This window comes from Elgaria multicarinata, chromosome 6 (assembly GCF_023053635.1).
Source record: "Elgaria multicarinata webbii isolate HBS135686 ecotype San Diego chromosome 6, rElgMul1.1.pri, whole genome shotgun sequence".
NCBI lineage: Eukaryota > Metazoa > Chordata > Lepidosauria > Squamata > Anguidae > Elgaria > Elgaria multicarinata.
In genome coordinates, this window is record NC_086176.1 from 92,503,528 (window position 1) to 92,564,475 (window position 60,948).

Below are 60,948 nucleotides of genomic sequence, written 5' to 3' on the forward strand. Positions count from 1 at the left end.
CTCAATCCTGATCCCAATCGATTAGATACTTGATATGCAACCACGCTTCACGGGACATCTAGTTTGGCTCTCCCTTTTAAGAAATTGCCCTTTTACACCTTCACTTTCTAAAGGCCTGCAGTGTTTAAACTATGTAATATAGTATGAAGCCCTTCCGTTGATTTACATGACAGGGTTCTAGAGTTAAATTGACTGATGCCATATGATGGTTGATCGTACCAATCCAAAGCAATGCACCAGGAGCACTGCATGATGACATTAGTCAATGTTTAGTTTGGGAAAGGGGAGGGACTAATTCCAGCCCCTGCCCACTTCCCCAAACAGCGGAGCAGTTGATTTTTAAGCATTTAAAAGAGCTCCACACGTGCAGCCCCAGTGGTGGGAGAACAGAGAGGAACCTCATACACGATACCCATGTGTGCATATGATTCTCCATTCAGATAGGGCAACATCTGGAGCTTTTGCACATAGTACCCCATGGAGAGCTTAGAAAACACAACAGTCAGGAAGCTGGACAAGAGCATTATTGAGTTTCTCTGCATTAAGAAAAATCCTGCACCTTTACCAGGCTTTCTCCTTCCCAAGTCTTTCTGGGTTAGCCTTTAGATGGCAAACACATGATTTGGAACTGAAAACTTCCTTTCTTGGTAATGTTCCATATGTTCAATGAAACAGTGCCATCAAGTGGCTATATTATAGCACTATGCCGCCATTACACATTGCTGATATAGTGCCATTAACTTTTATTATAGCTTATCTCTGATCTTTTTGAAAGCAGGGTAAAGTGGGAAAACTTCAGGAGACATTCTGGAGATTGATGGCATCATGTAAAGGACCTGCAAAATTCCATGAGTGACCAATCACGAGCATGCAATAAATCACTCATGTAAAGAAGCTCATTATCTCTCCTAAACAGTAAAAGAAAACTCTTGGACTCCATCCAGGTGCAACTAAGTGCAGTGCCACCTAGTGACTATGTCATATAATGACACTATGCACAAATCTCCCCATTCTTCACTTTTGGTTAAAGAAACTATTAAATAAATGAGCACTGTCGAAACACCTGGTAGTTCAGGTATTCAGTCACACTTGTTTCTAAGTCCTAAAGGCTTAGAGGACACATCAGGAAGCTAGACAAGAAGTTTATAGCATCTCTCTTAAACAAGAACATAACGGGAACGGGGAACTTCTGACCCCAACCACATAAAACTAGGGGCTTGTCTATACGGCTTCTTTACCTCAACCTAAATGTGCATATTCACATTTTAGGTTACATGACGTAGCCGTCCGTTTGCCTCAGGGCTGGGTTTTAACTGCAATAATGCGCATATTTGCATTCACAATTTACCGCGACTTTTAGATTGGGTCCAAGTTTGCACCGCATTATGGCTGTGTGTCTTTGGGGGAGTTATGTTGGATTTTGACATGTGGGTGGAGCTTTGAGGGTAAGATAACGTGATTGGCCCATTTCCCAATTTTGCACCAAAGCGCTGCCTCCTTTGTTCGTGCCGATTTTAGTTTGAAATCTCTCTGTGGAGCTCCACAGAGAAACCTTCTTAAAACAAATTTATTCGTGTATATATATATATATATATATATATATATATATATATATATATATATATTCTGTACCACCCAATATGCGAAGCTCTCTGGGCGGTTCACAAGAAGAAAGAGAGGGAAATGGGCTGGCCACCTCTCCACCTGCGCCCTGAGCTGCTTTCCCCCCTTCTCACTGCTAGGGATAGCCTCCATTTCTCTCTCTCTCTCTCCTGCCGATGACTCTCGAGTAGTTCTATTGAACTGGCCGCCTCTCCACCCGTGCCCTGCGCTACTTTGGAGATCAAATGTATAGCTTCACTGGGCTATACTCCATAGCATCATATATGCGATAATGCACACGTGCGCATTAATAACGTGCGCATTACAAAAAAAAAACATTCAGGAGATAAATGACTGTTGCTGTTGCAGTCTGGCGCTCTTTACCTAGATTCAAATCAACAAAAATTCGGGTTTATATTCAATGTGGAGCAATCCCGTTGTTGTATAGACGAGGGCTCTGTCCAGTGCCACCTAGTGACTAAACCAAATAATAACACTATCCACACTATTTATAAAACACATTCTGTTTTTTAAAACAACAACAACCAGGGTATCATTATGACTAAAACAGCATCTACACTGAGTGCTTATTTATTACGAGGTTTCTTGAATAAGGTTTATTTTGTCCAATATGAAAAAAACCATGCTAATAATTCCATGAGCTAAATGAGGCTCTGGGCTTATGTTTTCCAAACAGCAACTTTACATGCCACACACCAAGATGCTTTTGAAACTGGGGGACTTTCAGAAGCAATTTGTGAAGTGGCATTGTAATGGTCCAGGGCTTTGAACCCTCATCCTCAGATGATCCCAATCTGACATCCTCAGGAGAAGAGGTTCCTGAGTAAAACAGATCAGGTAGAGGAGTCATACAGAAAGGCATCAAGAGACTTCCGCCTTCTCAGGACCCAGCTGTGCAGGAAAACCCCACAACCTGCCCCCTGCATCCAGAGGTGGTTGTGTTTCCATCCTCGGATTCTGAGGACTCCAGCCAGGTAGATATCAGCACACCACAGTGATCCCTGCATCATTGCAGAGTCAGGCTGCTAAAACAGGCCAACCCCATTAAGAGAAAAGGCCTTAGTCAGCATGGAGGCAGAGCGAACCAGCCTTAAGAAAGCCAAACCTTTTTCATGCATGCAGAGGGAAAGAGGAAGAGGATCTTAGAATTGAAAACCAAAAAAACCAGGCAATTCCTATTTTCTAAAACACCATTCCTACCAAATGTTCTGCTAATAATTTCTACATGTATTGATTAAAACTCTCCTATGCTGTCCTGGGAAATTAGACATTTGTATTGGCTGGCTAAGCAGGCCTCAGACAATGCATGTTGAAAATGTAATAGATGCCCTGGAAGCATATTGTGCTCTGCTAACCTCTTGGTGCTTCTGTTTGTCTTTGTCTTTTTTCTTTGCTAGTTAGGAATGTAAATTGGTTTCAGATTGGTCATTGCTGTCGATGCACTTTGCTAATGTATGCAGGAATCATCCAAATGAACCGTAGAAGGCCTGTTCCTTTCGGGCTTATTATGTTTCGGTTGATGTGTCAGAAGCAAATCTCATGCACAACACTGTATAGTAATGCAGTATGCAAAGAATGAAAAAACCTCAGTGTAACCAGGCAAGACAGAGGTGGTGGTGAGGGTGGTGAAGTCGGTGGACTGGATAGCTAGGGAAATGTTGGTCCAGGAAACATCAGTTCTGTCCCTTAAGACTAGTTCATCATCTAGGGCAAGGATGGACAGAACGTTGATCTCCAGTTGTTTTGGACTTCAGCTCCCAGCATTCCTCACCACTGACCATGCTAGCAGGGGCTTCTAGAAGATGAAGTCTAGTCCAGAAACTACAACTAGGACTCAATGGCAGTCTGCCACAAGAGTGTAACAAAAAAACAAAACAAAAGGGCAGCAGTTGAACAGAGAACAAGACTAAACAATGCTAAAAAGCACACAACTGCATACAAAGTCAGTTGTTTTATACAACACAAGTAAATAGATTTTTGTAAGACAGATAAGTCAACTGAGTTGTTTTTCACAAGTCTGATTGTTTTATACCACACCAGTAGGTAGATTCTTTATAAGACAGATAAGTTAACTGAGTTGTTTTTCGCAAGTCTGATAACAGGCATCCGGTTTTTATCCTGTTTCATCATATATTAGACTTCATCAGGAAAAAAAACAGTTCCATTATCTGTAAAACCAATAACAGGCCATGTTGAAGGTGATGTTATTGATATACAAGGCCAGTGGAGGCTGGTGGCTCTGATGTCTGTGGGGTGGTGAATCCAGTCAGAACCATTCAGAAATCTAAAGGAGTGAAGCAACATGGATAGCTCCTTTAGGTTTATGACTGGTTCTGGCTGAATCCTGGAGCAGATTCACCACCCCACTGACATCGGAGCCACCAGCTTCTACTGTACAAGGCCATACCTGGGACCAAGAAACCTGAGGGAGTGCCTTCTCCCACATCCATCTGCCCGTTCATTGAAATGTATGGACCAGGACCTCCTCGTTCCTGTTGCCTACACGTGTACATCTGATGACAACCAGGGAGAGGGCCTTTTCAGTTGTGGCGCCACACCTTTGGAATTCTCTCCCCACAGACAGTGACAGGCACCAACACTGATGGTGTTTCAGCACCTGTTCAAGACATGTTTGTTTAACCAAGCAATTGCTGATTTGAATGCCTAACTTTGTTAGATCTGGATTTTAATCTCTATTTAAATTGTTGTATTTAGTGACTATTGTATACCACCCTGAAATTTGTTAATGGAGGGCACAGTATATAAATATTTTAAATTAAAAAAGTAGAAGGAAAGAATTTATTATATGCTTGTGGTAAAGGCTTGACTCTAAACAGAGGTGCACAACTGAGTATCAGTGCAACTGCATTTTATGGTGTCCAAACGTTCTTTGCCAAGTCAACACATGCATAAGGCTGGATAGGGAATTTTCTCCTCTCCCACTCCTCCATTAAACAACCTGCTAAAAGACATATATAAAGCTGTTCCAGAGAAAACAAGACCTAAAGGAGTTGCAGCAGGTGTTGAGTATTACAGGACCATCTGGGCCTGTCAAATTCCAGTCAAAACAATCTCCGGAGCACTTCACTGAAGGTGAAGGGGGGGAGGAGCAGACTCTGATAGCCAGGATGAAGTGGAAAGAAAAAGCTCAAATTCAAAGGTAAAGAATGTTTGTTTATAGTTACATGTACACTATGGATATGCTCCTTGTTCTTTCTGACACTCCAGTGGCCCTCCACTTAAGACTTCAGTGTATCAGCCATTCTAATTAACAAGTGGTATTATCTTGATAATCTCATTAGATGCTATAAACCTGATTAAAATGTCCAGCATACCTATGACTAATAGCATGTGACCAAAGTACTGTTTCATTAGCAAGAACTGTGTTCTTCCCTCCCCATTCTACCCCACCCCTAGTAATTCCCAGTGGGTAAAACCTTGTCTTTTTATGTTTATGGGATCTTTGAAGTTGCACATCCACTGTTAGCTCCTGGACAGCTGACTGAGCTGGTGCACAGGTCACACGGGCACAGTCCCCCCAGCCATGATGAGATTGTATTGTATTCCTATTTAAAGAATACTAATCATTTCCAAATAATTACTGTACATATAGTGTATACACACACACACACACACACACACACACACACACAATATATATATATACATTTTATGCAAATTTGTGTTCTCTTTTTGTCTGGCGCCTACACTGTACTCCTTTCATCGCCAGCTGAAAACCTTTTTATTCTCTCAGTATTTTAACACTTAATTTTAACTTAAATTTAAATTTTACTCTTCTAACTCTGTATTTTAATCTTATATCAATTTTTGCTGCATGGTTTTATCCTGGTTGTGCTTTTTATATTGTATTCTGTATTTGTGTTTTTAACCTGTTGGTTGTTTTATTATGGTTTTAATTTTTGTGAACCGCCCAGATAGCTTCAGCTATTGGGCGGTATAAAAATGTAATAAATAAATAAATAAATATAAATAAATTCTTTTTTGATGCTGTGTCTCCTCTTTTTTGATAGTGTGTAAGTGGCCACCCCAAGTATGCAACACATCATCTTAACTGGAGGGCATGTGCTATTAACCTGATTCCTCATTTTACATCATTAGTTGGCAACTGTACTGGCTGATGACTGGTCATTGCATTGGGCCAAGGCGTCAGCCAACACATCCCTTAAACCATAAAGCAGCTCCTGCGAGCTCCTCACCTTGAATCAGCTCCTCACACTCTCCATGTTGCCAACAACTCGGTAATAAAAGTCCCATAATCAGCATGAGACATAATCCTGGTAAATGGAAGACGGAAAACTGCAGAAACCTGATTATCTGATAAGGGAGCCAGATGGAGCAGTTCTGGGCTGGAGGCCTTCAATTGCTTGCTGTTGTTCTACTTCTTCTCTGGCGTGGTTCATCTTGCTTGCTCCTGCACGTTGTTTATAGCTAAGCTTACAAGATAATCCTCAATTCAAACGGTCTCTCTCTTCTCTAGCGAAATTGACTTGTTTATGGTGAGAAAGCCAGTACTAAGCCTTCCATCATGGGCAGCATGCACTGCCTGTGGTAAGTCCTGCCTTTGTACAAAATGTTGGACTACATTTTCTCACCTTCCCCTCAGAACTACAACTGTACTATTCCACTGTTCAAAAAGTTTCATTCTTTCAACGGTACGTCGTCTATCATGACGATTGTATCATTACAAATGTTCTTCAATATATTTTAGAGATGGTGAACCTCAGGCCTTGGGAGGTTCCCCATCTGGCAGCAGAGTCTTGGGTTTCCCTCTGCAAAGCCCCAGGATGCTTGCAGAAGGGAGAGGATTCCCCACTGTTATCTCTGGTCAGTCATAGGAGATAACAGCAGGGATTCCCCTTACATGGGAAATCTTGTTACTTACTTCACTCTCCCAATGGGGATGGGGAGCAAAGTGTTAAGTGCTTTGTCTCTCCCACCCCCAATAGGATAAGGCATGGGATAGGCATAGCCACACTAAGGCACAGGGTACAAGGACTCCAGCCGGTACCTCAGCCTGGTTGGTGTGCATCAGCTTTCCCCAGCCAGGAAAAGCCTGTGCACAGCAAAGCTGCTGATAATGGGCCGCAGAGGATGTGGCAGCAGTGTGGCCCCACTCCCTAACATAATCCAGCCCACAGAGGGGTCAGGTTGGAGTAATCTAGCCCCTGACCCCAAATAAATTCAGTACCACTGCTATATTTAAGCAATAGTTGGTTTTTATTTTTTTAAAATTAAATTTAAAGAAGACATGTAATAAATCTATTCAAGTATACTAGGAGAGAAATCCCATGGGTTCCTAGACAGGTCCAGCCTTGGACCCAGGAGTCCGAGCTCCCCGCCCCCTCACCGGGAAAGGGGGCATACCAGTGAGTGTCCACCATATCCCCAGGCCTCCCCAGTCTTCTTCCCTCCTCAGCTAGATGGGGGAAATCACTTGTCTAGCTAAAATGCAGAGCTGGAAGCACAGTGACTCTCGGCTGCATATCAAGGGTGGATCCTACGGGATTGTGTCCTAATATAGGAAGAGGAGTTCTCTTTACCCTTGCCAATAGGACACTACACCGAGCATTTTGGAGGAAAGGGAATGTCACTACATCCAGTCTCCAGACATGAAAAGCCCCAAGCATTTGACTATTACAATGCTGAGGAAATTATGTTAGGATTTATTTATTTTTAACATGATTATTTTGCTGCAGAAAATCCAGACAAAATGTTCCCCTGGTCTTCTGGGTAGAGGAGATACAGGAAGCATGAACGGATGTAGAATAAGGAAGTATATTAAGCAAGAGAGCCTCATATTCCAGATGTCTGGTCCATGCCATGTGCGGGAAGACCATTGTTTTATCATTTTCATTCACCATAATCAAAGAATTGTGATATCCAATCTTTAATTCTGTAAACAGATATGCATATATATGTTCATTTTATAATTCTAAGAATTCATAGTCTACAAGTCATAGTTAAGACTATTTTATAGTGCTGAGTGTCCACTATAGTATATGTTTCAGCTGTTTTTAGATAGTTTTACTGTACTTAAAATTTAGTTTCAGTTTCATGTACTGTATTTCTTCGATTCTAAGATGCACTTTTTCTCATATAAGCATCCCTAAAAACGGGGTGCATCTTAGAATTGTGGGTGCATTTATTATTTCTTAGAATCAAAGCTTTTTTTCTGTTGGTGGTACTGAAATTAGTGTGCGTCTTACAATCAATGGCGTCTTAGAATCGAAGGAATACAGTAAATACTTAACTGTATTTACAATAGACTGCTCATAGTGCATTGCTTTTGTTCTTATTGTAAGCCTTCTTAAATATTTTAGAAATACTATTATTATAATTATACTTTTATATAAGAATATGGTAGTGTAAGACTTATTACTCAAATTCTACCAGATCAACGTTGCTCATTTTTGTTGTAAACTAAAGCTTGAGCAGTGTAGATGCGCAGAAAATTTTGTAAGTTCAAAGAAGTTCAAAGCTCCAGCTTTAATCACAATTAATTTCCTCCATGCCAAACAGCCAGGGCAGCCCCTCTGTCAACAGAATGACAGACAGCCCAGCTCAGCCAATCAGTGTGACACAAAGGCACAGCTGTGCAGTTAGGCGTTCACTGCAGGGAAGGGGAAGGGGCAGAGGCAGCTAATCAAAGTGCACGAGGGAGGTGTGCCGAATGCAAATTTTGGAGGGGAGATTCGCTATGCATAAGCCATATTTGCATTATTCATGAGCCCTTCTGTAGTAATGGGGCTGAGGGGGCAAAAAGTGGGAAATGGGGACTTGGGCTTTACACTAGTATACAATAATACATATTCAGGCAACAGCTTTCTTCCTAAAAAAGTATTAAGTAAATTTATTAGCATTCTCTTTAAACACTCTCTCTAATACTAAACTCAGCTGGCAAGTGCCAACAAGAGTGTAACAACAACCTAAGCAACAAACAACAACAACAACTCCAAAACAGCCCAATGAGAACGTAACATAACAAGTGACCACAGAAGGTTGAAAAACAAAATGTAAGATCCTAGAATAGTGTATGTTTGTCTGGATCCCTGAACTGGACAGAGTACTCCACACTGCGATATTTTGTTGTAGATCCCACTTGAATTGTGTACGATGTATACGCAACAAAAAAACAAAATGGTCTCAGGCCTTAGGTCTCAGACCCCATCCCCAGAATCTGCTTTCAATACACTATGGCCATTTCGAATATACTTATTTATTTATTATTGCATTTTATTATTGCATTTTTATACGACCCAATAGCCAAGGCACCCTGGGCAGTATAAAAGAACAGTATAAAAGAATGATATAAAATACAAGCACAACCATATGTGAAGTAATCATAAAGCAAAGTGCCTCTCGAAATATGCAGAATACTTTTCTGACATCACCTCAGCCTTCCTCACACAGGAAAGTGCAGACTTTTAGGAAAGATGGCATGACCTCAATTGGACTTGAACCCCAGAGCTTTTCCTTTTAGAGGTTAAGCCCTTGAAACTCCCAATTGTTCCTAAACATAAAGCTGACCAAAGGCTTTAAGATCAGGGGTGCACAACCTTTCTTGTGTTCTGGATGATCTATCAGGGGCCGCATTGCAAAAAAAAATAAAAAATGGTCATGGCCAGAGGCAATCATTTATCAAAGTCTTTCAAAATTATATTTGCCTAAAAGCTGCACATAATTTTAATTGTGTTTATTGCTTTTTTTAAAAAAAATATTGATTTTAGCTTAATAGTTTAATACTTTTTTAGCTCTGTGTATTTATTTTATTTAATTACATTTATATACCGCCCCACAGCCGAAGCTCTCTTATTTATATTTTTATAGTGTATGAATTTATTTTATCTCTACACCATCCTGAGATCCCAATCATATAGGGCAGGACATATGTTTTAATATAAATAAATAAATAAATAAATACTTTTGTTTAAACACCATGGCTCCCGTTTTAGGCAATATAACTGGATTTCCTATGATATTTTACTCACAATCGCAGCTGTCTTTCCATATACACAGCAACGGAGGGTCTAGTTTAGATATTTTGATGACAGCAGAAACACTAGATGAGAAGGTCACACAGAATACGGGACCTTGGCCAGAAATAGAGCTTCTCTGACACCATCTGGCCATTACTGCATCCTACAGCTGAAGATGCTAAACAGGCCTAAATATCTCTCTTAAAGCCCTTAATATATCGTGTCTTGCTTTTCTCTATTACAAAATATACCCCAAACTAAAACTGCACGGTCATTTCTATCTTATAAGACATGCTCAGAGGCTAGATCTACACTACTGCTTTATAGCGGTATTGAAGTACACTGATAACTATTGGGACACAATCCACATTCCATATACCACTTTCAAAGGGTTATTTCCTGGATTTTATTCCACATTTTGGAAAGTGGAAGGCAAAAGGAAGAGGGGCCGACCAAGGGCAAGATGGATGGATGATATTCTGGAGGTGACAGACTTGACCTTGAGGGAGCTAGGGATGGCAACGGCCAACAGAAAGCTCTGGCGTGGGCTGGTCCATGAAGTCACGAAGAGTCGGAAATGACTGAACGAATAAACAACAACAAAAAGATTTGACACAAGGTGTAGATCTGGCTTCAGTTAAGTATAAAGAAACTATTTCTTGTCTGTATTTTCTCCCTAGGAGATAAATAATATGAAAGACAGACTGTGAAAGGTTATTTTCATATGGGGTGGCATGGCGTGAAGTGAATAGAGTGACCATATTGAAAGGAGGGCAGGGCTTCTGTATGTTTAACAGTTGTATAGAAAAGGGAATTTCAGCAACTATCATTTGTATGCATGCAGCACCTGGTGAAATTCCCTCTTCATCACATCAGTTAATGCTGCAGGAGCCCTGCCCTCTTTTGTATCTAGTCACTCTAGCTATACTAAAATTGGGGTTAGTGAGGGTTAATTCTCCCTCCTCCGTAATTTGAGCCTTGGTCATAGGCAATTTTTACTTTTACGTAAGTCCCATGTTTTGTTCCAGAGGACTTATTTTCAAACAAGTGTGCATAGAACTGCAGCCTTAGAATTCCAATACAATCTTTAGTTGTATTATTTTGCAAACAATAAAGTAGCATAAAATATTTGGCCCAATAGCTTTCATAGCACAAGCTTTTGCCATTTCCCGGAGTTATCAATAATTCTTTTTCAAATTAAGCCTCAACATACAAGACACTTGAAACATTTAGTATTTTGTTTTTAAAAAATGAAGATTTTTTTTCACTGTTTGAAATTGCTACATAAGTTGCTCTGTGTGTGTGTGTTCCTTGCTGTAACCTATCTTTAGGGAATGGGTTTCTTTAATCCTACGTTTCTCATTTCTCCTATTGTACTGTACCATTATGCTGAATCAAATATTAAATGGGCTGGTGGAGCAACTGCAAACTCTCTTAATTTTTCAGAATGATTTAATGTAATAATAATAATAATAATAATAATAATAATAATAATAATAATAATAATTTCTTACCCACCTCTCTGTTTGGATCGAGGTGGGAAACAACAATAAGTGTAAATACATAAAATTGATTAAAAACATAGTACAAACATCCTAAAAACATCCTAAAATTCCACTGGGTAGGCCTGCCAGAAGAGATCAGTCTTAACAGCTTTCTTAAATGCTAAAAGACGTTTAAGTTGACAAGTCTCCTCCGGTAGGCCATTCCACAGGCTGGGAGCAGCAGAAGAGAAGTTCCTCTGGGTAATACCTGTCAGCCTAGTTTTGGCTGGCTGAAGGAAGTTCTTCCCAGAGGACCTGAGTGTGCAGGGCGGATTGTACAGGAGAAGGCAATTCCGCAGGTAGCCTGGACCCAATAGCAACATTACTCTGGTAATCCATATAGCCATTGTTACTACTACCCTGTGCAGATTGCAGAAAGACTGAAAACCTGTTCTAATCAAATTCTGCCATCTCTTGGAATTCTAGAGGATTACATACAGTTCAAAGAGACTGAAGGAAATACATTACTTGATCAAGTCAACAAGGGATAAACAGAAGTAAAAAAAAAAAAAAAAAACTGTAACAAGATTACCTACACTGGAGCCCCTAGTCAAAGTATTTATGCATCTGACTCTGAAAGCTAAGTTTTCCATTTTTTTATTTATGTAATGCCAAAATGCAAGATCAGATACCCTCAAGGTGGTTTGCAAGCTATCATGATATATGAGCCCTGAAAATCTTTGGGCAGTTACACTTGTGGAGCAAATCCGAATTCCAGCTGATTTGGTTATTTGATGGCTTGAAGGCCCTAACTTAGGTGGCATATTTGGGGTACAATTTAGGAGTAGCAAATTTTGGATCAATTTTTCCAGAATAAGCTTCTCCTGATCACAATCATCTCCAGTTCGTGTCCCTGCAATGATGTACCACCAAGTGGGTGGCAAGCGTGAGCATATGAAGACAGGTTTCTTAGAAAAGCTCTGAAAAGCCTCTGCAGACTTCACATGCCTGGTGCCATCTGGAGGTGCTTTTCCCACCACTGCCAGAGGAAAAGGAGGTCAATGAGGTGAGGGGGAGGTCAACGGGAGGCAGGGGGCTGGCTCCAGATAGCAATTTATCTTGTCACTTCCAACAAGAAAAATGTAGACACATTTCCAATCCTATGCATGCTTACTTGGTAATAAGTCCTATTTTGTTTAGTAGGACTTAATCCCAAACAAGTGTACACAGAATTATACACTTAGACTCCTGATATAGTCCTCAGTTAACATGATTTTGAAAATAAAGTGCTGTGCAATGTTCATCTCCAATTAGGGTAGCCAATTATGCTTCAAAAGTAAAGGATGCAGATTTGCAAAAGACATGCATACATTCATGCAAATTTACTATAATTTATATAGAGACACAATTCCCCAACTTAATGTGGAAAACTGGGACGAGATGACCTGTGAGCGTGCTCAGTTTGCTGTCCAGATGTTGACTGTGGATGGACACCTTCAAGACCCACTGCTCTCCCTTCTAATAGTTCCTTATCTTGACATCAGTCTTGGACCGGGCAACTCTTTTCAAATAGAAGATTGACAGCCCTTCAAATAGAGGAATATCCTCTGTAAAATAAGGCATGTGGCCACCCTAGCCCCAATCCAGGTCTAGTTGTGCACAGTTGATCTGATCCAGCAGGATTTTTTTTAAGATGATGTATATTCCCAGTTGCATTAAGAGGTGCATTGAAACAGGTCAGTGTTGACTAAGGATGCTGAAGAAATTCAGGATAGACTGAATTAATTTATTATTATTATTATTATTATTATTATTATTATTATTATTTACATTTATATACCACCCCATAGCCAAAGCTCTCTGGGCTGTTTACAAAAGTTAAAAACAGTGAACATTAAAAGCAAATATACAAAATTTAAAACCATAAAACACATAAAATACTAACAAAAACAGACAATATATGTTTAAAACAACTATTCTGGCCTGCGGAGTCCGCTGCAGACCAGCCCCCTCAGACCTTGCGGAGTCTGTGGCCTTTCGGAGCTATTCTTTTTTTTTTAACTTTCCCAAAATTTACACAAATTTATTTGTAGGAAAACAGGCAAGTTTCTGCTGAGACATATGCAATCCTAGAAAATATATATGGGAGAAAGTTGAATGGATTTGGGAACGATAGCTAAATGTTATATACTAATGTAAATTATGCAAATTGTTGCAGACCCTCTTACTGAATTGTGTATTTTTATGCAAAACAGAAAAAACAGTTCAAATCTGACTCTGAACAGATGCTGGAACAGACAACTGCACAACCCATGAAACACATGCAGGACGGAATTCACAAAATCCAGACTTCCCTGGTGGTGAGCATCATCATGTGGTATCACACACAGAGTCCTGTGCTGCTTCTGTATCTCACTATCACAGCTAGTCCTACAGAATAGAAATAAATATTTGTATTGGCTTTATTAGCTGATGTAATTCTAATTCTTTTCTTCTCCAATGCACTTTCACTAACTCTTTGGAAACATACTATCATAGTTTACCCAACTGTTATGGTCCTATGCTGACCAATGAGGTCCGATTTAGGACAGTGTTGCAATACTGTCTGGGCTTACAAAATCTGAGAAATTCAACAGTACAGATGCATCCTTTAAACATTTTTCAAAACAATACTGAAAAATTAGGAAGTGAAATAGGAAGAAGATCCTAAGAACATAAGAACACAAGATCCTATAAGCCTGAAGTTTGCCTACAACTGGTTTAAGAGAAGCAAAACAGGAAGTAGCCCAGAGCAGATAGCTAAAGCAGGGTGACTTAGAGGAGTGGAGCACATATGCCTTGTAAAGTCAGGAAATAGGAGCAAAAAGCATTAAGACAGGTCCTTCAGAACATCATGTGGTCAGTGCTAATTGAACTCTTATAGTTCCTGAGTCTCCCAGGTCCTGCCCCCTTCCAGAAAAATGATTGATTGATCTGATTGATTGCATTTATATCCTGCTTTTTTTCATCCAAGGAACTCCTTCTCAAATCCATTTCAATCCTTACAACAACAACCCTGTGATTCCTCAGGGTTAGGCTGAGATTCTGTGATTGGCCTAAAGTCACCCAATTAGTTTGCATGGCTGATTGGGGACTAAAACCCAGATCTCCCGACCCCTCAGTCTAACACTCTAGCCACTACATCACACTGGCTCTCCTTAAAGCAGTGTTCTTCACCACAAAGCTGGGGCTGGGGGGCTGGGAACTGCCAGTTATCTCAGGTAAGGTTCCCTGCCTCTCTCTGGGCATTGCTACATGAGGCTTTTATCCTGCACTTTTCCTGGGGCTTCTGGATTCATTGCGGGATTAAGATTGGCTCCTTTACATGTCTGTTTTTCTGGAGGTTTTCTTTCTCTGCCTTTCTATGTGTTTCATTATATGGCCACTAGATGGTACTATGGTAGAGCAGAGAGAGTTTAATGGTGCCATTCAGGATATTCCAGACTTTCCCTATTAAGGAAAAAACTGTGATAATGATTGCAAAGCCCAGGAGAGGCTCTGGAAGATGATGATGCCTAAAGGATCTGTAAGCTACCATAAGTGAGAAATCATGAGCACACAATAAAAGCCTCGTGTAGGAAGGTTCTCTCTCTCTCTCTCTCTCTCTCTCTCTCTCTCTCTCTCTCTCTCTCTCTCTCTCTCTCTCTCTCTCTCTCTCTCTCTCTCTCTCTCTCTCTCTCTCAGCAGAGGCTCTCTAGAATTGCTTTGTTGTTTGATTTAGTGGCAGGCAGGCTGTTGTGCTCTGAGCTACAGAAGGAGGCTTCTGGGCTCATCACCTTTAAGGTACCGGGGGAAAGAGTAGAACATGGGTGCAATCAATCATTTAGTTGTGATGGGAGAGGAGCCAAGAGGCAAGGGGCAATGTATGCGGCTAGCTGAAGTAGTGGTGCAATGCACAGCCACTAGAGGTGGAGGGGAAACTGTGTGTGTGACTGAGTGAGAGAGAGAGAGAGAGACTGTGCAATGTAACCTACATTGCTATGGCAGATTTTGCGCAATGAGTAGAGCAGAGCACACTTTCACTAACGAGAAAAAGGTCCATCCCAATCCAAGGATCAAGTCAACCTAGTGGAATTTGCCTGCCTGATGACTTAGTGACCTTTACCGAAGCTTCTGCTTCCGAATTCCTTGTGGGATTAATATTGGCTCCTTTGCATGTGTTTTTTCAAGGGGTTTTCATTCTCTGCCTTTCTATATGTTCCATTATACAAACACTAGGTGGCACTGTGGTGTAGCAGAATTACACGAGGGAAAATGCAAACAAAAAATGCCATGGCAAATGGGCGGAAGGGTGTCTTGGTTTTGCTTAAATTTTTCTATATGAAATTAGGATGCCATATTCCCTCCGCTATTCAGGTGTTTGTAGCTAAGATTGTACCTCAAATATTGTATGGGTCTCAATTTGTGTACTTATGATCATTATGGGCCTTTTGAGGTCCTTAAAAGCAAATTCCTGAGAGCCGTCTTTGCAGTTTCATGTTGGCCCTGCTATGAAGACATCTTAAACCATGGCTTTAACCACAGTGAATAACACTTGTTGCCTTATTCACCATAGTTAAAGCAGTGGTTTAAGGTGCCTTCTGAACAGGGCCATTGTGTTTCTAAAGCAGCCTTAGAGGTTGCCCTGATTTCTATGGAGGCCCATGCATGGATTTGTTTGATCAACTTTTGGCTCAAACTAGTCTTTTTCCCTATAGGATTGGCCCCATTGAACCTAGCAGATGCTTTTCATACTTACTTATGGGTTTACAACTGGTCGTTTAATAGTGCTTGGATATTTTAAAGCTGAAGTAAGTATTAAACAATGAATATGGAATACAGAACTATTTAAGTTCTGTCTCTAAATACCACTTCTCTTGGAATAAGGTACTTGCGCCTGCAAATTATCTGACCAATTTAACAATCTCCAGATTTAGAAAAGCATTTACATTAGTCCAATTTAATATTTTACTATCTATGTTCTTAGAGGGAAAATATTGTGCCATGAACATACATGCCCTTGTGATGGAGAGGAAGTGGAAGCGGTTGAGCCGGTTTTATTATGTTCTTCTTTTTATTAGGAAATTCCTTGTGTTTTATTACACCTGTTTTGCAAAAATGCTAGGCAGATCAAATGAATTGTATCTTTATCTTCATCTTTCTGATCAGGATTCTCAGACCATAGATCAGGTGGCCAGGTTTTGTGCAGTTGCTAATGCTTGCCACAAACCTTGAGTAAAATAGTACTATTCCTCCAGGCTTCTACTCTGGAGCCATGTTAGTCTTCTTGATTTTCTGTAAAATTATGTTTGCTGTGTATTAGTATCGTACATGTGCTGATCTATGATATGCTGATGTACTGTAATGTAATGTGCTGATCTAAGATCGTAATAAATTTATCTGTCTATCTACTCAATGTAGGAATGTCAGAGAAATCCACAATGGAGTCAGATGCATTTCAATAACTATAAATCTGATCTGTGGATTCCGCTCCAGACCAGCTTTTTCCAAGTTGCACAGATTGCAGACATGTGGACTGATGGAGTGGGGGTATTTGTGCAAATACATATTTGCACAAGTGCATACTTGCACTAATGCACATTAGCATATTTGCAAACAGGAACAGAATTGTTGTACACCCCTAAAAGAAAAAAATCTGATGCCATCAACGAGTGGACAATGGAATGAAAGACATCTGACAATCCACAAAACACAGACGGAGTGTATTTAACAAAATCCAAACATCCCTAACTCGACATCTTCAAGCATCTAGTAATCAGAGGTATTGTGCTTCTCAACATGAAAGTTTTACTTAGCACCCATGACTTATAGACACAGATAGATTCATCTTCTATGAATTTGTCTGATCCTTTAAAAAAAACCCTGTTATATGTAAGTATAAAATGATGAGCTTCTTTACATTAAACAAAAAACCTACATTCTTACCAGGGCTTTCTGCTTTTGGTTTCCTTGTAAGATTATGTTGGGCTTCTTTACATGGCAGATATGTGGTTTGAATCGAGGAAACTCCTCCCTCGACAACTTTCTATTTGTTTCCATTTACAGCTACTAGATGGTGCTGTCATTATAAAGCATTATAACGCTACACAGGCAATAGATCAGAATTTCACATTATCTCTTTTCACATTGAGCTTCATCCCACGTAACTGTTTCCCTCAAATTATCCCCTGCAGCGCTAAGCTGTCGCCAGGCAGCTAGATCTTTTGCATACCAGGAAGTGGGTTTAAGGGGGGGTGGAATGTAAAAAAAAATCATAAAAAAATCAATGGATGACCCAATCTGATTCAAATTTGGTATGCTTAAAGTTCTCCTTAATATCTATTACTGTGCCAATTTTGATGTCTTTATCTTTAAAGCTTACACAGATGTAAGCATTTGTTTAATTTTTCTTTAGATCCTGCTCCTGCGCCCCAGTGGCCGCTCAGAAAACAACAAATGATACGCTCGAAAACTAGTTGCAAAATATTGCACTCCTTTTGGTTAAGAAGTGCAATTAAAGCAGGATGCATGGGAGTACTTCACAATAAAAGCAGATTATAAGCTGGAAAACTTCGGAGTGGTTTGCACGCAATTCACAGTGATTGCACAGTATAACGCTGGTGTGAAAAAGCTCTTTATCTCTGATCTTTTTGAAACCCGAATAAAAGGGGTGGAAGGTGCAGGAGACATCCCTGATATCATGTAAAAGACCCACTAACTTCTGTGAGTGACCAATTGTGAGTGTGCAATAAATTGCTCATGTAGAAAAGCCTGATGGCACAACTGTAGTCCAAGTTCTGTGAACACATATCAGGAGGGACCTTTAAAAAAAATCGCTTCCACTCAGCCAGTGATCATAACACCAAAGCAGACTACTGGGTCTACTATTTTCAGGAACCAGAACCTAGTAATAGGAAGTTGGTGCCCCCCTATTCTCCCACTTGCTCGCCTGTGCTGATCACTGCTATATTCATTTGACTAGCAATCACCCTTTCCTTAGACGTCCAATGTGTTGGGGCTGCTTGCAGTTACTCAGTGATACAAAGAGTGTACTCTGAACACTCTCAAAGGCATTTTCCAGGATCCAGAGTCTCCCATATCAAAAAGTACAGGCTGCAGACTTTCCCATAGCCCACATAGGTAGCTTGTCAGACTTCTCTCTCTCTGCTCTTGTAGGGCTAGGATCCCATTACAACCATAAGTCTGAAATTCTAAATACTCTACTAGTGAGTAAGCCCCATTGAACACAGAAGGCCCTGCTTCTGAAGCATGCATTGGATTGGCTGTAAATATACAAAAAGAACCCAAAATAGCAAGCTAGGTTAATAGCTGATTGGAGTAAACCTTATATATTTAATAGGATGAGGAGCGTACGCTTGCGATATTCAAAGAAAAGAGAGACAGAATCATAGTCTCTTTTCACCAGAGCACATGCTGTTTCATCTGAGAAATGAGCACATCAGTATCCAAATGGCATTGGAAGCTTTGCACATGCTCTGTTTGGCATTGTGGATTCTGTCATTCGTCCACGGAGATTTCAGTTTAAGTACGGCATTCGTGTAGCTGACGCTGCACTATCAGCAGTGCCCTTCTCAGGCGGGGACCAAACATGGTTTCTTTTCTACATGAAACGATGATACATTAGGCAATTTCCAAAGATCATCTACAACTGGATCTTTTACAAATCAAAGATATGTTTTTTTGTTATGCGACCGGCAGCTCATTTGCTTTTATGATGACCTGCAGACATAAAGCAAATGTAATCCAAGCACAAAGGTTGGCGACTGCAATACTGAACGTGTTGTTTACTAGCATAATATACAGGCTATTGCTCCAGTGATTGCAGAGACTAGGGGGCATTGCAATAGAAATTCAACAATGGATTTTAGCACTTCTTCAGTGTTTGACCAACAGAAAGGTAAGCTGCTTGCCATTGATGCTAAAATTCATTCATGCTCATGAGCCCGTTGCAATCGCATGAACATTATACCAAACATGTTGTATGTGGGAAATCGTGAGCCATTTTGTGTCAAATTGTCATATTTGGCTATCTGCTCATTTTGATTTTAAGAAGGGAATTCCTCTTCAGTCTGTTTTAAGGGCAGCTATTTAAGTTTGCTGCATAAAAGGTTAACAGAGAAATGTACGCGCTGTTGGGAAAATTGGCTGCATTTGACATTTTTCTCATTGTTGATGGGAGATTTCTACCTACAACAGGTTGTATACAGACGCCATTCAAAACCTGCTTCCTTTGTTTTGTAAGACGTACCTATATTTCCTGATATTTAAACAAAAGATTATGATGAAATTACAGGGTGCAAGTAACTGAAAATTCAATGGCTGGAGTTGTTATTTTTTCTGGAGAAATCCTTAAATTGACTACAGGTGTACTAAAATACTCAATTATGCATGCCAATTCCTAAAACAAAGCTGTATTTTCTCCAGGAAAGGTTACTATGGAAATAAAATCACCTGGTCTGTAATGAGATGGTTGGATTTTTGTTTCTGGGTTTGCTATTCATTTGCTGAATCATTTTCTATTCTACACGCTGAATTCCAAAATGTTTATAACTTTTCAGGAGACTTTTTATACCGACGGAAGCAGTACGTTTCAGTTGTGAAATGAGATCAGGTACTGTGGCGAATTTCTTTATGCCTACTCACAAGAAGCCCCCCAAAAGAGGTAGATGACCTCTAGTCTCATGTTCACACCAACGAGGATTTTATGCTTGCATATCAAAATATCTTGGCTCTAGGAGTGGCAAATTAATGGCAAAATATCTTGGCTCTAGGAATGGCAAATTAATACCAGCTCCTTATTCTCTTCATTGAAACAGTTTTACTGTTCTATCTATATCAATCTAGGTACACCCGTTTTCACTCCTAATGTTTTGTATGAATTGAAAAAGAAGGTAATCATTCCAGTGATCCCTTGAAATGCTGTTGCTGACATGTGCACTCAGAGCACTTCTACCCACAAGGGCATCTCCATTTCATTCAGTGAAGGGGGCGATTCCATGCAAGATTTGCTTTGCGTAGGATCTGCCCACGTCATCGCCATGAATGGAGACTGGTGGTGCATAAGAATTGCTGGATCAGACCAAAGATCGATCTAGTCTGGCACTCTGTCTCCAACAGGAGCCAGTCAAATACCCATGTTCTGTCAAGCTCACAAGCAACACATGGTGGAGGGTTTTGCTTGTCCCTGGTCTTGGGGAAAAGGTCAGTTCTTAACTAATAACGCTAAAAGCCATTAACAGACCAATCCTACATGAATGTGTCTAATATCTCCAGAGCCGGCCTTACCATTAGGCAGAATGAGGCAACCACCTCAGTCAGCAGATGCTGAGGGGAAGTAATGGCAGCTTCCTTGCTGTTTCATAAACTCTCCGGTTATCCCCCTATGTTGGAGGACAGAGCAGGCAACCTGTCCTACACACACACACACACACACACACACACACACACACACACACACACACACAACTAACCTGGTGCCTCAGGTGTGGTAGAAGATGCTCTCCCTTTGCCACTGCTGATGTAGGAATCAACTGCCAGTCCACTCAGCTTCGGTATGTGGACTGGAGAGAGGTGCATCACCTTGCCTTCTCCTCAGGCAATAAAACATCTTGGGCTGACCCAGAATCTCTGTTTCTAAACTTTAGAAATCGGATACCAATCAAAGCACTAGAGCTCTATGTTCAAACCAAAATTCTGGAACCTGGCAAATGCCTCTGAGATTGGGCAGAGTACATTATCCACATCACTGAGTAACCCCAAGCAGTTCCACATTGGAAGATTAGAGAAAGGGCTCCTAGGACAAAGTATATCATTTGCAAGTAGGCTTGCATCTCTCATTTTATAAATCAATCAATCTCTCATTTTATAAATCAATCAATCTCTCATTTTATAAATCAATCAATCTCTCATTTTAAAAATTATCCTCTCTGCAGATAGATAGATAGATACACACACACACACACACACACACACACACACACACACACACACACCAGACCTGTACAGGAGGCCTAAATGTTTTAGCTGTTTCTTCCACCATGAATCTCCACTCTCTGTTTTTGTGCTCTGACATTTGGTCATTCAAAGCAATAGGGGACAGCCCTACATGCTGCCCAACACCATTCACTGGCCTTGACCATTTTCCCCACTACACCCAGTATCCATTTCTGCCATCGCTTACCAGCACTTCCAAATTATGTGTACACACAGTAGCTTCAATGGGAAGGATCCAACAGTGTGCCATCGCTAGTGGCACTGATGTTGTGCTAGCAGAAACCAACGCTTGCACAACTTCAACAGTGTTTGCTAGCGCAACCAGTATTGACATGGTGCCAACAGAAACCAACAGGTGTGCAATGTCAGTAGCACTTGTGCAATATCAATAGCACTTGCTAGTACAACAGCATTTGTGCTTGCAAGAGCTATTGCTGTGGCTTAAGCCCTACTTTCCAACAGCACAAAGCTAATAGTGCTAGTGGTAGCACACCGTTGGATATTTCCCAAGGTCTGTAAAATAATAAGTGGTGATCTGCACGCTTCTTTTCTTACACGGCAGCACTCCAGCCCCTTTCAGATGTTATATAAATACATCATGGAGAGGGTAAGATCTCATGCATCTGACCTCTGTCTACATTCATATTAAAGGCCCCATGCATGTATGTTTGTTGGCCTTCCTCTGTACAATCCAGACTCCTAAGCACTGAATAAGCAGTTGTACATAAGCAGGCTCTCTTCAAACCTTACAGTGAATGCCTGGGGGTGGCAGGACCAGCTTGAAGTTTGAGGGCGCCCTAGCACAGCACCCTCTGGTGGGAGTCCTCCCATGTCAGAGGAGCCACCCCATGAGCCCTGGTGGGCTTATTTGGTGGAGGAAAAGAAGGAAGCAGCAGCAGTGGTGCTCTGATTAACATGGTGGCACCTAGAAGCCCCCATAGATGTCCTGTTTGTTTGTTTATTTTATAGCTACCACTACTTTGCACCCAAAAACTTGTGCTCAAGCTGGCTAACAATAAAATACAGATTAAAAAAACACCTCTTCATTAAAACATGACATAAAAATAAAGCTAAACATACAAATAAAATTAAAGCAATAAAACATCTGGGGGGCCCTCCGACTGCCACCTCCAAGGGAAGCTGAGAGGGTGATGACAAAAAACAGGACCTTTTCAGTGGTGCCTCCCATCTATGGAACTCTGTCATCTTTTCAGTTCCAGGTTAAGACCATCTTCTCCTGCTTTGATCCCTGACATTAGCTCTGTTCAGAGTCAGACCTTCCCCAGGTGGAGGTATATATGAGAATTACATTTTTGCTGACAAAACATGCGAGCGTGTCTGGGTCAAATACTTGCTCACATTCATCTCATTTTCGATTCCCAGTTTGATTTATGCAGATTTCCCAAATTTGCACAAATTTCCTCCCTAAAGCCCTGCTTTAGTCTATGGAAAGAAGTTACACAAATTAGGAAATTTGTGCAAATTTGAGGAAACTTGATCAAATCTCCCATTCAATCGCTCCTTGGTTTGTGCACATTTCCTTTTCGTGCAGAGTGAGCAACAATCGCAAACGGGAACAGGAAACCAACATGAGGCAAGCAACGAGATGGCATTTGGAGAATCCTGGTGATCTTGAAGCTCCATCACACCTTGGAAGAAACACTGACTACCGTCGCTTCTCCGTGGACAGTTACTTCCTGTTTTCAAACAAGAAGTAAGCAAAGTGTATGAGGGCCATTCAGTCCCTCATTGTGAACACACTGCTTCTCCCACCCACAGCAGGAGAGAGCAGCAACTTTGGTTTAAAAAATATTTTGGCGTTTTTCTGGTTTTTCTTGCGGCGCAAGGAAGACCAGAAGGTGCAAGAGAGGCAGACAATGTCATGTGAGCTACCTCCAAGGAATCCGTGAGTGCCCAGTAACGAGAGTGCAATAAAACGCTCATCGGATGGAGTTTTTGGACATCATTCATTCACCCGTGTGTAGGATGACTGCATGGAGAAGGGAGAGAATGGTACTATGCCCATTGCCCATGACCAATGCAAGACTTACATAATGGTGGGACATGGGAGAGGGCTTTCTCTGTTGTGGCACCCCAGTTGTAGAATACCTTCGCCTTGGAGGCCCCACTGGCGTCGATGTTGGCTTCATTTCAGCACCAAGTTAAATCATGGCTTTTTATCAAGACCTTTGAGGGCTAAATTCTTCATGGCTGCACATATGTTTAACTGTTTCTAATTGTTTCTATTGTGTTTTCAAAAAATTCTACTGGTTTTAATTTGCAACCAATACATTTTTAGATTTAATACATTTTTAGATGTGCACATATTATTTACTGTTTTACATTGTTCTGATTTTATCTATACGCCACCCTGAGATCTCAGTGATATAGGGCAGGATACAAATGTTTTAATAAATGAAGTGGCCATGTGTCTGCTTTTACAGAGGGCAGTCCTCTATTTGAAGGGCTCCCAGAGGACTGTCCTCTAATTTGAAGATGTCCACTGTTTGAAGTGCTGTCCAGGCCAAGTCCAGTTTAAAGATAAAGAACCATCAGAAGGCCTTGCAGTTGCCCACTGACAGCACCTAGACAGCAGGCAGAGCAAGGCACAGGTCCTTTGCAGATGTGCTGAAAAAGCAGTCCTGCAGGCACACCTGACTCGGGAGGCCATTTGTGACACCAAAAAAATAGGACATGAATCACCATGCATATGCTGATTCATATGTATAGGTGCAAATTTAGAAATATTTACTATTATTTAAATAGAAATACAGTACATCTCACCATACTGTGGAGTTCTGTGACCAGGTGCCCTGTGTGTGCTCGCTGTTGATGGGCAACTGTTTTTATGGTTCTTTACCTTTAAACTTGAATTGGACCAGACAGACTTTCAAATATAGGCCACCTTCAAAGAGAGGAAGGTCCTCTGGCAGCCCTTCAAACAGAGGACTGCCCTCTGTAAAAGAGGACACATGGCCAGCCTAGCATGCAATTCCTTGAGTGCTGATCAAAGGCCGCAGTACAGATGAGTAATGAAGGACAATCAGTTGCTAAGCTACATTTTGATGGAAATCATACCAGGCACTTGACAGTGCTGGGGGCTGTAATCATGCAAATTGGTATAAGAGGAGGGAGGGGGATTGGCACAAGGTCTCAGAAGCACTGAGGCCTGCATATGCTGAGCAATCTAGTTATGGGTTTCCCCTATGCAGTTGCTAGGGCATTTGGGGAATTTCACATAGTTGGAAATCACAGGCAGACTTGTGGTTAGCTTTGATTAGCATCTCCTCCCGCTGAGCTTCCTCTTCTGCGCGGACCAATGTGCGGTTCAGGAAGCAAATATAGAGACACAGATTTCAAAAGCAACAGGGAAGAAGATAGACCTATGGACAGACAGACAGAGTTTTTCATTAGTTATTTATTTCATTTCTTTATCACTCCTTTGTCTAGGGTGACCATATGGAAAGGAGGACGGGGCTTCTGTATCTTTAACAGTTGTATAGAAAAGGGAATTTCAGCAGGTGTCATTTGTATGCATGCAACACTTGGTGAAATTCAAAGTCCATCACAACAGTTAAAGCTGCCCTCTTGACCAGATACAAAAGAGTGCAGGGCTCCTGCAGCTTTAACTGTTGTGATGAAGAGGGGATTTCACCAGGTGCTCAATGAATACAAATGAAATTTCCTTTTCTGTTCATCTCCAAAAATGGTTCAGACTTTACTATAGCATCTGCATTGCTGTTTACAAGTTTTGGATGGCCCTTAGGCCAGATACTGTGTTTGGCTTCTCTCTGAGTGATCCCTCCTCCTCCTCCTTCTCACTGCTGTTGCCAGTGCCCAATCGTTTGCTTCTCCCTCTGAATCCAATTGGCACCATCTCCCAGAAGAGGGGAGACAAATCATACCGAGGTAACTGCTCCTTCCCTTTACTTCTCTCTCCCTGCTTGCTCACATGGAGAGAGTGGTTGAACTGGCAAGTAACATCGAGGAGGAGCAGAAGGCCCAGAAGGCTCCAGGGACTGGCAATGGGACCCCTACTGGTGTTTGGCTCTTGGCAGGTACCCAATAATAAGAATACAAGAAGACCCATGCTGCAGGTAGCATAGAGGCTTACTGCCTCTGATACTGGAGGTAGCATAGAGGCATCAGGGCTAATAGCCATTGACAGCCCTTCTCCTCCAGGAATTTACCCAACCCCTTTCAAAGCCATCCAAATCGGTAGCCATCACTGCACCTTGTGGTAGTGAATTCCATAATTTAACTATGCACTGTGTGAAGACCTACTTCCCTTTTATCTGTCGTGAATCTCCCACCAATCAGCTTCGTGGTGGACAGGTCCACTCCCACACATTTCCAATACCCATGTACATGCCCCTCATGGTTGAATGGCTGTTCACTGAGGCCCAAACTCATGGCAAACAGCAATGACCTCGCAAAAGGGGTGCACACAACAAACATTCCTTGGGATGGACACGAGAAAGCTGGAAAACCACGACAAAAGCAGTCAGGGATGTTCTGGGGAAACTGAGAGGTGGAACGGAGATCACTGTGGGAGCAGGTGAATGTCTTGTGGCCTGATAGTGATGACTGTGATACAGTCCTGAAATAAATGGCTGGTGTAGACTCCCCTCCAGCAGACCCTCTCAATCTGCTGTCCAGGTGCTAACTGAAGATGGGCAACTTTCAAGACACCTGCTCCATCCTCCCATGGCTCCATCATTAAACTGGACTTGGACTGGAAAGCCCTTCAAATAAAGGATGCCTTCACATCCTTGAAATAGAGGGCTGTCCTCTGTAAAATAGGACACATGGTCACCTTAGATGCCAGAGGTTGATCCTGAGGCCTTTGGCATGAAATGCACATGCTTCACCACAGAGCTGCAGCCATTTGCCTTGTGTTCCCAAAGCCACATTCCCTGAGATAGCATCATCATCATTTTTTATTATTATATTTATTTGTATCTTGCCTTTTTCCCCAATACCTAAGGGTGGATAGGAGACACTTGTTGTAGAAAATTGCAGGTTGGAAGGCGGACATATTTCATCCCTACCTTGCCCACTAAATTCTCCCCTGCAAATGCTCCCCAGCTAAGGACCAGTTTCTGCCTCCCTGGGCATGCATCTTACCCATATTACAAGTTTGTTCTCAGCCCAAAAATATGATACTTAAGGCCTGACCCAGGTGATATGGGAGGAAATAGGATTCCTCTGGGAGAAGGCACCACAGGGTCTGCGAAACCAGATGATCCCCTTCTTCCATCATAGCATGTATGAAGATGTTTTGGAAGCCAAGAGTAAAATGGCTGCCTGCACTTTATGTTGAAATTTGATACTTGATTGTGAAATAACCTTGTAGATTTTTTCCCTCCAGAGGTCCATAATTATCTGGCCATCTTGAATTTATGGGAGAAACATTGTTAGTTTTTTAACCTTCTTATTCCCCTCCCCATTCACAGAGAGAGAGAGAGAGAGAATCCTTTACTTTAGCCTGTTCCAACTTGGTGTTGTCCAAATATGTTGGACTACAATTCCCATCATCCCTAGACAGCATGGAGATGGATACTTTACATTTAGCAACTTTTCTTTTCATAGGTGATTCGGCGGAAGAAATTGATCTGAGCCTGGTGTATCACGCCGCAGCAAATGGAGATATTAACACCTTGACTGCCGTCATCCGTGAAGATCCTTCAATACTGGAATGCTGTGATAGTGAGGGTAAAGTAGCCCTTAATCTTTGTCTTAGTTGCTACAAGTTGTAGCTGGCTCCTCCTTCATTGCCGTTTTTAGCATCACTTTCAATATCATGCTATGTATCAGAACTAGAGCTGGATGTGACTTCCTTCTTTGTAACTGGAAGGGAAGAGGTAGTAATTTGTTCCTTAAGATAGACTTTTCCTCTTCTCTGTTCATGAACTCATTGTACGTAACTGTACAACTCATACATAGATAATGCTTCTTCCAAAAAAAATGCTGCCGTGCCAGTAGCAAGAAGAACACCGGGATGATCCCAGAAGCAGGTAAGTCTGGGATGGCCCCCCCATCCCTCTACACCCTTAGGTGTAGAAAGGGCCTAGGAGGCTAAAGTAACCAAGTTCTGAGCACCCAACAACAGCAGCTACCAGCCTTACCAGCCTGGTTCAATGGATGCCAAGATTGTGGGTACCACTAGAGGACACCCGCATAAGTAGTCATGTTATTAATTATACACAGAATAAGAATTTCAGGATAAGGGTGCCCAAACTTGTCATAAAAACAAGAGCATAAATCCAATGTCACATTGGCGGACATCCACTAGCACGACAGGATTTTTCCCCCTATTTCCCCCTGCTGCTCTCTGCCCTGCCTGAAAACCTGCTCCAGGGGGTTTCCCAAGCCACCTGAGCAGGTTTGGAGGGCGTTGGAGGGGGCTGCAAGATGGAGAGGGAGCACCTCCATGCATGATTCTTTCTGTCTTACTCCCTCCCTAAAGCTTTCAACTGGCAGGCCCTTTCTGACAAGCTTGAGCAACAATGCAATCCATCGCTTCATTTTCTGAAATAACTGAGGGAATCTTGACCCATGAGGGCTGATCCACGTGGTTTTTCTGTACATTTAAATTTGCTGCTTGTATGTAAGGCTAGCCTTCCATTTCTGTGCCCTTCAGAATAGCTTGGTGTTTGTGAGAGAAGTGTGACACACGCACAGGAAGACAGAAACCCCAACGAAGTGAGAAGTATAGAACTCTGAAATGACTAATTCATGGCCACAAAATAGTTACGCCGTGAGTTTTGCAAGCATTTTTAAAGGCCTCGCCTAAAAAGAGAAAGTAATTAGGCCAGTCTTTTCCCACAGGCTTGCTTTTTTATTATTTGTCCATTGAATTCTGTTTTTCATGTTGTGGAGCACAAAATTGGCAGTCTACATACGCTCTATAAAATACCGTGAGAGGCATTATGAGTTGCAGGAAGACACAACTTATGGTCCTATATCAGCCTTCTCCAACGTGGTATCTTCCAGGTGAGCCTGGAGTTTTCCCTACTCTACCTGAGACACCAGGGATCAAACCTGGGACCTTCTGCATGCAAACGATGTGCTCTGCCACTGACCTACAGACCCTTCCCTCAGACCCTATCAACTGTCATCTTCCTCAGCTGGTAGATAGACATACATGGGTCTAGATGGACTCTTGGTCTAATCCAGCATGACACTTATTATGTTCTTCTGTTCTTAAGGTTTTATTGTGAGCTCACCATTCCTCACTCACTGTAGTTTGCTGGTGCTTTAGACAAAGTTGTTATCCTCCAGGGCCTCTCCTATGCTTTGATCAAGGAAAGTCTGGTATTTTGGTAAATGGTGGAATGAAACACTAGTGTAGTTATGCAATTCTACTATACCACACCACCACCTAGAGGTTATGTAGCAGAACATATAAAAAGGCAGAGAAGATGGGAGGAAAACCAAAACCATGGGTACAGGATCCGATCTTAATCCACCAAAGAATCCAAAAGCAGAAGCTATGATAAACTGGGGAGTTAAAAACCTTGTCTAAAAAAACTCTTTAAGGTGCTGCGAGACTCTTTTTTTCTTGTTATTCTTTTGCTGCAACAGACTGACATTGCTGCCCTTCTAGTTTTTGAGGTGTCTCTGGAATGGCTCTGCTTCAAGTGGGCAACTGTATGTGGGGCATACCTGAAAAGCTTTTGCAGAAACATAGGATAAATATATTTTAAATAATCTTGAAAAGAGGTTGTGTTATTTTACTACAGTTTCTAGTTTAGGCTTCAGATTGTTGTCTTCCTTTCCACTTCTCTCTTCCAAGGCTAACCACATGGCACAGAATACATCCCCAACATCATTTGGCTATTACAGATGTATAATATAGCTAATCCATATGAAATTTGAGAGTTGATTCTCTAGATGGAGAACAAGATGTCTATGAATACCAGCTCTGTTTTTCAAAGAGATTTTGATTTTTTAAAGAAAATTAGGTTCATTTAATTTTAACTTTTAAAAAAAGAGCATTCGATATATAGCAGCAGTGCATTCTTTGCACTAACCAAACGTTGAATGAACTAGTTTTTGCTTTCCTTCTTTCCAAGGCTGTACTCCTCTGATGCATGCCATCTCAGGACGCCAACTTGATACAGTGAAATTGCTGCTGAAAATGGGAGCCAATATCAACACTCAAGATGCCCGTGGGCGAACCAGTTTATCTCTGGCAACCTATCTGGTACAGTCAGTCAGACCATTTTATTGTTTTTGACTAAGAGCCATTACAACCAACATAATTTAATACAGCCTTCCTCAACCTGGGGCGCTCCAGATGTGTTGGACTGCATCTCCTAGAATGCCTTCTGGGAGTTGTAGTCCAACACATCTGGAGTGCCCCAGGTTGAGGAAGGCTGACTTAATACATCATGCAATGATAGAACATAAACATACATCAAGTTAATGAATCACCGGAAGACCAATCTGGTACAGAGCTTTCCTTCTTTTACACGTCAGTGGTGGAGTTTCCAGGGGCCTGCAGCCCACCAGTGGGCCCAAATGACCACCCATAGAGCAGCAGGGGCTGGGGGCAGCAGCAAATAGGACAAGCAGCATCAACACCTGGCCGGCATAAGCATGCTGGGGCCCATCTGAACTGACCTTGCTTGCCACAGCATCATTTCTCCATATATATTTTTGAAAAAAGTTATATAGTTATGGAGTGGCCGGTTGGGCATTTACATGATTCCCAATGCTCATTTTATTATTTTTTACTTTAAATGTATATTAGCCTTTTTAGGAGTTGCAATATTAAAAAAAAAACATTTATTGTGCTTTTTTAAAAAAAAAAAAAAAAGACAATGAATGAATGAACATTTAAATGGCTTGAATCCAATGGTGCCCCTTCACCAGTGGAATGGAACCATTGACAGAAGGGATTTCCTTTCCTCCAGATCTGCTCCAGAAGTGGAGGACTTAGAAATCCTGTTATGTGAGTGGACTTCTGCTTGGGTGATGAGGTATGTATATGACATACATCATCATGTCATGAATACATATACATAGGAAGGGTTTGAAGCTCAGCAGTAGAATATATGCTTTGAAATGACACCAAATTTCTAGGGATCCTGGGGAATCTGCAGAGAACTGGCGTTTCAGAGTCATGCAGATTCCATGGACTTGCAGACCATTTTTTGAAACTTTCCGCAATTGTATGCAACTTCGGTTGCACAAAAAACTATGAAAATGGGTTAAAATACGGTAACGTGAATGCCATTTTTAAAAAAAGCATATTTCACGACTTTCTGATCTCTCTTCTGCTTCTGCAATATGGTCTTTGTTTTTTTGCTCTGCTCATTGATTTTATTAGTGACCTAAGAGAAGTATGCACAATGATATTGACCAGTGAAAGTTCCATAAACTCTGAACGATGTTTTGTGTGTGTAATTTTCTGGAGGGGCGAAAATCCACATCTGTCAATGACCGGCCAACAGAGCGGATGACGCCTGACAATCTGCAAAACACAAACAGAGTGGATTATACAAGATCCTTCAAGATCCTTACATCTTTAGGCAGAGCACATGCTTGCATATAGAAGGTCCTATGTTCAAATCCCTAGTATCTCCCATTAAAAGGATTAAGTAACCATGTAAAAGACACCTGTGTAAGAACCTGGAGAGCTGCTTCCAATCTAGAGGTAGACAACCTGGTGTTCTCCAGATATTTTGGACCAAAATTCCCATAATCCCTCTCCATTGGCCATGATGGCTGGGACTGATGGGAGCTGTAGTTGAAAACATCTGGAGGGCACCAGGTTGCCTACCCCTTAATAACAGGCTTGAGTTTCATCACAGAAGAAAGATATACTGTAAATATACTTTAAAAAATAAACCAGGCTGGACAGTTTCCTGTTGGGTGCTTTAAAAATTATGTATAATTTTAGTTTACTTTTTAAAAGCAGACTTACCCAACAGGATAAAAATACACTGCACCTCTTGTATTAAGGTTACAGGGTAACATTAATCTTATACCTGTTTACAAAGGAGTAAGCCCCAATGAAATCAAAGAGATTTACCTCTGAATACACATGCATAAGCTTGGACTGTAAATCAACAAGCCTTATTTTAAGGTTGCATTCACATCCCAATTCTTAACACTTTATTTCCTGCACTTCGCATACTTTGTGTGTTGTAACTCTTTATATGCACATCCTCCTCTTGCAAATCTGGGCTTTTTTGTATGTGACCGTGATTTATTTTTTAATATACACTCCTCCAATGCTGCTAATTTTGCTGGAGTGTGCAAAAATCTCAAAAGTGGTCTTAAGACATCTCTATAGGATTACAAAATGACTGGGTGTGTATCAACTTGGGAGGGGTCAGTGGGAGGAGAGAATAGCAGAACTGAAAGGAGGTGTTTCATGGTGAAGTTTGTTGAATAAGTGGGTAGATGCACAATTCATATTAAAAAGTATGGAGAAACTGAATGTTACAGCAGCTTGACCCATGTGCTAAAATGCAGGTCCTGGTGAACTCCTATAAGGGCTGGCCCAAGAGATTTCACAGCAAATGGTGCACACATCTCAAGTCAAGTTGTATAGTACCCAAGGCAACCAAGTTATTGTGGTATCTGAGGCAAAAAAAATAACACAAGAAGAAAATGCTTCTCCCTGGCAGCAAAAATGCAATACTAATAAATTAAATAACTAACAATATGCTGTTTTTGGGTACTAATTCAAACCAAACACTGCAAGTGCAAGGAGCCAAACAAAAATGCACTGGACTAGTAACTGGCTTTTTATACAAAACCTGGTCCATTGCATCTTTATTGGTTCCTTCTGAAGTTTTGGCCTCCAACTCCCAGCATCCTAGACCATTGACTATGCTGGCTATAGCTGATCAGAGATGTAGGCCAAAACATTTGAAGGGCCACAAGTTGCCCAGCCCTGTTTTATAAGGCATTAGGCCTGTTCATACAACATGCTAAGCCACTGTGGATCACTCAAAAACACAACCCACAGTGGTTTAGTGTGTCATGTGGGGGGGAGAAACCCCTCTTCACAGTGGGCAGTTGACCCATGCCCACTGGCCATCTTCTGCAAAATGGTTATCAGGTATCCATGGTGGTTCCTGTGTTGTCTGGCAGGCATTATTTTCACTATTTTTGAGGTGGGAAGAATGGCAGCAACCACAGAGTCCTCTGGCAAGAGCGACTGCCACTTCCAGTGACACTCTTGCCACCACGGACATTTTCATAGGATCAAAGAATCATAGAATAGTAGAGTTGGAAGGGGCCTATAAAGCCATCGAGTCCAACCCCCTGCTCAATGCAGGAATTCACCTTAAAGCATCCCTGACAGATGGTTGTCCAGCTGCCTCTTGAATGCCTCTAGTGTGGGAGAGCCCACAGCCTCCCTAGATAATTGGTTCCATTGTCATACTGCTCTAACAGTCAGGAAGTTTTTCCTGATGTCCAGCCAGAATCGGGCTTCCTGTAACTTGAGCCCATTTTTCCATGTCCTGCATTCTGGGATGATGGAGAAGAGATCCTGGCCCTCGTCTGTGTGACAACCTTTCAAGTACTTGAAGAATGCTGTCATGTCTCTCCTCAGTCTTCTATGGTCTCTGGCCATTTCCCACCCCCCTCATTTTCTGACCAGAGTGGATGCTGACCACCCCTTCAGGGTATAGAGGCTGTTGGGATATGCGGTTAAGCTGCACGGAGGTAAGCAATCTAACCACAGAGGGGAGTAGGGGAACCACACAGTGAGGCTTGGTTCCTCTTCGAATGTCAGTCCCTCTTGTAGTGGTTAGCATCCCACTCCACCCCACATGGTTTCCTGCCCACCCCTCTGTGCATGTCTGAACAGGCCCATTGTCACATGCACAGTAGTAACCAATATTCCCAAATTTCAGCCGCTTACCATTTACTCCTTTTTTCTGTACACAAAAGATACCGGGGACAACAACAAAAATCCCCAGCAACCAACTGAATTTTGCATGTGAGGTGCTCTTGTGTCCCAGCCACTGTGCCGTTAGGGTTGGGGTAAAAAAAAGTCCAACAAAAATGGATGTAGTGGGACTGACTGAAGTGTCTTTTATATAACCCTCTTTAGTCAAGGATCTGTTTCCAAAAGCTTGGTGTTCCTCCTTTTAATCTACTTTCAGGGATGGCTTGAGGGCTGTGTCAGTCTGCTGAGAAATGGTGCCAAACAAAACATCCCAGATAAAAATGGGAGATTACCACTCCATGCTGCCACCGCTGATCCCAATGTCAGGTATGCTCCTTGAAATCTCTCACAGAAGATGAATTGTTTAACAGCTGTGTAATTTGCAGATTTTTCATTACTGTCCATAGCAGTTATAATGTTATCCCTCGTAGGCAGTGTGAATAGGTTAGAACTTCATTAGAATTTCAACCTCTGTGCGTGATTAGCCATGCTTTTCTGCTAGCTTGTGCAGTCCATGCTGTCAAGTGTGCCTAAAATTGCACATTTAGGTTTTCACAGCTGTGGAATCACTTGTTTTACTAGGAGAATGGAGCCATGGCTTCTAGCGCCAGTTCACAGCCATCAGTGAAAAGTCACCCTGAGGGCCATGGTTTGACGAAAAGGCAGGGTACAAATCATATCAGAGCCACACACACCACAGAGAAGAGTGTGACGGTGCTACTGACTTTGTGGCCAAGAGATGCTCACGTAGAGCCACCATTTGTACCAACGGATACCCCGATGTTAGGACTTCATGTACAGTTTCTGTGATGCGTGCAAGTGCAGTAGTAGACCACGTCGCTCATGTGTACAGCCCTCACACAGAAACAGTGTTTCATACAAATAGTTATTTCTTTTACAAATGCCTCTCCTCTTTCTCTGCCAGATGAACAATGATCAGCCATTAACATAAGCAGTCAGAAAGAGGGTCAAAAACAATTGAAGACTCAGATGTTGTTCTTTAAAAAACAACAAATTCACAGGGTCCCAATCCTGCCTTCCAGGTTTCCCTAAATGGTCACGTCCTCTTTCCCACAACCGCCTATCATTTGGTTATCTCCTTCCATAAACAAACTTCCACCCTAATGCTTTCTCCTTCCCTCCATAGCAGAGGAACACTTCAGCCAATTCTACACCAATCAGGATATAGTACTATGAAAGTGGCATGAAAGCGGAATATGGAGGCAGGATCTACACTACTGCTTTATAGTGGTATTGAAGCGCACTGACAACTGCTGGGGCCCATGACACATGTCATATACTGCTTTCATACTGCTTTCATGGTGTTATATCCTGCTTGGTGTAGATGTGTCATGGGCCCCAACAGTTGTCAGTGCACTTCAATACCACTAGCAGTATTGTAGACCCTGCCTCCATCACTGACCTTAAAGTGGCTATTCTGGAACAAAGGAAGTTCAAAGGAAGACTGCAATATGAAACCACTGAACTGCAACACATTAAGGGGCTCAATTCTATCCCCTGTGGCTTATTTCTTATTATACTACGACCTTGTTCAGAAAACACATTAAGCCATGGAGGTTAAGCGTTTTGAGCTAAACATTATGGTTCAGCATGCCGTGTGAACCCTTCCTATCCATGGTGGCTACATAACCATATTTTAAACATGCTCACTAACCTTTGCTGCAAAAGGGGCAGCAGCCTAACCGTGGCTTAGTGTGTTGTCTGACTAGGCCCTACATGTGTTAATAAGCTTATCAATTCCAGGGAAGTCTGTGTTATCCCCAGTAACTTTTTTTGTGAATGGCCACTATCAATAACATTAACGGTGAAGTACGAATTTGCCATTTGAACATCTTTGTTCAGCATGGACTGCTGCTGCACAGAACATTTAAAAAGTAGCATTAAGAAATTACTTGATATAATACCAATATTCATTTTACCAAGACTCTCACCAGAATTGTTGTTGCTCTTATCGGCTATGATTCTGTACACAGTTTCATGCAAGCAGCTCCTGTTGATTTCAGTGAGGTGTTTGCATGCCTAACTGCATGCAAAAACCAAAGCCAGTATCATTATTATTTAATTGCAATAATTATTTATGGTTTTCCTTGAAGCAGGCAAGAAGTGAGCATTAGTTGTTTCACTCTTGCAAATCACAGTTTGATTTAGTTACATGCATGCAAAAAAAAGAAAAGAAAAAAGTTTCCGAGGAAATGTTTTGAGCGTACTTGATGCTCTGGATATTAGAAGTGGGTCTTCTACCTCTGCCGAAAAGATGGTACATTGTTCTGCCACAAGTGTTTTATGCACCCGTTATGCTTCATATACCATGTGCATCCACTTCTCTCTAACCATCTTGTTGTCAGTTGCTTTGTTAATTTCCTGCCATCCTCATTCTTTATACATCATTTGAACAGTACACTCGGAAGGTTTCAAGGCAACCAAGAGGGCATTATCATTAAATAAAGCACCCATAGAAAAGGGGACTATGCTCATATTTGGAAAAGGAAGAGTAATTCATTTTAACAGCAACACAGAGGGATCCCTGCAAAATAAAATTTCAACAGTTCCCATGGAAACAGGCAGACCTTTGATCAGAACAGCAGCACGCCAGCTGCTCAGTCCCTTTTCATCTGTCCTATTAGCGCAAGTCAACAAAATTAGTTCTTCAGAATATGATCACTACAGAAGGCACTACTGAAGTGGCACAGATCTTCAGCTTTTGCGTTCGTTTTTCTCTTTATCATTGCTTAACCTGGCTGTTACAAAAATCACAAACCATGGTGCTAGACAGGAAATCAATGTGCAGCCACAAGAGACTTATAAGAAGAGCTGTGTACAACATTTTAAAGCTGCCCTTCATTCAATAGATAAACAAAGCTGCATGCATATTACAATCCTAAAAAGGCAATAATAAAAGAATTTTTAAAAGGCAATAAAGTACAGGTAAGCTAACAGACAAACAAGAAAGTTCTCAGCTGGCGCAGGAAGGATAACTGACTCACACTTCTACTGAGCATATGTTCCACAGTGAGGGTACCACAATAAAGATGGCTCTAATGCTGAATAGACAACCCAGTGTCCTCCAGATGTGGCCCCAGCCAGCATGGCCAATGTTCAGGGATTATGGTAGTTGGAGGGCATCAGGTTAATTTACCCTGATACAGAGCTGCCCAAGCACATTTCTTAAGATCTATTTTTGGAGTTCCCAGATATGTGTCAAATGCTTTGCTTAATCAGGAAGCCGGCCTGACTACATTAAAATGTATAGCCTGAATACACTCATTTTATTATTGGCTGTGCTGCTATACATCACCTACTCCTAATTCGCTGATTTCGCTGGTTTGGCGTGATTCATATATTTCCCCCAGGTCCAAAGTAATCCAGAAAAAATACTCAGTGTAGGCCTCTTTTCTCCGTATTTACTTTCTTTGGACTCAGGGCGAGCGAAATTAGCAATTAAGCAGTGATGCATGGACATCGACTTCCAGGAGCTACAACAAGCAGCATGCGGACCCTGCTCCACTCAGTCCATGGGAGTACCAGGCCCTCCTAGTGGTGGGACAGCACCTTACCTGTCCTGGCTAACTATTCCCAAATATAGGAGAGCCTTTACCCTGGCTCTCTAGGGTAATGGAGAGTAGATTTAATAAAACTCCACTTACAAAAAGATGTTGTCCCTGTAACAATATGGAAGTGGAGACTACCCTCCATGTATCATTTTACTGTAGATTCTATCAAGAAGCCAGAAATGATCTCTTATTCCCCATTATTCAGCGCTATCCAGGCCATCCTATAAAGGACTTGAATTCTATCCTGCTTCAAGGCTATAACAAAACAATTACCGAGCAGGTGGCAAAATTTCTTAATCTGGTTATCCAGATAAGACTAACAATGGGACCTTTTTTCTTTTAACCTAACTTTATGTGGTTTTAATTAAATGTGTATTTGTGGTTTTACTGTAAACTGTCTGTTTATATGTCTGATGGTCTGTTGACAATAACAATAAAGATTTGATTTACCCTGATACAGCAGGTACTGTGAGAAGAGCCTTCCCAGCAGATTTTAAAACATAGGCACGCTGATTCAGGGAGAGACACTCCTTTGAGTATTTCAGTCCCAAATTGTTTAGGGCTTTAAAAGTCAACCCAGCACTTGAATTGGGCCTGAAAGCAAAATGGCAAACAGCAAAGCTCCTTCAGAATCAGTGGAATATAGAGCTCCATCAAACCTAGTTTTTTTCCTGACATGCACCCAGGATTTTGACCTCTGATTCATTAGCGCAGCAATTAGCGCAGTCACGTTCACATGCGTGTGTTGTTGTGCTATTTCACCTCATTGCTAGTTCACTCTCCCACTCCACCCCGCCCCTTCTCCTTCCCCCTCCAGTTCATTGGTTCTTGTCATTGATGGACATTGTGATGGATATGGTCACATTCTCCCCTCACTCATTGGAGCTCCGTTCCATTTTTGGATAACCGCTTCATTATAGCCTATGGGAATTAACCAAAATACTTACAGCTCCCTCATTTTTAAAGATAAAGAGATGAAACTTATTATTATTATTTATTTATTTATTTATTTATATCACGCTTTTTCCCCAATGCTGGGCCTCAAGGCAGCATCACAAAATTTAAAACATATACATTAAAAACCTATAAATAGATATATTCAAAAGTTAAAAGTATATTAAACATATTCCAATATTAAAACATTTATACATTTAAAAAAGAGGTCCAGTTCATTCACCAAAGGCATACCAGAACAGAAAAGTCTTTGCCTGCTTCCTAAAGCACATCAGGGAGGGAGCCAGTCTAGCTTTACTGGGAAGAGAGTTCCAGAGTACTGGAGCAGCCACAGAGAAGGCCCTCTCCCACGTTCCCACCAGGCATGCCTGCGATGGTGGTGGGACTGAGAGAAGGGCTTCCCCTGAAGATCTTAAAACACAGACAGGCTTATAAGGGATCATGCAATCTTCCAGATAACCTTGACCTATATAGGGCTTTGTAGGTCATAACCAGCACTTTGAATTGTGCCTGGAAACAAACTGGAAGCCAGTGTTTTAACAGGGGAGTTGTATGCTCCCTGTAACCAGCCCCGGTCAACAATCTGGCTGCAGCTCTTTGAACCAGCTGAAGTTTCCGTACACTCTTTAAAGGCAGCCCCATGTAGAGCGTGTTACAGTAATCCAATCAGGATGTAACTAAGGCATGAGTCACCAATGCCAGGTCCAACATCTCTAGGAAACTATGGGTGGGTTCCCTCGTGGAAGGAGAGTAACACTCACAGAAGGACCTCTTTCATGTGCACAACTCTTCTTCCATTAACAAAATTCTTTCCATTCATAGAATACATTGGATCTCACCCTATGGTTTGAGGACACTCTGACACTGATCTTAAAGTGGCCATTCTGGAACAAAGGAACTTCAGAGGAAGATTGCAACTTTAAACCACTGCACTGCAATACATTAAGGGGATCAATTCTATCACCTATGGCTTATTTCTTATTACACTACATGTGTTGATACTTACCAATTCCAGGGTGTCTGCGTTATCACCAGGAACTGTGTTGTGAGTGGCCGTTGTCAATAACATAATGATTACTATCTGTACTTTCTCATTTCATTTCCCTCTGACCTCACAGCTTACAATCCTGCACCTGAAGAAGTGGACTGCAATCCACAAAAGCAAATGCCATTATAAATGTGTTAGTCTTTAAGGTGCTGCCCCTGTGGACATTGCAACCTAAATGAGTTTTAAGGAATACAAGAAATGCTTATAATAGAGATATGCTCCTTAAGTCACTGAATTGGGAAGCAGAGCTAAGATTCATGTGAATTTGATTATCCTGGTTGTTAACATCCTGATTCAAGGAAGAGATCACAAGAATTAAGATGTCTCTGTGGATTCTACAACAATAGGTGTTAAAAAGATAGGGCATGATCTAGGCAGTATCTATACTCCAGCTTTAAAACAATTTATAACGGTTTTGACAACTGTTGGAGCCCATGACACACACCATTTACAGTTTTCAAAGTGTTATATCCTGCTTGGTGTAGATCTGTAAGTTAGTTATATTTAAGATGAAACCCTATGCGTGTTTAGACAGAAAAATGTCCTCGAACTCCCAGCATTCCCTAGCCAGCTATGCTTGAGATTTATGATACTAAACACTTGATCAACTACCCCACAGAAATCAATGGGACGTAGAAGTGCTTAACATGACTGGACTGGGCCCGTGGTTTTGACGGAATTTTCTTTTGATTGTAACACCTTGAATACCACGTTGTTCTCCACAGGCTTTTATCTGTACTGCTGCAGCAGTCTGATCTGAGCGAAATTAACCACCAAGATAATGAGGTAAGCAAACAAATTCCCCTAAAATGTACCTACTGTTTAGACTAGAAAGATCCCCACAGACAAAGAAAACAAAAATGATCTCAGAGACAGAGGATGCTTCCAGACAGAGGGCTCCTTTTCCTACCAATGAGGAGGCATTGCACAACTGTTCCATCTTTTCTTCCTTAATGGGTTTTCTGTGGTAAAGAAAGATGAAGAAGTGGTGGCAAGGCACAGAAGGCTGCCATGACCATCTCTTTGAATTTGCCTACAGAACAGATGGTTGGCATTTGAGGGGGAGAACAGGAAGTGCAGTCAGTTTTAAAGGGTGGGGAGCGGGCATTCAAAAAGTGGCAGAAATACTACCCCACATAGCACATTTCCCCCACTATTACCGGGATGGAGAATGGGCCGTGAGCCAGCTTCTTCCACAGAACCTGCCCTTTCTTTCTCTAGCCTTGTGCCAGAAACCTCACTCTTATCTCTCATCAGATAAGACCTATGGTTTCCCTGCTGAGTGATGAAGAAAGACAGCCTTTCCTCACCACAGTGCAAGAAAACCCCAGTGATCGAAGAGGGGATTGAAAGGCCTTTAAATTTTTAATACAATTTATTTATTTTCTATAAATTTATTTTAAGAATTATAACATTATATTAAATACATTCACACATATACATTGCTTCAATTAGAATATTCTATCTATTGTTAATTGTATATTAATTAGTCCGTTCCTATACCAAACTAAAATCTACTATGCCAGAAATTCAATTAATTAATTGGAGGGCATCTTCTGTATTCAGTTCTAAACAAAATGTTAAGAATGGGTGCCAAGTTGCCACAAAATTATCTTCCGTTACTTCTACTCTAGCCATACGGAAACGACCCATTAGTTTATCCACCAGCGCAACCGACCATATTCTATAAAGAGATTTCCAGAGTAAATGTCCTTTTGCATCTTTCCAGACTCTAGCAATCACGGTTCTCTGTAAATACTCTGTAAATAGCTTTACATTTTTAAGGTATTTAAAGAGCAAGGTATATAAACTGGTCTTGATAGGGGAACATGTGGAAATGAGGGTTTGCATATTAAAAGCCTATTTCAGTAGCTGACTCCTGAGTAGACATGTGTAGAACTGAGCTGTGCTTTGCATACCTTAAAGCTGTTGCACTGGAACTTGCTTCTGAGTAGTCATGGGGCATGTCTGCATCAGGGGGGTGGAGGATCTTGCAATATGGTGATTGCGAGATCCTCCCCCTCAGTCTACACGTAGCACGCAATGTCCCGGGAGGACGGAGGATGTCACGGCCACCATTTTGGGGTTTTTTTTGGTTTTTAATTCAAGACAAGCGCAGGAGCGCTCCTTCTAAAAGGTAATTAAAAAAAAACTCGCACACATCCCCAATGGGCACAGAGCTCCTGAAGAGCTCCATGCCCTATGCCCAGTTCCCAGCTCCTTGCATTTACTTGCAAGGAGCCAGGAACAAACCGGGATGGCAGCCCACATGTCCCATGGTCTCGGGACGATCCCAAGACCATGGGAAAAGCTGGGATTAAAGCCATCCTGAATATCCCGGGGAAAGGAAGGGATGATCCCTCCCTGCCCCCGGAATCCCCTGTGCGTCATGTGAATGCACAGGGATGATCCCGGGGCAATCCCCGGGATATCACCAGGTCTAGCCATGGCCATGCATAGAACTGAGCTGTGCTTTGTAGGCTTCGTGGGAAAATGTCAGAATTGCTACAAATTACGTCTCGCCCCTACTCCTTTGCTTTTGCCCACCTACTCTGTCCTACTCTGTCCCCTGTGCCCTTAGCCCCTCTCACTGCTGGAACGCAGCTCATGAGACCCATTCCAAATTGGAATTCAGGCCCCTGGGCCAAATAAGGTACACCACCCTTGCCCTGGATAGGAAATACCTGCTTGGAAGTAAGCTAAAAAATACCTCTGATTGAAACCATTGCAAATTTTTCACTAAGCTACGGCCATGCCAGGACAGGGATTGTTTTTGCTTTGATTGCTTATTATAGCCAGGTCTTCGATTAACCATGCATACAACAGCTCTGATGACAAGGGTTGTGCTTTTCAGGGAATGACATCACTTCATTGGGCTGCATTCCACAATCGACCCCAGCATGCCCAGACACTGCTGCATAAAGGAGCTGATCCAACATTGGTGGACAAGGATTTTAAAACAGCTCTTCACTGGGCAGTTCAGGTATGGAACAGCTGTCAAGAACTTAATAGCTAATGTGTCTTTTCACTTGAGTGTTTTGGTTCCGCAGTGAGACGCCTTGAAAAGTTTTTTTTAATTAGTAGAGGTCTACTTAATGGGAGCGTGGGAAATGTATGATCCAAGCCACAGCAGGCTCTCAAATCTGGTTCCATCATCATTAATCCAGCTCCAATATACCACGTTAGCATTTATAGCTAATGGAATACAGGAGGGAAAGTGACAAGCAGGATTTAACCACAAGATAAGGACACAGTGTAAAGACAATTAATTATTATTGCTACTTTTTAAACTCACAGAATTGTGTCACTGTTTGTTTTGAATACTTCCACATCGGTTACGTTCATACACCCACAGTTAGCTACAAGATTCAAAGAAGTGATTCAGCTCTGTAAGAAATGCTTCAAACAAGGCTGCCTCAAAACAAGAGATGTGAAAGCTCTGGCTTGTGGTAGAAAGAGGAGAGGAAATTGAATGCTTCACTGACAGAAAGCAAATTGGCTGTGATCCAAAGAGCTATACGGTGCATGTCCAAGGGCTTAGGCCAGGTGGCACCAGCACATGGTATGATTGGGCAAATGCCAAGGTCCCACATGGTCCATCACACCTGGGGCCAACATCCACCATTTAATTTTTTTTCTTATAAATTAGGGCCCATCATTGAGAAGAGAAGCACCAACCTGGGGGCAGGGGGGTATAGCCACTGCCATCTCCAGTACCACCCCCAATGCCTCTGGGGCCTTCCCCCAATGTAATGTCCCTCTACGGTGCCATTTCAGAGTCTAAAGGCATACTAAGGAAATGAAGGTGGCAGCAGCAGCAGCAGCCATCTAACCCAATGCTTCTCTTCTCAGTACCAGGCTGTAGGATTACTGGGCAGCTGGAGCTGCTGCTTTTTCAGGGCTAACTGTCCTCCCTCTTCTGCACCTGCCTTCCATGTCTGCCGACACTACTAGAAGCAGAACTGGGCAAAACCATATTTTATTTAGTTAATTTTTTATATGCCATCTTTCAGGCCTCTACAGCCTTCTCAAGGCAGTTCACAAAACAAAACAAAAACATCATAAAACAAATTAAAAATAAAATGTAAATTCAGAATAAGAACAAACAATTCAATCAAAAAGCCTGTAGTTAAGATAGCATGGACAGTTTAATATTACAGATTAAAAGCATAGGCCAGCCTCAGATTAATCACAATTATAAATTACTAATTAAAAATATTGGGCAGCCTCATATTAATCAATTAAAAGCAGATGTAAGCAACCAGGTCTTTAGAGTGTGTATAATAGCAATTAGTAAGTGAGCAAGGTATACTTCCCATGTGTGGGAGATCCATAATGATAGGGCCACCATAGAAAAAAAAATAATAATAATAATAATAATAATAATAATAATAATAATAATAATAATAATATATTTCTTACCCACCTCTCCAACTGGATTGAGGCAGGGAACAACAGCAAGCATAAAATACATAAAATATTGATTAAAAGCATAGTATACACTGTTAAAAAAGCATCTTAAAAGCATACTAAAAGTATCCTAAAATTCTACTGGATAAGACTACAGGAAGAGATCAGACTTGATAGCTTTCTTGAATACTAAAAGACTGTCAAGGCTCTTTCTCTTGAGCTCACTCCATTACTCAAAGGATTGAATTACTCATTTCTTTTTTAAAAAAGGAGGGGAAATATCATAGTCTGTATTAAACTATATTTCAAACTGATTGGTTTTTTAAAAACAACAACAACCTGAAAACTATTTTAAATGTAACATGGCATTAAATTTATTTACATTAACTCATAACGATTTGGAGGCTGGTGGAAATGGGATATAGAATTTAAAAATTAAAAATAAATATTTAATTTTCATAATAAGGTACTTCACTCATTACCAGCCCATTCCAGTAAAGGGGCATATCTGCACAAAGCATGTGTGTGTGTGTGTGTGTGTGTGTGTGTGTATGTGTGTGTGTGTGTGTGTGTGTGTGTGTGTGTGTGTGAAGACCTTCCTCCTAGAACATCCTTCCCCACATGGAGCCCTCCAGATGTGTGGGACTGCAATTCCCATCATCCTGAGCCTGTGTGGCCATTGAAAGGCTGCCATATAAGCTGCCCACATGAACCCTTTTAAGCCCTATGCATACATTTCTCTTAAGCCTTAGGCATTCAGCCTCCCCAGATGAGGGCTAAAAGTGGAGAGAGGTCTAAAAGTAGTCAAGCCATGTCCCCAGGGCCAGCCCTAAGATAAATTGCACCTTGGGCAAGGAGTTCCTTTGGTGCCCTTCCCACCCCAGACAGCTTTGGTGCCCCCCCCCACCTCAGCCCTCACCTCAGCTTGGCACTTCCCTCAGCTTGGTGCCCAGGTGTCTGCCCAGCTCACCCACCCCTGCTTGCCTCCAGCATTCCTGGCTCCTCAGCCCCACCCCACATCCTGTGTTGAAAGGGAAGGTTCAAAGGGTCTTCTGCTGGGGTTCACATGAACATAATGGAAGTATCTGCATGATGAGAAACATTGATAAGGCAGGGTTCCTGACCACGTGGAATTCAAGTGAATTCAGGAAGCCTCCTCCTTCTGACCTTCCCTCTCAATGTGGAACAGGGTGGGCAAGAATGGGGTTGGGAATGTTGACCCCCAATCAGGGGTCACCATCTGCCCGGAAAGCATTATTAGATTGTAAGCCTATGCGGCAGGGTCTTGCTATTTTATTGTTTTACTCTGTACAGCACCATGTACATTGATGGTGCTATATAAATAAATAATAATAATAATAATAAAGCCTGCCCCGCTACTCCTGAGTGAGGATAGACAGTGGATGCACTGTACTCGCCTCACTCCAGGGGGAAAAGTCAGGGTAAGTCTTAAGTTGCAGCTTCACAGGAAAGCCCCACAATGGCTATGAGGTGGCTGCTGTGTCATATAACCAATGCAACGCCACTGCTCATCCACTGCAGGGCTTTCAGTCTGTCTAGGCAGCCCATTGGTTACACTATTTCCACTTCTCTGAAGGCCAAACTACACTTTACATTAATTAATTATGTAGCATGCAGCTGACCCCACTTTGTTCTTTATTATTGAATAATTGTATGGCCACAATCTGGATTAGAACCACCAGGGAACATCTTCCCCCTCAGCTGTTTGGTTCCCAAAATTACACACACACACAGCAAGAAACGCTGTCAGAAATGTGTATTTGGGGACATTCTATTTTCTCAGGTTTGAAGGAAGAAGGAAATGTCAAAGATGGTCTTCCCTGCTATGATTAATTGTTTCTTGAAGTGTACATTATTGTCAGAAAAGATAATGTCCTCTTACTGTTAAAGCTGATAAAGGCTTCTGTACACAAATTGATATTTTTTAGAGCGGAAACCGGATCCTCTGTTCTATCATCCTGAGCCACCATCAGGGCCCATCAATAATAAACTATGATGATGAGAACGGGAAGACTTGCATTCACATTGCCGCTGCTGCAGGATACAGTGACATTATCAGTGAACTGGCTAAAATCCCAGAATGCAACCTGCAGGCCCTTGATGTGGATGACAGGTGACCATGGAAACCGACTGAAAAGAGCTGCAGAGCTCTGGCTGGGGGCCTACAGTTAAAGGATGTTTGGCTGCTTTCTAATGAAATACAGCCTCTAATGAAATGATGCTCTCCATGGCTCCCTCTTGCTCAGCAACAACTCAGCAAGTGGGTCTCCTAACCTTTTATTGTTATAGTCTGCAAGGAGAAATCAAGTTTTATTCAGGAGGAGCTCTTAGAATTTTGTTTTCCTAATTGTTAATCTGGGTTTAATTCATGGCACAACTTATTAGGGGTGAGTCCTATGATTTATGAAGGGGCAGTAAAGAAGCAACTGTGTCAGCTGGGATTAAAGGGAGAGGTTTACAGGATAGAAGATTCATTTTCTACATTAGCTTTAGCAGCAGGAACTCTCATTTGAGAAATTAAGCTCTGTTGTAAATTGAACATAAAACCTACAATAGGCAAAGCTTAAAAAATCAAAACAAAACAAAAACCTTCTTGGGGGCTGTCTATATACAGTTTATTTGCACAGTGGCGCTGCACCAGTTATACGATGCAGCTGCCAACTTGCACCCACCACGGGGCTTTCTCCAGAAGCTCCGCACTTAAAAAGTCGGGGACTTACCCCAACTTTTTCCTTTGAAGCAAGGTCACCACAGTTCTTCCACCGTGTGACCTTGCTCTGACATCAAGCTGGGGGGTTCCTGGACAGATGGCAACTACTGATTGGTCACTAGAAACTGGGCAGAGGGCAGGGGGTGGGCTCAAGTACCTGTATGGCCGCCGGGAAACCCCACACACCCTCCTGCCGTGGGAATTTCACACCCCACAGCAGTGAAACAGCAGGGTTTTCTCTAAACTGGCAGCAAAGTAGCGCTGTGAAGGCAACTTCCAGGACACATTAAGATCTTTTTGTATTTTGGGAAGAAACATACCATTCACGGTAAAAAAAAATTGTGTACTCCCTGTTTTGTAAACTAAAAAAAAATTAAAGCTCAAACAGGCCCTGTGAATTGTCTCAGAACTCTGAAGCTAAGTAGTTTCAGATGTGGTGATTCCCCTGGCTGGGGGACCATTGAGTACCCTATGTAAAACTATGATTCAGGAATCATAATAAATTTGAACATCAAATTCACATCAGATTGGGAAATATGTGCACTGTGATGCAAAGCCTCAATTTCAGTACGAAGTCCCACTGGCAGATTGCACCAGAGTGTGAGATCTGCTAACGTAATCAAGGCAGTGCTACTGGAATTCAAGCTTCTGGCGATGGTTTATGTTCTAATTCAACACTTCTGAATTAGAGTCAGAGGAACAATCAGGTGGGACCTCTCAGGGAAGTGACAAGAACACTGATTAGCTTTCACCAGCTACAATAAATCTTACGAAAAGATGCTTTATAAGAAGTAATGAGCTGCAATTTTCCCACTTCCCTCTGACATGTCATTCCATTCAAGTAAATACTTGCCATGCCCCAAATCTGACCTCCCAGGGGCTTCACCAGCTTGACTTAGTGGCCCTGTTCAGACAACATGCTAAACCATGCTGCTTAACCACAAAATGGTTAATGGAATGCATGCATTCCATTAACTATTTTGTGGTTAAGCAGCATGATTTAGCATGTTGTCTGAACAGGGCCATTGTCTAACTTTTTACTCTGAATTTAAATAGCACAAGGTAATAACATAGATATCTTTTCTGCTCTCTAGGACACCTTTGCACTGGGCTGCTGCAGCAGGAAAAGCTGACTGTGTAAAGGCCTTGCTACACCTGGGGGTAGATAGCAGCCCAAGGGACATCAGCGAGAACACCCCCCTGACCTATGCTATGTACTGTGGGCACACTGCATGTGTCAAACTACTCTCCCAAGAGAACAGGTAAAAGTTTTCCTTTTTGACTTACCTGTCAAGCAAGACCACCAAAAATGGCCCCGCTGAGTAAGAACAGTTTGAACCTGAGCAGTTGTCTCGTATTCTGCTTTTCACTGAGGGCCTTTTCAAACAGTTGCTTCTTTCCATGTAATAATCACACACCATTACACTGAGTGTTTTCCCAGTTTCTGGTTTTGAGTTCAAACTAGTCATTTCTGTGAGGTAGGATTTTTTACTCTGAAGACCACCCAACCCAATAAGTTGTATGAATATTCTCAATTTTAAGAATCTGGTTTGATGTCACTATTTCTTTTGACTGCTGATTCTCTAGTGCCATATCCGTATCATGTGTTCCACATCATGCAAACACATATAGCAGGTTCCCCCACCCTTACAGACATGTCCGCCGAATGCACAGACAGTAGGGCTAAGGCTGGTGGGATGGGATGGATGGGGCCAGAAGTATAGCCCTGTTCTCTTTATGCAATGGTAAATCACATCAGCAGGAAAACACCTGAGTAGAGTTCAGGAGTGTGGGGGAAATCATCAAAAGGGAAGGTGTTTTTCAGTAGTGCCAAAGCTGTTTGCAAATTAAAAACCCAAAAAAGAAAAGAAAAGAAAAAACACTTCACGGTCCAGCTCTAGTTATTACTCATTTGCACATGAGATCCAGATGTCATTTGCCCAAGCGGCACTTTTATTACATGAATGTTGCATTTCCCTGGAACTCAAAGTGCATTATTCTGAGTCTGTGAAATTGGTTTCCCACTCCCTAACCTCAGATAGTGCATCAGTCATAATAATAAAGTTTAATGTGATTGCATGAATATCGAAAGCTTTTATTTGCTAGGACCTGTGGGAACATTTGTGAAGATCCAAAAAAAACCTTGTCATTTATACCGGTGTTATTTTTGAGGACTATTTTCACATGATATTATTAGGTTTTTAGGACCGAACTATGAGTAAGGAGCTGGATCAGGACTGTGACATGGGGAGGAAGACTTTAAGGACCCCATTCACACATGCAAGGAGGGATGGTGGTTAGGGGGACTACAGAGAGGAGACAGCAGAACCACATAGTTCCGCTATCCACCCTCCTCCGAAGTTAGGGCACATGCCACCATGCAGTTTACTGTGCATCCCAACCTCCTCCACATCGCGAACAGGCTCTCTGGGGCTTTTCTGTTCAAATAATATCCAAAAAATGGCTGTGCAACCATAGAGAAAGTCTGTGATGGCAAGAGTGTCACTGGAAGAACATGGCCTAGAAACTTCCTGGAACCCATTCTAACCGCCTGGGAGTTTGCCACATGTCACCGTAAGCCATCCCAGAGCATCTTAACCCTATTGCAGTGGAATGGTTACTTTGGATGGTTCCTTAACCATTGTGGTAGCATTTTTCATCCATGCACACGACACACTAAGCCTTAACTTCCGTGGCTTAGCATGATCTGAACAGGCCCTTTGCTCCCACCTCAGGAGGAAAGCTCCCATTGGCACATCTAATTTGGGCTTTAGGTGCAGGGATGCAGAACCACAGGCCCAGGTGCCAAATCTGGCCCAGCTGGGGTTTTAATCCAGCCCCTGAAGTATCTCCAGATTATCATGTCCCATCTCCTAGGCCCCATTCTATTTCCCCAACTGCCAATTATTTGGTGGTTTCACAGCTTTTGCTGAAGTATCTCCCCTAAGGCATAGTTCCTGGCAGTAAAAGCTTTATGGTAAATATACTGTTATTTTGGCCTCACCCATTTTGTCTTCAGGCCCACCCACCACGGGAATGTGACCCCCAAGTACTTCTCCAAAATGGAATTTCATCCCAAGGTAGGTTTAACAGCCCTACCTTAGAGACTAATGGCTTCTTTAAATGAGCGATTTATACCACACTCGTGCCTGGCCACTCACAGAGGTTTGCGGGTCATTTTGACGACATTGTGAGCCTCCTGCATGTCTCCCGCTCCTTTCCCCTGTTCTTCCGTTTTTAAAAAAACCTTGGAGATCCTGATTTGTCTGAAATATCTTGGATTTTTCTGCCATGTGCAGCCAAAGTTGCACTACAAAACACCCACTAGATGAGCTGTCCCATTCAAGTATGAGAGCAGGGAAGTTTTCAATTACAGACCACGTGGTCGCCCCTCTCCTCCCATGTAATTCTGCTCATTACAATAGCAGAAGAGAAGCAGGAAGCAAAGCCCTGGTAAGAAAACATGATTTCCCTTTTATCTAAAGAAGCACTAAACATGTCCCAATGTAACACCAAAGTTTAGAAGCACTCATAGGGGACTCTAAAAAAATAAAAAATAAAAGTAAGTAGTGATCACAAATGGTGCTTCTTTTCATCCACAAAAATGCCACACTGGGCCTTTTCAGAAACACGCTAAACCATGGTTAGGCCACTAACGCTTTTTCAGCAAATGTTTAAACTATGGTTATGTAGCCACCATGGCTAGGAATGGTTCCCACAACATGCTAAGCCATACAGTTTAGCTCAAAATGCTTAACCACTGTAGTTTAGTGTGTTGTCTGGACATGGTCAGTGTGGCAAACCTTAATATATTTGTATTTGCACTCCTCTCTGGTATCAGTTGGGTTTTGTGTGTTTTTTAAATAAACAGTAATAATCTCTCTGCTTTGCAAGGAGGTCTGAAGTAAAAAGGAAAAGAGGGCAGCTCACAGACAGCCGGAGAAGCAAAAAGAGAGAGATAAACCTTGACCAGGGCCAGATCTACACCAAGCAGGATATGAGACTTTGAAAATGGTTTGTAACTGTATATGGAGTGTTCCTGGGCCCCAACAGTTGTCACTACTGTTATAAAGCATTTTAAAGCAGTAGTGTAGATCCTGCCCAGGGCAGGATCTACACTACTGCTTTTAACGGTTTATAATGGTTATGACAACTGTTCAGGCCCAGGACACATTACATATACTGTTTTCATAACATTTTTAAAGTGTTATATCCTGCTTGGTGTAGAGCGGGCCCTGGTAGCTGAAGGAGAATTGATCATATACGGCCCAGTATTTTTCAGCACCTCAGGGTGACAGTTACCAACTCTTCTCTTACCAAAGGCACTTCCTCAGAGTTCTAATTCTTACCCAGTACTCATGGTTGTCACCTCTGAAGAAAATATTTTGTCAAAACACATTAGGCAGAGTATTTGAACCAGTAATTTCTTTTGTCGGCATTGCTCTGTGGTTTCTCTCTCTTTTTTGTTTCTCAATTCCACCATAAGCAAGGCTGCCTTCCTCTCCTCCTTTGTGAGGAGCATACTGCATGTTATTTTAAAGATGTATCAGGTATGTCTCTCTTTTTTTACTCTAAAGTAAGTGCAGGATCAGGAAGCGGATAAGGAGCTTTAATCCTCCCCACACCCCGCACCCCACACTGCAACCACAATCTGGATTAAGCAGCCTGCAGTTTATATTGCCAAAACCTGATCCATGCAGTTCATAGTGTGAACTGCTCTAGATCAAGGTTTGTCAATTGTTCATTCAACAGTTGATCTTTGCTCATTGTTGAGTGCATGTTCTAAATTAGGTTGACAGTGAACATAACGTAGGTTAAGATTCATTTTGCTTAATCCTAAATCAGCCACGTAGCAAATTGAAAGGGTCTTGGACTACATGCAGATTATAGAATTTTTCAGATATCCAAAAGTAGTTTGATACTTCAGTCTTTGATAGAGCCATTCTTTCTTCTGTCCTACTATGGTATTTGATCAAACAGATTTAGCAGGGTTAGTAGCACTTCGAGAACCTGTAAAACCTGTTTAACCAGAGTCCAAATGGCACAGAAAAAGTTATGTGTACCCTTGAGCTCTATCAGTTGTAGTGCTTTAGAGTTGATTCTGTAGTGATGTGATCGTCCATTTGTTCTAGCCATATTCACTTGCCAAAATAATGAGTTCATACTTTTAAAACTTTAGATCATCATGCACTGAATTTGTTCTGGGTGCAAGATGCAGCAGTAACACGACTGCTCTACTAAATGCTAATACACTTTGAATTGTCTGCATTTTTGTGCAACGTTGGGTATAAATTTAGATGAATAGTCATCTATGAAAACAGAAATTTATCATAGCTTTTCCCCAGTCCTCTGAATATTAAATTTCTCTACCTTTCCCCTCCCTCTAGTTGATGATTAGCACTATTTCCTGTGCTGCAGAGTGGAAATACTTAAAGCACTTTTCTGATAAAAGTGCAACAAACTACACTTCTTGTAAATTAAAAAAAGGTACTAGAAGTTGATTATTTAGAGAACAATCTTTTCAAGCTGTTGCTGCAACTGTATACAACTAATTATATTGACTGATTCCTTAGGAAAACAAAGATAAAACTGTAATTTCCTCCAACTAAGGGTGCTATGTTGCTTGCCAGTTGAAACCCTATTATAATCCTCTATCAGCTGTGCAAAATTGTCTGAATGTAGCTGGTTCTGTATCATTACCAAGTTTTTGAGCTTTTACCATTACCTGTGTAAGATGTTGTATTTGTTAAGACCCATGTTTCTTTAAAAATAGAGGTTCTGAAGTATTGCATTTTTCTTCTCTCACCTGCTCGTATCTTTTTTTAATTCCTAAAAGACCTGAGTTCATTCATCAAGTCCCCTCCCAGAACAATAAATTCCTGAAGAAGGAAGGTAGATTTAGTATGCTTAACCAAATCTTCTTCTGCAAAAAAAAGAGGGAGGAGGATTGGAAGGCAAACTCAAAAGACAGAAGTAGAGATCGATCTCAGAGGGAAGAGACATCAGAAGTAGATGAGATCATCACAACATTTGACTGTATTATGGATGCCAGCTGCAAAGGCTCATATGAAGAGTGTGGCCCAGCTATTGACTTTCAAAGAAGAAGCACGGATACCAAGAAGTACCTCATCTCAGACAATAACACACCAGACTGCAACGGCCTTCCGCCAATAAGAACGCAAAGTCTCCCACCCATTACTGTGGGTCATTCTTTTTTAACGACTTCTCACACTGCCACCTCTGGCCTGAGTTTGGGTACTGATATCCACCATCTTGCACACTGGTCTCAAAAAAGCAGAAGTGAACATGATTTGTCAGATCAAAGGAGCAGCCGGCAAATTTTGGGTAACCCTTGGAAAGTTGACACTAACCAAATACTGACCTGTAAAGTCTGGAGGACAATGCCTTCTGATAATAAACTGATAGACGGATTGTTCCCGGACAGATCCAGTCATGTATTATTGTGTCCTCCCCATCTTCCACACCTGCCTAATTATCCATCAGGTAATTTTTTCCACTCTTTACTTATTGGGTGTGATCCAGAGAAGGGCCATGCATGCTTTAAAATAATTGCATGCAGTGCTGCTCGGTCTGTGGAACCTTGTTCATATGTATATATTTGGTACCAAACGTCATTGTTTTAGATGCCAAACTCTGAGCATCATCAGACGAGGGGTGGGGGTGGAATTGCATTTTCCTACCATCACTTTGACCGCCTGCTGCTGTCCCACAATAGCGACAAACAGCTTCCTCTTTCTTCACACCGGGAAGAAAGAGGAAGCAAGCCACGACCACGTGGCCCATTCAGTGGGTATTTTTATCGTGCTACTTCTCCTGCACACAGCAGAAAATGGTGGCAAGTTTTGCTATAGCCCCCAAAATCAAATCTTTTCTGTCTTATTTAGTGACCAGAAGGAGCGGAAAACAAGCGGGAGGCAGGTGGCATCATCAAAATAACCTGCAAAAAGCAGGAGTGTCCAGTAAAAAGCATGCAATAAAATGCTGCTCTGATGATGCTCTATAACTGTTTTGTTTATCCAGGCTTTTAAAAGTCTCTGTTGTGATTTCAATTTTACTGCTGTTGGATATGGATAGATAGATAAATCTGTGGGAGATGAGTTTGAATATTTATCTTTCTTTTAAGAAAATTATCTACCCCACTATTGTCAACATTGACTGGAAGTGGCTCTCTCAGTTTCCCTGAAATTTTTTGAACTAACCTGTTGCTTTTAACAGAAAATGGCAAGGAGTGAACCTGGAACCTGACGTATGCAATGCTTGGTCACTAAGCTATGGTCCCTTCCCTATCCTGCCTTTCAGTTTCTGATCCTCAAGATGCCTCTTACTAGTTAAAATAACATTCATTAAACAAAAAAACTATTGTATGCAAAACAAAATTAAGGCTATACAGCTTTCAACAAGGCACCAAAAAGCAGGGAAATTGTGAGCTAAGCCTTAACACTACATCCTCCCTAGGGAGACAGAAGGCGCAAGTGAAATTCTCATTCTCCTAAAGCAGATAAACCATGAGGACAGGATGGAGAATATGATATGCAGAGGTGAGTGTGGGGTTGTGGAAAGCTAATACGAAAGGATTTGAATTTGCACACCCCTCTCCTTCATCAGCAATACCGCCCCTTGAAAACAAGCTCACAGTACAGGGCATTGGAAATGATGGATGAAAACACAAGTTGAAATTTGAGCGATGTGTTTTCGCATGCCTGGAAGAACCAGACTTTCCCCACACCAAAGTATTTCACTTTAAGTGGGGGAAGAACCACAATCAAAGCAGTACATAGTCGACATCATCCCAGTCCTTCTCAGTTAACGCAGACTATAATGTCACCGTCATTTGAGTCTTTTGTGTAAATTTCGCTGCAACAGCACAATATAAGGCTGGTGGGATGAAGCTCTTACTCAAATGACAATGTCTTTTGTGGTTAGTCTTGTAATATTTATTTATTTATTGCATTTGTATACCGCCCCATAGCCGAAGCTCTCTGAGCGGTTTACATAGGATAAAAACACTTAAGAACAATATACAAAAATTTTAAACAACAAAAACATACAAAACATACAAAAACAAACCCCGGCTAATTACATATTGCTAAATGCCTGGGAGAAGAGAAAACCTCTAATATTCATGACTTGAACTATTGTACCACTAGAGTAAACCATTTCTCTTGGGCCACAGCTAGACCTAAGGTTTATCCTGGGATCATCCAGGGTTCGCCCCTGCCTGAGCACTGAATCCCCTGTGTGTCACCTAGGTGAACAGGTTTGACCCTGGACCATCCAGGGATAAACCTTAGGTCTAGCTATGGCCTTAGATTGCCTTCATGAATGTTGTGGGTCAAACATGCGTAATCTGTAATGTTTCAGTTAATACTTATTTAAAGTTTTAATAAAAAAGTACAGCAAGCAATGATTTCTCTGATATAGGGGTCTTGGTAAGCCTGGGCCCATGGGATCCCGGCCTCCAATCGAAATCTATTTCCCAGGGCCCCAGATGTATTAATCCCCAAAGCCTTGAGTGTCTATTGGTGCCAATGGAAGAGGGTTTTTTGTTTGTTTGTTTGTTTGTTTTATTCTCAGTTTAATTGCTATGCAGGGGGCAATTCAGAAGGGGGATTGCAGTGGGGGAGAAAAGAGTTAACTCTCATCAGCATCTCGGGCTTGATATCTTTACAAAACAAACACAATTTATATACATTTTTCCTATTTAGGGAAACCATTTCAACAGGCCACTCTAGAAAGACCCAAAGTAAAAGATCTAATACCTGTGAGGAACAACTTGGCTCCCATCATAAACCACTGTGTTCAGAAAGGTAAGGAGCATATCAGTGTGGGAGCTGTAAAAAAAATCTATGAAAGGGCAGCTCTCCTGCGTGTATGACGCCTTGCATGTTGTTGTTATTATTAACCATAATTCCATTCAAGCCTCATATTACATCCTCTTAAGAGGGACCAATGTGCAATTTCCTGTGTGCACATACCCAAGGAAGTTACACATTTGCTAAGGTTGCCCAGCACTGGCACACCTTAATGTACAAGCAGCAAATTACACTGTTTTTGGGGTTCATATGGGTATTGGCCATATAAAAACTAATCAGTGTGATCCAGTAGCTCCATTCTGTACAATGGGTCTCTTTGTGCATTTCAGAGACTTGGAGGCTGTGACCATTACTGAACCCATTCTTTATTTCTTATTATCAATGCAAATGCTGAACAGCAATAGCTACTTCATTTTACTTACAATATTTTTAGGATACTTTATGGGCAAAAGCCTTCCCAAAGCAGTTTACATGATAAAAACCTTACAATGAAATCCCATTAAATCAACTAACACCAGCAATAAAACACCCAGCCCAGATAGTACTAAAATCTAAAGCACAATTATTATTATTATTATTATTATTATTATTATTATTTATTTATTTATTTATTTATTTATATAGCACCATCAGTGTACATGGTGCTGTACAGAGTAAAACTCTGCAGCGAAAATCCATGAATAGCCCAATAAAACCCTCTGAGAAAGGCCAGAAAAAACTGTTAAGCTTGCAATGATGGGGTCTGATGGACCCCAGACAGAAACCCATTCGAAGGGTGTGGGGCCACTGTGGAAAAGACCCCCTCCTATGTTCTTGCCCGCTTAACTGCCCTCAGAGGTGGGCAAGTATGAAGGGCCTCTATGTTAATCTAAAATTGCAGGCAGGCGTATACAGGTGAAGGCAATCCTTCAAGTCACTTGATCCCAAATTGTTTATATACCATCTTCATCTCGCTGTTATAGAAACAGTGATCTTCCCCAACCTGGTGCCCTTCAGGTGTTTTGAACCACAACAGGAATGACCACGATGGTCATTCCTGTCCATTGGTCATGCTGGCTGGGGCTGATGGAAGCTGTAGTCCAAAATATCTGGAGGCCACCAGGTTGTGGAAGGCAAGTGTAGAATATAGACTGTGTCAGGTGGAAAAACGGGGTATAAATGTTTGAAAGAAAATAAATGAATGTTGGGTTGCTGTTGTTTTTGTCTGACTTGAACTCAGACAAGCCAAGTGGTTTCCCTAGTAGCTCACCACAAGTTCACAGTTTTCCTCAATAGTCAGCATATTGCTTTAGTGGTGTACACCAGTGAGATGCAATATATCAACATCTAGCTAGCAGGCACACTGTATTCAGAGTGACATACTTCCATTTTCTGGGCTGGAAACAAAGTTTCCCAACCTATTCTAATAATTCTTTGGTTTTAGAAAAAGCTATCTCTAGCTAGCAAATGAATGTGCATTCTGAAGCCAAAACCAGAACTTGATTTGAGAGAGAGAGAAAGAGAAGGCAGCAACAGCTGTTAGTATGGTATATTCTGAAAAGACCTGTACATCTGAAGCAGTGACATCATACCCAATACACTCTGAGACCAGATAAGGTGCCAATGCAGTTCAGTCACCTCACATTCTGATTAATTGATTAGAGGATTCGAGAAGGCTCTTAAACCAAGCCAGCTCTTGTTTAGCAAAGGCATACCAGGACAAAGGGTTGTATGCGATGTTAGTGTACTTTAACTCCCATTCATTTCTGTGGGTCTTCTCTAAGTAGTACTATCATTGGATACAACCCAAAATTTCTACCAAACACAATAGGGAAAGAGACTTTCCAAGATGAGAAGAATTTAAATGAAATAAAATTGGCAGTGCAGTCCTATGTATGTTTACTTGGAAGTTCAGTGGGGCTTGCTCCTAAGTCAGTGACTTTGGGAATGCAGCCACATTTCAAAACGTATCTTATAATAAGAACAGAACGCTACAAAACACTAGCAATTAAAATAATAGACGAAGTTCTAGAAAGCTGAATAACTTAAGGGAAATCTAGGGTGACCATGTGAAAAGGAGGTCAAGGCTTCTGTATTGAAAAGGGAATTTCAGTAAGTGTCATTTTTATGCATGCAGCACTTGGTGAAATTCCCTCTTCATCACAACAGTTAAAGCTGCAGGAGCCCTTTGTAACAAAGAGGGAATTTCACCAGGTGCTGCATGCATTAAAATGACACCTGCTGAAATTCTCTTTTCTATACAACTGTTAAGGATACTGGAGCCCCATCCTCCTTTTCATATGGTCACCCAAATCTTTAAACTTCAAAACTGTAAAAAGTAAAAACAAAAAACAAAACAGAGGGAAGGAGCAAAGAGGAAGCACTTAAAATAGTACTGCACAAGAGAAGTAGGTTATTCAATGTTTATAACAACTAAGTAGCACTGGCCGAAAAACAAAAGCACAGCTAAGTCTGAACCTGCAGTACAAGCGAAGGCGTGTTTACTCAAAAATAAGTCCCACTAAGTTCAGTGGAATTTACTCCTGTGCATAGGATTTTAGCCTTAGGTTGCAGACCTCTGCATTTACTTAGGAGAAAGCCCCATTGTACTTAATGGGACTTATTTCTAAATAGGTGTGCATAGGATCATGGTGTTACTATTCTAAATGCATTTCAGCACTGAGTGAAATTCCCTCTTCATCACAACAATTAAAGCTGCAAGAGCCCTGCCCTCTTTTGTATCTGGTTATGCTAGGCAGGGCTCCTGCAGCTTTAACTGTTGTGATGAAGAGGGAATTTCACCAGGTGCTGCAGGCATACAAATGACACCTGCTGAAATTCCCTTATCAATACAACTGTTAAAGATACAGGAGCCCTGCCCTTCTTTCCGTATGGTCACTCTAAAAGGTGGGGTATAAATCAAATAGATATAATAAACATTTTTCTGTAAAATGGCCAATACAAAGGAATAGCTAAGTAAACATTTGATCTGCTCTGTGACTTCCACAGCAAACTGATTAATAGCATTCAAAAGAAACAAATCCTTCATGTCTATGCAGATCTGATAACAACAATAACCACAGGTGCATGTCATGTGGTTGGACTTATGAGAAAATAAATAATTTCTTAGACTCATAATTTATTTCCATACCAAATTCTCAGTTAACACAAGAATTCCACTACTTTGAAATACAGAAAGTCACCATATTTTCCCTTTTTTAAAAATAAAATTCCCTCCAATATTTGCTCCCACTTCGTTGCTGTTAACTTACATAACAAAAAGTGTCATGTCTAGTTTGGCCCTAATTTTAAGTGGAAGTAGACTACTTTATTTTCGACTACTTGGTTTGCATAGTAGTTGAAAATAAACCCAACTCAAAATGCCTTTTACTCCCTACCAAAGGGAACTTGCTTATGCGACTGTAGATAGTATTTACCTTGGAATTGCCACACTCAGAAAATAAAGTATTTGTTATCAACTAGAGCTGTCCGGGGGCTATTACATGTTGGCCCCAAGGACACTGTAGAACCTTCTGAGGCCTGCTGTTATCTATTTGCAAGGCACTTCCAAAATAAAATCTTCTGCATCTACCAGGACTTGACTCCAGAGTTATAGCAGGTGAATCAGACAAGGTATCCAGAGCACAGTCTCCTCCAGTTTTCTTGGATGAGTTTCAGTTGGTGCTGCTCGAGGACATTGACAAGGTGCTTGGACAGGTTTGTGCAACCACCTGCCCAAAATATGATTTAAAAGCCCCAAAATAGGCTTATATAAGAATAGTGTATTTATCACATAATGTGCTGTCATACCTAATATTTCAAAATGAGCCTCACCAGCTGCAGCATGTGAAACAATACACGTGCACTAGATGGTGCTTTAATGTTCACATGCATGCACATAGAGGCAAGAGGCATGCATCCCACTCAGAGATTTCAACTTCCAGCGTCTCAGGAGAAAGGCAGCAGTAGTAAGATGGAACAGCCGGCTGGGTAAGGGAAGTGATTAATGCCTCTTTGCGAGAGGGAGTGGTCCCGGGTCACCTGAAAGAGGCAGTAGTGAGACCACTCCTGAAGAGATATTCCCTGGACCTGAAAATTTTAATAACTATAGGCCAGTAGCAAATGAGATAGGAAAACAAAGACAAGTAGCAGAACTGAGGTTCGAAATAAGATGAAAAATATCCAGTACTTGGTCTAAAATCTTAGCTTCATAAAAAAAGAAGTTGATGAAATATTAGCAATATTGATTTTAAAAAACATAGAAATTCTTTCCAACAGGGTTAATGTGTGGATAAATGATGGATCTGAATCAAAGAACACAACAAGACTGAACAACAGAAAAAGAAGTAAAAGAGCAATCTAATAGTAGCAAATGTTCCATTCCTGAGCAAGTTCCTTGAGCAGGTGGTTGCAAGCTAGCTCCAGGCACTCTTAGGAACAAAAAGTCCAATAAAGGTGGAATTTTTATTCCTTTTTATAAAGGAATAACCAAATCTCCCCCAAAGGTAAACACTGGAGTGGAGATGAAAAAAGGACAATGGTTATAAGAGGCAAGTGCCAGAATACAAGGTCTGGCACTGGAAAACAGGGACAGCTGGAGTGTAGATGGTGCAACATGATGGCGAGACCAGTGGTGCAACTAAGAGGGGTATGAGCATGCAGTGCACAGGAGCACCCATCCCTTTGGCCTTCAGCATTGCACACTACAGGGCACTGAATAGTAAGCATTGACCAGCTGCCTTATCTCTTGGTTTGTTTTGACTTCTCTCTCTTTATTCTCTTCCAGCCCAGCTACCACCCAGCAGAGCTTCTCAGGGTGTCAAGGAGTCAAAGTCATTATCTTTAAACTCCTTGAGGACTAGCACCTCAGCTCTTCCACCAGCCCTTACCACCAAATCCTCCAAAGCAGGGCTTTCTCAGAGTCACTTGCTGTACTCTTTCTTACCCGTGCTATCAGCAGAGCCTCTCCGAACAAGCAGAGTCCTGCCCGCCATTCCACGCCAGAAGGGATCCGGCCTCACAGGAGAAGCGCTTAATCAGTCTCCGTGCAAATCAAACACTGACGATTAGGTCATGAGTCCCAGGTAGCCCAAGAACTGGTGGATTACAAAACCATTAAACAGTTGCTTTTCAATCCATTGTTAATTAGAGAGATAGCAAAGAGACAATCTTAAAAGGCGAACGTCATTGACCACTGCAATCTATTTGGTGCATTTATTTTCGTTGGTGCCAGATGTACACCAAGCAGGATATAACCCTTTGAAAGCGGTTTGAAAGCAGTATAACCCTTTGAAAGCCCCAACAGTTGTCCAGACCGTTATAAAGCAGGAGTGTAGATCCTGCCTGAGAAAGTGCTAGCAAATGTGCTGTGGAAACAGAAGGGAAAGGAAGAAAAGGGGGAAGGCAACTTTAACTTTGCTATTTAGTCTTGGAAGCTGAGTGGGAATGCCAGGTTCCCTTTGTAAATGAGCTGGACCTAACCAAACGTCCTTAATCATTTAACACGCCTACTGTACATCTCTTTCAGGGCTCCATCTGGAGGCCACTCTAGAGGATTTACCTGTGTAGGCTTACCGCTCATCAGGCATCACATTTAACTGGCTCTTGGCTCATACACATGCAGCATTTATATTCCATTATTCTGCAATCCAAGAAGCAGACTTTTATTTTTGTCTGCAGTTTACTACTAGGGATGTGCTCCGCTTCTAATCGGACCGGCGAATTAGAAGCGGAGCGGGGGGCTTCGCCTGCCCTTAAGGTGGAGGCGAAGAGGATTGGGGGGCCGGCGAAGAGGATCGAGGTGAAGGCGGATCCTTCGCCTCAATCCGGAGCTCCGCCAGAAAGGTAAGTGGGGTTTACCGGGCCCTGCCGCTGTCGCCCATGCAGCGACGGCGGCAGGGCCCGGTAACCCACCCACCCCCGCCCTCCTCTCCCTTACCTGCCTCCGTTCGCGGTCCGTCGGCTTCTTCAATTGAGCCCGCAGTTCAACCAGGAAGTCTGGCCCGCTTGAACCGCGGGCTCAATTGAAGAAGCCGACGGACTGCGGACGGAGGCAGGTAAGGCCCCCCTCCCCCTTGGTCCCTTACCGTGCTCTGCCGCTGTCGCTGCATGGGCAACGACGGCTGCAGGGCCCAGTAAACCCCCCCGCCCTCCTCTCCCGGCCTTACCTGGCGCCACTCCCCTCCACTGCGGAGCTCCGATTTGGAGCCGGAGCTCTGCAGCGAAGAGGAGCGGAGTATGAGCAGAGCAGAGCAGAGCGGAGCGGGCTGATCCAAAATTTTCGGATCGGCCCGCGGGGCGGAGCGGGGGGTCCGTGCACACCCCTATTTACTACGGTCTTATCAGGCTGCACACAGTCTAAGGACCT

General features: G+C 41.9%; 1 protein-coding gene across 1 annotated transcript; it reads left to right on the forward strand.

Annotated features, from left to right (window-relative positions):
• Positions 1 to 18,886: 18,886 nt before the first annotated feature.
• Positions 18,887 to 59,676, forward strand: ANKRD55 (ankyrin repeat domain 55). The gene is made up of 11 exons (XM_063128659.1): positions 18,887 to 19,040; positions 26,729 to 26,851; positions 29,215 to 29,345; positions 33,271 to 33,380; positions 39,353 to 39,413; positions 41,482 to 41,610; positions 44,987 to 45,171; positions 46,863 to 47,030; positions 51,605 to 52,272; positions 54,495 to 54,596; positions 59,368 to 59,676. Exons 1-11 carry the CDS (start codon positions 19,001 to 19,003, stop codon positions 59,649 to 59,651), a joined length of 2,001 nt encoding a protein of 666 aa, XP_062984729.1. The 5' UTR covers positions 18,887 to 19,000; the 3' UTR covers positions 59,652 to 59,676.
• Positions 59,677 to 60,948: the final 1,272 nt, after the last annotated feature.

Coding starts and splice junctions, on each gene's coding strand:
- ANKRD55 (XM_063128659.1), top strand. CDS start 19,001: ATGGATTTTAGCACTTCTTCAGTGTTTGACCAACAGAAAG. Junction 29,346..33,270: donor TATCTCTGGCAACCTATCTG/GTACAGTCAGTC, acceptor ATCTACTTTCAG/GGATGGCTTGAGGGCTGTGT. Junction 33,381..39,352: donor ACCGCTGATCCCAATGTCAG/GTATGCTCCTTG, acceptor TGTTCTCCACAG/GCTTTTATCTGTACTGCTGC.